At 54.8% G+C, this 71,027-nt stretch overlaps 1 protein-coding gene across 1 annotated transcript; it reads left to right on the top strand.

Moving 5' to 3' along the window:
* Positions 1-8,635: 8,635 nt before the first annotated feature.
* On the top strand, positions 8,636-38,439 carry CSF2RA (colony stimulating factor 2 receptor subunit alpha). Its single transcript, XM_052663294.1, has 12 exons — positions 8,636-8,672; positions 14,619-14,720; positions 15,871-16,013; positions 17,390-17,513; positions 18,713-18,839; positions 18,934-19,106; positions 19,508-19,641; positions 27,759-27,788; positions 28,929-29,064; positions 31,218-31,314; positions 37,122-37,203; positions 38,324-38,439. Exons 1-12 carry the CDS (start codon positions 8,636-8,638, stop codon positions 38,417-38,419), a joined length of 1,281 nt encoding a protein of 426 aa, XP_052519254.1. The 3' UTR covers positions 38,420-38,439.
* Positions 38,440-71,027: the final 32,588 nt, after the last annotated feature.

The following is a 71,027-nucleotide window of genomic DNA, read 5'->3' on the forward strand; positions in this document are numbered from 1 at the left end:
CTGTGTGTATCTCTTAATTCCAAACTCCCAGTTTATCAACCCTTGGCCGACCACAAGTCTGTTCTGTATGGCTGTGAGTCTGTTTCTGCTTTGTAGATAACTTCATTTGTGTGTGTCTCTCTCTTTTTCTTTTTGATTCCACACATAAGCTGTATCAGGCGATATTTGTCTTTTTCTGTGTGACTCATTCCGCTAGTACGGTCATCTCTGGGTACGTCCGTATTGCTGCCAGCGGCGTCATTTCATTCTTTTTCGTGGCTGAGTGATACTCCGCTGTATGTGTGGACCACGTCTTCTCTATCTACCCAGCAGTCAAAGGGCTCCGTCGTTGCTTCCGAGGTGTCTGGTTCTTGTTTAGTAGCTCAGGTGTGTCCGACTCTTTGCGACCCCCTGGACTGCAGCCCTCCAGGCTCCTCTGTCCATGGGACTCTCCAGGCTAAGACACTGGAGTGGGGTGCCAGTCCCTTCTCCAGGGGAATCTTCCCGACCCAGGGATCGAACTTGGGTCTCCCGCATTGGCAGGCAGATTCTTTATGGCCGAGCCACCTGGGAATACTCCTCAGCCGTAAAGAAGAATGTAATAGTACCATTTGCAGCCACAGGGATGGACCTAGAGGTTTTCATACTGAGTGAAGGAAGTCAGACAAAGAGAGATATCGTGTGCTTTCGCTTATATGTGGCATCTAAAAAAATGATGTAAATACATTTATGTATAAAACGGAAACAGGCTCACAGACTGAAAAAAACAAAACACAAAAACCTTATGCTTAGAGCTTCCCTGGTGGCTCAGACGGTAAAGAATCTGCCTGCAGTATGGGAGACCTGGGTTCCATCCCTGGGTCGGGAAGATGCCCTGGAGGAGCGCATGGCAACCCGCTCCAGGATTCTGGCCTGGAGCATCCCCATGGACAGAGGAGCCTGGTGGGCTGCAGTCCATGGGGTCGCAAAGGGTCAGACACGACTGAGTGGCTAACGCCTTCACGTCCTGTGGCTGCCGAAAGAGAAGGAAGGGAAGGGATAGATTAGGAGTTGGATATTCGCAGATTCACTCTGCTGCTGCTGCTGCTGCTGCTGCTGCTGAGTCGCTTCAGTCGTGTCCGACTCTGTGTGACCCCAGAGACGGCAGCCCACCAGGCTCCCCCGTCCCTGGGATGCTGACGGCAGCCCACCAGGCTCCCCCGTCCCTGGGATGCTCCAGGCAAGAACACTGGAGTGGGTTGCCATTTCCTTCTCCAATGCCTGAAAGTGAAAAGTGAAAGGGAAGTCGCTCAGTCGTGCCCGACTCTTCGCGACCCCACGGACTGTAGCCCACCAGGCTCCCCCGTCCATGGGATGGATTTTCCAGGCCAGAGTACTGGAGTGGGGTGCCACTGCCTTCTCCAACTCACACTACTGTACATGAAATTAATAAGCAATAAAGGCCTGCTCTATACCCCAGGGAACTATGTTCACCGTCATGTAATAACCTATAGTGGAAATGAATCTGAAAAAATACATGTGTGTATATATATGTATATGTTACTGAATCACTTTGCTCTACAGCTAACCCTAACCCAATCTCAGTAGTCAGCTATACTTGCGTTGGGCTTCCCTGCTGGCTCAGATGGTAAATGTCTGCCTGCAATGTGGGACACCCGGGTTGGATCGCTGAATCGGGAAGATCCCCTGGAGAAGGCAATGGCAACCCACTCCAGTGTTCTTGCCTGGAGAATCCCAGGGACAGAGGAGCCTGGCAGGGGGCTACAGTCCACAGGGTCGCAGAGAGCCGGACACGACTGAGCTGCTAATATCTTCACTGCACTTTCACACTCCAATTAAAAACCACTAAAGTGGGGACTTCCCTGGCGATCCACTGGTTAAGCCTGCAAGCTTCCACTTTACGAGGCGGGGGTTACACGTTCGATTCCTGGTAGAGGATCTAAGATCTCGCAGTCCTCTTGTATGGCCAATAATAATAATAGATAAAATGAAACTTAAAGAAAAGAAAAAAAACAACAAAACACCAGCGCAGCCTTCTTGCTGCCTGAAGATTTTTGTCCTGGAGTCTGGGAGGAAGTGAAGCCAGCTCTCACCCACCCCACCCCCACCCCCACCCCCACCCCCCGCCCCCTCTGCAGCCTGGAGTGTGAGGTCCGGCTCAGCCCATCAGGAAGTTGAGACACTGTGAGGTTGTTTGGAAATGTGTCTCTAGTATCTGGTTTCTTTTCTGGGAAAATTGATGTTACAACTTCGTGGGCTCCACGCCCGCCCCACCTCCCACCAAACGCTGGCGCACTGAGATCCTGCCGCCCACACCTCCGTTTTCTCTCGGGAAGCGGCGCTGACCCCGCTTACCCGTGACTGCTTTTCTGCTCTGACCCGGAGGAGAGTCTGGGAAGGGGGAAACGTGGGATTCTGGCGCGTGAGCGGGTGGGGAGGAGCTGTTGTCAGCAGAAAAGGCAAAGAAGCGCGTCCTTAAGTGCCCGCGCCGAGCTGCTCAGCCTCAGCCGCCTGGCGCCTCGGGCTGGACGAGTCTCCGACGGGGGTGTCCTGGGCCCTGTGTGGGGTGTGGAGGGGTGTCCTTGGGCTCCCCTCATTGCACGCCTGGGGGACCCTCTGACCCCATCGCGGTCACGGCCAGAATGTCTCCAGACGTTGTTATACTTCCCCTCGGAGGGTAAAGTCCTCCCAGTCTGTGAACCACAGGCATAGGTGCATACGTGGATGGATGGGTGGGTGGGTGGATAGATAGAAGTATGGATAGATACATGGATGGATGGATACGTGTATGTAAGTATGTATGGATGGATGGATGGGTGGATGGATGATGGATGGGTGGGTGGATGGATAGATGGATGGATGGATGAATGAATGGACAGATAGATGTATAGATAGATGGATGGGTGGATGGGTGGATGGACGATAGATCAATGGATGGGTGGATGGATGGATGGATGGGTGGGTGGATGGCTGGCTGGCTGGATGGATAGATAGAAGTATGGATAGATACGTGGATGGATGGATACATGTATGGATGGATGGGTGGATGGATGATAGATGGATGGTTGGATGGATACATAGATGGATGGTTGGATGGATACATAGATGGGTGGATGGATGGGTGGATGGATGGATGGATGGGTAGATGGATGATAGATCAGTGGATGGGTGGATGGATGGATAGAGGGATGGATGGATGGATGGATGGATGGATGGGTGGGTGGATGGAGAGAAGTATGGATAGATACGTGGATGGATGGATGGAGGGATGGATGCATAGATGTATCAGTGGATAGATAGATGGATGGGTGGATGGATGATGGATGGATAGATGGATGGATAGATGGGTGGATGGGTGGAAGGATGGATGGATGGGTGGATGGATTGGTAGATGGATGGATGACTGAATGGGCAGATAGATACATGTGTGTATGGACAGATGGTTGGGTGGGTGGGTGGATAGGTAGAAGTATGGATAGATACATGGACAGATGGATACATGTATGTATGGATGGATGGAGGGATAGATGGATGCATCAGTGGATAGATAAATGGGTGGGTGGATGGATGATGGGTGGAAGGATGGATGGATGGATGGGTTGGTAGATGGATGGATGAATGAATGGGCAGATAGATACGTGTGTGTATGGACGGATGGATGGATGGGTACCTGGATGACTGGATGGATGCATGGATGGATTGGTAGATGGATGGATGACTGAATGGGCAGATAGATACATGTGTGTATAGACAGATGGTTGGGTGGGTGGGTGGATGGATGGGTGGGTGGGTGGATAGGTAGAAGTATGGATAGATACATGGACAGATGGATACATGTATGTATGGATGGATGGAGGGATAGATGGATGCATCAGTGGATAGATAAATGGGTGGGTGGATGGATGATGGATGGATGGATGGATAGATAGATGGGTGGAAGGATGGATGGATGGGTCGGTAGATGGATGGATGAATGAATGGGCAGATAGATACGTGTGTGTATGGACGGATGGATGGATGGGTACCTGGATGACTGGATGGATGCATGGATGGATCGGTAGATAGGTGGATGAATGAAGGGGTGGATCGGTAAATGGGTGGATGGATGGGTAGACACACACATACACGAGGCTTAATAGGTGAATGATGGCATAACTATGCTAATCACAGAGAATAGAAACGGACAGGAAAAGAGGCCGAGAGACCGTTAGACTGTCTCGTGCCTGCTCAGGGTTCCTGAGCCTCAGCACTGCTGACACCCGGGGCTGGACGTGTCTCTGATGTGGGGAGTCCTGTGCGCTACGCGGTGAGGAGCAGAAGCCAAGGCCAGTTGGAGAAAAGATGTATTACAGTGTAAGCAAATTTTAAAATCTACAGTGGAGTAAAATTTTATTATTCTAAAAATACGCAATAGCCAACAGGGATCTCCTGTATAATACAGGGTACTGTACTTTCGTTCGGGTTCACAGATATATATTCTTTTTTAGATTCCTTTCCATTACAGGTTGTTACAAAGTTTTGCGTATAGTACCCTGTGCTTCCCAGGTACTCTAGTGGTAAAGAAGCCGCCTGCTAATACAGGAGACATAAGGCACTCGGGTTGGATCCCTGGGTGGGGAAGACCCCCTGGAGGAGGGTGTGGCAACCCACTCCAGTGTTCTTGCCTGGAGAATCCCAGGGACAGAGGAGCCTGGCGGGGCTACAGTCCACGGGGATCACAAAGAGTCGGACACGACTGAGAAACTTTGCATGCTTGCACGCATATGCACACATATGTATAAGTGAATCACTTTGCAGTACACCTTAAACGAACACAGCCCTGTATATGAACTCTACTTCAAGGAAAAAAAAAAATTTTTTTTTAACACGCAGACCAGAAAAGAGAAGTACAACTGTATCCATCTGCAGGTGGCTGTTACGTAAAGAAAATCTCGATGAGAATCCACTAAAAAAAAAAAATCTTAGAACTAATTCCCAGATTTGGCCTGGCAGCAGGGTATAAGATTCAGGCACACACACACGAGTGCGGTGAGCCATCCGAAAAGAGAGAAATTCAGAAAACAAGTCTATTTGCAGTAGCATCCGAAAGATGGAAATGCGTCCATTTCTTGTTGTTTTTCAGCTGCTAAGTCTTTTTTTTTTTTAAACTGGAGGCTAATTACTTTACAATAGTGTATTGGTTTTGCCCTACACTGACATGAATCCGCCACGGGTGTACACGTGTTCGCCATCCTGAACCCCCCTCCCCATCCCATCCCTCTGGGTCATCCCAGTGCGCCAGCCCTGAGCACCCTGTCTCATGCATCGAACCTGGACTGGGGGATCAACTTCACATGTGATATTTACATGTTTCAATGCTATTCTTTCAAAGCATCGCACCCTTGCCCTCTCCCACAGAGTCCAAAAGTCTGTTCTTTACATCTGTGTCTCCTTTCCTCTTGTGTATTGGGTTATCGTTACCATCTTTCTAAATTCCATATATTTGCACTAATATACCGTATTGGTGTTTTTCTCTCTGACTTACTTCACTCTGTATAATAGGCTCCAGTTTCATCCACCTCATTAGAACTGATTCAAATGCATTCTTTTCAATGGCTGAGTAATACTCCATTGTGTATACGTACCACAGCTTTCTCATCCGTTTGTCTGCCGAGGGACATCTAGGTTGCTTCCATGTCCTGGCTATTATAAACAGCGCTGCGATGAACATTGGGGTACACGTGTCTCTTTCAGTTCTGGTTTCCTTGGTGTGTATGCCCAGCAGTGAGATTGCTGGGTCATATGGCAGTTCTGTTTCGAGTTTTTTACGAAATCTCACAGTTAACCTTTCAGTTCAGTTCAGTCGCTCAGTCGTGTCCGACTCTTTGCGACCCCATGAATCGCAGCACGCCAGGCCTCCCTGTCTATCACCAACTCCCGGAGTTTAATCAAACTCATGTCCATCGACTTGGTGATGCCATCCAGCCATCTCATCCTCTGTCGTCCCCTTCTCCTCCTGCCCCCAATCCCTGCCAGCATCAGAGTCGTTTCCAATGAGTCAATTCTTTGCATGAGGTGGCCAAAATGCTGGAGTTTCAGCTTCAGCATCATTCTCTCCAGAGAAATCCCAGGGCTGATCTCCTTTCAGAATGGACTGGTTGGATCTCCTTGCAGTCCAAGGGACTCTCAAGAGTCTTCTCCAACACCACAGTTCAAAAGCATCAGTACTTTGGCGATCAGCTTTCTTCACAGTCCAACTCTCACATCCATACATGACCACTGAAAAAGCCATAGCCTTGACTAGACGGACCTTTGTTGGCAAAGTCATGTCTCTGCTTTTCAATTTGCTATCTAGGTTGGTCATAACTTTCCTTCCAAGGAGTAAACATCTTTTAATTTCATGGCTGCAGTCACCATCTGCAGTGATTTTGGAGCCCCCCAAAAATAAAGTCTGGCACTGTTTCCACTGTTTTCCCATCTATTTCCCATGAAATGATGGGACCAGATGCCATGATCTTCATTTTCTGAATGTTGAGCTTTAAGCCAACTTTTTCACTCTCCTCTTTCACTTTCATCAAGAGGCTTTTTAGTTCCTCTTTGAGCCCTAAGGGTGGTGTCATCTGCATATCTGAGGTTATTGATATTTCTCCCGGCAATCTTCATTCCAGCTGTGCTTCTTCCAGCCCATACAGGTCTGGAAGCAACAGTTAGAACTGGACATGGAACAACAGGCTGGTTCCAAGTAGGAAAAGGAGTACGTCAAGGCTGTATATTGTCACCCTGCTTATTCAGTTTATATGCAGAGTACATCATGAGTTAACTTTTAGTAAAGGGTAAAAGGTATTGTGTGGGGAGGGGGGAGAAGAAAAAAAAAAACCCAAGCCTCAAATAGAGACAGTGAAAATGGGAACTTGCGTGCGCTGTGTTGCAGGGACCGTCCACTGGCCAGCAGCCCCTGTAAGTCGGGGGTCGCTCTGGAGGACTCTGTCCCCCAGGCCCTCTGCCCCGTTCTGCAGCCTCTCTGCACACTGTCCTGAAGGACTCGTAGCTGCCACCCAGGACCAGGCACCATCTCCTTTACTCTCGTTCGCCTTGTCCGCACACCCTGCTGGGAGCTGGGAGCCGGTCTGGGAACACGCCAGGGCGACGAAGATGAGAAAAAGCACAGAAGGTAAAAACCGGGCCCAGAACAGGTCTCGGTGGGGCCTTCAGTCGCACACACTGCAGGGAGTCAGGAGGGGAAGGACAGTGCTGGCACCTTGAAAGGCTTACGAGGAATCTAGAAAAAGGGCAGAGATGCTCTTACTTGCAAGGCAGAAATAGAGAGACAGACGTACGGACTCTGAGGGGCGGAGGACGGGGTGGGACGGATTGGGAAATGGAGGTTGACGCGTATACACGGTTGTGGCGTGCGTGCTAAGTCGCTGCAGTCGTGTCTGACTCTTTGTGACCGCGTCGACTGTAGCCCACCAGGCTCCTCTGTGCGAGGGATTCTCCAGGCAAGAATACTGGAGTGGGTTGCCATTTCCTCCTCCAGGGGATGTTCCTGACACGGAGATCAAGCTCGTGTCCCTTAACGTCTCGTGCGCTGGCAGGCAGATTCTTTACCACTAGCGCCACCTGGGAAGCTCATATTGATACTGAAACTATGTAAGCAGTAGATCCTTATACATACTTACATATATGCTATATGGGTTAGTACGCGTATTGATACTACGTCTATAGCGGATAAGGAGTCAGAACCCACTGCCGGACTCCACTCAGGGCTCTGTGGTGACCCAAATGGGAAGGAAATCCGATAAAGAGGGGATACACGTATGCATATGCTGAAGCTCCAATCCTTTGGCCACCTGATGGGAAGAGCTGACTCGTTTGAAAAGACCCTGATGCTGGGAGGGATGGGGGGCAGGAGGAGAAGGGGGCGACAGAGGATGAGATGGCTGGATGGCATCACCGACTCGATGGACGTGGGTTTGAGCAAGCTCGGGGAGTTGGTGATGGACAGGGAGGCCTGGCGTGCTGCAGTCCACGGGGTCGCAGAGAGTCGGACACGACTGAGCGACTGGACTGAACTGAGATCAGGGGACCCACCTGGTACCTGATGTACTTGGGGAGCCTTCTGGTCCAGTTCCTGGGAAGACGACCCTCCTGTGATGAAAATGGTTGCTGAGGTGGGTTCAGTGGTAAAGGACCCTCCCGCCAGTGCAGCAGACAGGGGTTCGATCTCCCATCGGGGATAAAATCCCATGTTCCGTGGAGCAGCTAAGCCTGTGCGTCACGACTGCTGGAACCCGGGGGCCCTGGAGCCCACGCTGCACAGGAGAAACCTCTGCAGCGAGAATCCTGTGTACCACAGCTACAGAAAACCACAGCATGGTCAAAAAATCAAATAAATAAAATACAAAAAAAATTAAAATGGTCAGTGACACCTGGTCCCTGACCTGAGAAGATCTGGTGAAGCGTCTGGTCCAACTCTAAGAAGACAACCTTCTCCACACGAGTGATGGGCAGGGGTGTGGAGACCAGACGACCCGCCTGTCTCAGTTCCTCCTAGTGGCAGGCGTGGCAAGGGGAGGGAATCGAGGAGAAGGAAAGAGGAACCCGGCCGAAGGCGTCTGGTTGTGCCGTCCACGGGCCATCACCGTCGGGTGAGGAGGAGAGGCGTCAGGACGCTCAGATGTGGAAGCCTCGCGGGAGAGCGATGGGGACTGCAGGTTGGCAGATGCGAGCATGGGGCGGGTGTGTCGCAGGGGAGGGGTGTAACCTGGTCCCCCTTGACCCCCGGGGTCCTCGAAAGTGCCATTTTGCTGCTTCTCTTGCTGCTGTTGATGGCGGGCGCTCCAGGTGGGTCAGAAAACGTGGTCTGCTGTGGGCTAAGTTACTTGAGTCGTGTCCGACTCTTTGCGACCCCGTGGACTGTGGCCCTCCCAGGCTTCTCCAGGGGATTCTCTGGAGTGGGTGGCCATGCCCTCCTCCAGGGGATCTTCCTGACCCAGGGGTCAACCCTGGGTCTCCTGCACGGGCAGGCGAATTCTGTAATGTTTGCACCACCTGGGAAGCCTTTCGGATGCAGGGTGCCTAGGCAGACAGTGTGACCGGTGAGCAGTAACCGGCGGGCGCTGCATTCTCAGGTCCGAATGCGCCCGCGGGGAGTTGGCCAGGTTGGGGTGGGCGATTTCGGAGTTCCCCGGGCCAGCCCGTGCCTGTCGGGATTGGAACGAGACTTGGGTTTGCAAGCTGTGTGTGCTGCAGTGATGGGGGTCCGTCAGGGTTACAGGTGCTGCCTGGGATGCTGGCATTGCGTTCTGTGTGGCTCAGCTGGTAAAGAATCCGCCTGCAGTGCAGGAGACCCTGGTTCGATTCCTGGGATGGGAAGGTCTGCTGGAGAAGTGAAAAGCTACCCACTCCAGTATTCTGGCCTGGAGAATCCCATGGGCTGTTTATGTGTAGTGCACGGAGTCACAAAGAGTTGGACACGACTGAGCAACTTTGACTCACACACTCCTTGGCACGCCTAAAAGCACGGTGAGCTCCATAGGCAAGCTCGTGCAAGGGTCCCCGTTGGACCGGCTTCCTGGTTACCCAGCCCCCTCCCCAGGGCGTGTCCTGAATCTGAAAGACGGTGTCGGCCCCTCCAACGTGGTTGTAAAACTGAAATGGGGAAAGAAAGCGCGGCCCGGTGATTACCAAAACAAGAAGGGAAAGCGGGCATGAAAAAGCAAAGGATGACTCGATTCCATGTATAGGAAGCGTAGCAACACAGGCGAGTCCACGGAGGCAGAAAGTGGCTTCGTGGTTGGAGGGGCTGGGGGACGAGAGCTGGAGGCGTCTCCCTTGGGGAGACGGGAAGGTTCTGCAACCAGGCTTTGCGGATGTGCTGAGTGTCGCCGAGTTGTACAAGGGGGCTTCCCTGGAGGCTCAGTGGTAAAGAATCCGTCTGCCGATGCAGGAGACGTGGGTTCCATCCCCCGTTCGGGAAGATCCCCTGGAGAAGGAAGTGGCAACCGACCCCAGTGTTCTTGCCTGGAGAATCCCCATGGACAGAGGAGCCTGGGGGGCTGCAGTCCACGGGGTCGCAGAGAGTCGGACACCACTGAGTGACTGAACACACTGGCTTGCATCCCGTGTGAATTTAGCGTGATTTTTTTTTTTAAAAAAAGGGCAAAATTAAGTGAAACAGCGATGAGATTTCTGTGGATTTCAGTCTTCTGACCACTTCTGTGAGGCTCCTGGAAGTGCCTCGTACGTCGGATGGGAGTGACAGTTAAACCAGGGATTGGCTGAATAAGATACATCATGTTGTTATTCAGGCGCTCAGTCGTGTCCGACCCTTTGCGACCCCAGGGACTGCAGCACGCCAGGCCTCCCTGTCCATCACCAACTCCCGGAGCTTGCTCAAACTCACGTCCATCGAGTCGGTGATGCCACCCAACCATCTCATCCTCTGTCATCCCCTTCTCCTTCCGCCTTCAATCTTTCCCAGCATCAGGATCTTTGCAGTCGTGTCTTGACTTTTTGCAACCCCAGGGACTGCAGCACGCCAGGCCTCCCTGTCCATCACCAACTCCCGGAGCTTGCTGCAACTCATGTCCATTGAGTCGGTGAGGCCATCCAACCATCTCATCCCCTGTCGTCCCCTTCTCCTCCCGCCTTCAATCTTTCCCAGCATCAGGGTCTTTTCTAATGAGTCAGTTCTTCGCATCAGGTGGAAGAAGGGTTGGAGCTTCAGCTTCAGCATCAGTCCTTCCAGTGAATATTCAGGAGCGATTTCCTTTCGGATGGACTGGTTGCATCTCCTTGCAGTCCAAGGGGCTCTCAAGAGCCTTCTCCAGGATCATGATACATCACGGTCCTGACTATTTCACACTCCTTGCAGAGTCTCCTTCGGAGGTTTTCTCACAATCCTTGACCAGAAGCTGGGGTTCTGCGATGAACTGATGATTTAAAGCGAGCCACTTTTGGGGGTGGATTTCTGTGTCCCTTTGTGGTATATGAGAACTCTTTTTTTTCAGCCAAGGTTACAGCAGTTTCTGGTTTTTGCTCCATCACGATGAGCAGGAAGCTGGCGGGAGTTCAGTGCACAGGAAGTTAGTGAGGAAGTTGGGGTGAAGGGTGTTGATGAGTCCGGTGGGTGAGGGGGGCGCGTGGGTAACCCCTCTGCGTGTCCACCCCCGACTACCACCCGGAGGCCGGTACGACGCTATGCCCCGCGGAGGAGAAAGCTGGACTCAGGGAGCTTGATGAGACAGGTGCTGCCGTCACCAAGGAGGTGGGGAGATGGGTCAGGCTCTGGTTCCCTCCCCCCCCCGCCCTGCACCCACAGCCTATCCCCCTCATCTCCCGTTAAGCAAAGCTCAGACCGCAGACATTTCGCAAATTGCAGATGTGAAAATCCAAGAGCTGTGGGGGTGTGTTGATTGAGGAAGATCCTCTCGGAGAGGTTCCGGGGTGCCTCAGGCAGACAGCCACACCCCCTCCCGACTGCAGGAAGCAGCCTCCCCCCACGGGTGGGGTTCAGACAGCAGACCCCCGGGAAAGACGAAGTCTGCGTGGGGCAGGGTCTTGGGGGGACAGTCCCTGGGGCAGGGGAACAGGAGATGACGGTCAGGTGGGAAAGTTGGAACCACTCTGGTGGGTGGTTTGGTTTGGTTTGGTTTTTCCTCTGTGATGGCCAGTGAGGTTCCCTGGGGGGACGGGGTTGAAGGCGAGTGGGCAGGAATCTGAGGCTGGGTGCTTGTCCCCAGGTGTGCTGACGGACAGGTGTCCCTGTCCTTATGGAGGGAGGGTGTTTGTGGCCCTCCACGCTTGGCATCCGGCCGGGAGGACCTCGTGAAAACGCAGACGGTCTGAGTGAGTCTGAGAAGAGAAGGCGGCAGAGGATTAAATGTAGGAGGCCCAGGGAACTCATTAGCAGAGACGCTGCGGGTGTCACACAGGGTGGGAGCTTCTCGGGTGGCTCAGCGGTTGGAAAAAAAAAAAAATGTGCCTGCAAGGCAGAAGATGCAGGAAACGCCGTAGGTTCGATCCCTGGGTCGGGAGATGCCCTGGAGGAGGGCATGGCAACACACTCCAGTGTTCTGGCCTGGAGAATCCCATGCACGGAGGAGCCGGGCGGGCTGCAGTCCACGGGGTCGCAAGGGTCGGATATGACTGAGCGACTAAGTGGGAGGGACTGGTCTGGAGCGTGTGCAGGGTCAGCAGAGCACGACCGCCATGAGCGGGCCTCCGAGACATCACCCGGGGGCACTGGGCGTGCGAGCGCAGCTGGGGTGTGGGGACCTGGGGGGTCTTTGCCAGTGGAGACACCCACGGGAGCCAAGAGGTTCCCCCAGGGTAGACGCCTATGTTGCTAGAGGGGAGACGCCGGCCAAGAAGGGGATGCCGTGGAGAATGCGGGCCGGCGGTCTGTGGGGTGGTGGGTCCCACAAGGGGGTCCGAGAGCCTCGGGAGGGTGGACGAAGCCCCCTGGGTGGGGACTGAAGGCACTGAGCTGGACGTGCGTCCGAGATGCAAGGTCTTTGGAGCAGAGCGGAGCTGCAGCTGAGTGGAGGCGTGGAAGACGGTGTGTGAGGACCACAGGGAGGAAGGGAACATGGAAGGAGACCGGAACAACGCAGGGATGCAGGGAAGGGGATGGAAAGAAGGGAGAGATGGAGGGAAACAGGCAAGGAGGGAAGAAGATCGGAGGAAAAAAACCAGAAAAACAAAAAACGCTTGTCATTCGTCACAGCAACCCCCAGGAAAGGAACTCCGCAACAGACAGAGGCCACCTTGAGACCGGAAGACCCCATAAACCCAAGGACGTGATGGAAAATAGGGCCGTGCCCAGCAAAATAGACACAGAGAGGCAGAAACCTTGGGGAAAAGATGGAGTTCAAAGGATGGGATTCCCAGGAGCACGAAGACATGAGGAGGGGGTCTGCAAGAACTGAGCTCGAGACAAATGGAGATTTGCGCTGTAGACAAATTGAAAGGCACGTTGCTAGTGGTAGCAATACCGGAAGGGGATCAGCACGACCCAAAGCAGCCGGGTCTGATTCCTGGTGGCCCCGTGGACCGGAGCCCCGCCAGGCTCCTCTGTCCGTGGGAGGGATTCTCCAGGCGGGAACGCTGGGGCGGGTTGCCGCGCCCTCCTCCAGGGGCATCTTGCCAGCCCAGGAATCGAAACCTAGTCTCCAGCATTGGCAGCCGGGCTCTTCACCACCTGAGCTACCAGCAAAGCACAACCGAGAAACGCTGCTGGGGAATCAGTGGGCACGTCCACGGCTGCTACCCCAAACGCAGCTGCACAATCGGGTATTTTCCCTAGAGTGTGGCTTTGTGGGGGATAGAGCACGGCACCTTGGTGGTTTTTTTTTTTTTTTTAAGTTTAATTTTTTGATTTTTATATTTTTGCCCGAGATGTGTGGCATGTGAGATCCTAGTTCCCCAACCAGCGACGGAACCGGAGCCCCCTGCGTGGGAAGCTCGCCGTCTTAACCCCTGGACTACCAGGGAAGTCCCTAAATTTTTTCTTTAATGTTAGTCGAGTTTATTTGCTTAGGGCGAGCATAGGTTTGCAGAAACACGAGGTTCGGAAAGTGTTGGGAATTCCTGCGTACCCACTTCCTCCTACAGTTAGTTCCCCAATGATGGATGCCAAGCGTCAGTGTGGAACGCCTCTTACAATTGACGGAGCAAGTTTGATGCCATATTCTTGACTCAAAGTCACAATTTGCATCAGGGGTCACTCTTGCTGTTGTCCAAAACTTTGGCCACCAGATGCGAAGAACTGCCTCATTGGACAAGACCCTGGTGCTGGGAAAGATTGAGGGCAGGAGGAGAAGGGCGCGACAGAGGATGAGATGGCTGGATGGCATCACCGACTTGATGGACATGAGTTTGAGTAAACTCCGGGAGTTGGTGATGGACAGGGAGGCCTGGCGTGCTGCAGTCCATGGGGTCGCAAAGAGTCAGACACGACTGGGCGAGTGAGATGAGCTGAACTTGCGGTTGGATCTTCTGTGGGTTTGGACAAATGTGTGATGGCACGTGTTCATCATTAAAGCAGAATATTTCCACTGCCCTTAAAGTTTCCTGTTCATCCCTCCTGTTCTCAGAACCCCTGAGAACCACTGACGCTTTCTCTATCTCCATTGTTCTTCACTTGCTCAGTCGAGTCCGACTCTCTGGGAGCCCATGGGCTGTAGCCCGCAGACTCCTCCGTCCACGGGATTCTCCGGGCAGGAATACTGGAGTGGGTGGCCATCCCCTCCTCCAGGGGATCTTCCCCACCCAGGGATCGAACCAGAATCTCACGTCTCCTGTGTTGGCAGGCAGATTCTTTACCACTACGCCACCTGGGAAGCCCATGCACTTTGAACCCTTTTTTTCAAATTGTCTTTTTAGTTAACTTATTTTTTTTAAGCTGCAGCGTGTACCGTGGGGGATCTTGGGACACCGATCGGGGATCCCCTGCAGTCCCCTGCGTTGGGAGGACAGGGTCTTAACCACTCTAAGCAAGTGACCCAAGCTGCTGGCCAGGTCAGCGTGCCGATGCTGACCATCACCCTGGAGAGAGTCCTGTGTTGTTGGTTTTTTTTGTCCCCCATCTCCCTGGGGAAACATCACTGGTGTCCACATCAAGTGTCCCACGAAGGCTGGTTTTTCTCTCCCCACAGACCTTCTGCATCGTCTGGGCAGCCCCACGAGTCTCCTGGCGGTGGTTTTCCTCCTCTCTATGGTGCTCGACTCCGCGTGGCTCCTCACCCAGGAGCAGCAGGGTGAGTGTGTGGATGTGCCTGACCCCAGCTTCGGGGACACACGCCTATCAGCTCAGTGTAGTCGCTCAGTCGCGTCCGACTCTCTGCGACCCCTTGAACTGCAGCACGCCAGGCCTCCCTGTCCATCACCAACTCCCGGAGCCCACCCAAACCCATGTCCATCGAGTCGGTGCTGCCATCCACCCGTCTCATCCTCTGTCGTCCCCTTCTCCTCCCGCCTTCAATCTTTCCCAGCATCAGGGTCTTTTCTAATGAGTCAGTTCTTCGCATCAGGTGGCCAAAGGATTGGAGTTTCAGCTTCAGCATCAGTCCTTCCAATGAATATTCAGGACGGATTTCCTTTAGGATGGACTGGTTGGATCTCCTTGCAGTCCAAGGGACTCTCGAGAGTCTTCTCCAACACCACAGTTCAAAAGCATCCATTCTTCAGCCCTCAGCTTTCTTTAGGGTCCAGCTCTCACATCCATTCACGACCACTGGGAGAACCGCAGCCTTGACTGGACGGGCCTTTGTTGGCAAGCCTGTGGCTGTCTCTGGTTTCATGATTGTCCGTCTATTCAACAGTCTGCTGGCATTATTGCTCCTGTGTGCTCACCCCTTGTGGTGATGTGAATGGTCCCCCTCCCCCCCTGCAGGCACAGCTGATGGTGCCCGACTCCCTTCCCGTGACGAGATGGGATTAGCTCACCTCTGCTCCTTCTCGCTCGGCTGGTCTTCATTTATTTTCACAGTAGACGTCTCCACTGGGCCTGCCCTGGCGGCTCGGTGGTAAAGAATCTGCCTGCAGTGAAGGAGACACGGGTTCCATCCCTGGGTCGGGAAGATCCCGCTGAAGGAGGGCCTGGCAACCCACTCCCGTGTTCTTGCCTGGAGAATCCCATGGACAGAGGAGCCTGGTGGGCTGCAGTCCGGGGGGTCCCAAACACTCAGGCGTGGCTTAGTAACTACAGCGACAGAGACGTCTCCACTGGGAGAAAGGGGCAGGAAGGACAGATGGGACAGAGGGTAGGGGACAAAGACGATTTGACAGAGGTGGGTGGCAGTGATCCCCAACGCCGATCTTTGTTTGCAAGACCTGAGACGAATTGCTTAAGTGGGCGTGGAGTTGGGAAAAGGGGCGTTTCTTGATTCCTGAGGTCACGTCTTGCAGATCTTGCAGCCGTGAAGCCAGACGCCAGTCTAAATGTGAAGTTTGACCCACAGACGACGAAGCTGACTTGGGACTGCAAAGAAAACACTACCTATGGGGAATGTGTGCTGATTCACAAAGAGAAGGGGCTGATTAAGAAAAAGGTAATGTGGCTTGGGGATGAGTTTGAGCAAAGTCCGGGAGACGGTGAAGGACAAGGGAGGCCCGGCGTGGCTGCGGTCCATGGGGTCACGAAGAGTCGGACGTCAGTGAGCCACTGAGCTACAACAACGAGGTCGATTGCACGGGCCCCGTTGCTGTCCTTTGTAGACCTCTCCCACTCCAGTACTCTTGCCTAGAAACTCCCATGGACGGAGGAGCCTGGTGTCCACAGGGTCGCGAAGAGTCGGACACGACTGAGCGACTTCATTTCTCACCAAGCATGAGAGAGTGACCTGGGGATACGTCAAGAAAGTCATGGTTCGAGCTGCACCAGGGAAGTGACCCTCGTGCCCAGTATGTGTTCAGTAGGCTGACTGCCTCAGGGAGCCACGTTCTTCTTGCTCAGTTGGTCCCCATGCTACACTTGATCCTGAGAAAGAAATAGCATTCGCTCCGCCTGTGGCATGGAATCAAACTAAACAGACCGCCTTGGATACAGTCTAAACAGGACACTCCTGAGGGGATGATGCCTGTGAGATAAGGCAGGAAGAGTCAGTCCCGTAGAAGAGGGTGTGGGGACTTCCATGCTGGTGAAGACTTTGCGCTTCCAGTAGAGGGGGTTGTGGGTTCAGTTCCCGGGTCGGGAAGTAACATTCCCACAGGCTGCACGGTGTTGCCAAAAACACGAGGGGGAGTGTGAGGTTCCGAAAAAAAAAGTAAAGCGATGAGGGCGCACAGAACAGTCCAGCCTGCATCCCTCGGGAGTTTGTGAGAACTAGAGGCTCCCAGACCTCACCCGGGAATCGTGTAACCAGACTGTCCGTTTTCACAACATCCCTGGTGAGCTCCAGGCGGGTTCAGAGGGAGGTTCAATATGTGTACTTTTAGCCGATTCACACTGTTGCAGCAGAAACTAACAGAACATTGTAAAGCAATGTGCTTATCCCTTCAGTCCTGTCTGACTCTCTGTGACCCCATGGACTGCAGCCCACCAGGCTCCTCTGTCCGTGGGATTTTCCGGGCAAGAACACTGAAGTGGGTTGCCAGGCCCTCCTCCAGAGGATCTTTGCGACCCAGGGATTGAACCTGGGTCTCCTGTATTCCAGGCGGATTCTTTACCCACTGAGCCACCTGGGAAGCCGAAAGCCATTATACGCCAATTAAAAATATATATATATATTTTTTTCTTAAAAAGGTGAGCTCTGAACACTGACTTTCTGAACCTTGCTAGCGGGCCTCTTCTCAAAGAAGGTACCTGGGTGAGACTTCACACAGGGAGGTGGATGTCGTGACCAGGGTCAGCGCAGGAGCAAAGACCGAGGAGGACGAGAGGAAAGAAGACAGGTTCTTAACCCACTGGCTGGTTGCATCTCTCCAGGTCAAACACAATGATTGCCAGTGCACATTTCCAGACTGCTCTCTGCACGGGGGAGTCACGCTCACCGTGGAAGTGAGTATCAACCAGAGACGGCTTTCAGAGAGGCTGGTCTACACTAACCCAGGTAGGGAGAGCACGGGGCGGGGTGACCCTTCTGCTCCCCGCGAGCATTCAGACTCCCTTGTCCCACCTTTTTCTGTTTGATGGAGACATACTTGACACACAGGGATTGTGTATGTCTGAGGATTTTTTTGGCTCTGTTTTGTCATTTCGGTGCTTTCCTTTTTGGCCGTTCCTTTGCGGCTTGTGGAATCTGACTTCCCTGACCGGGGATGGAACCCAGGCCCACAGCAGTGGAAGTGTGGCGCCCTAACCAGGGGACCGCCAGGGAGCTCCCACATTTGCTGTTTGGATGCGTGCACGCCTTCCGAAGTGGTGCCAGCTAAGAAACAGCCAAGAAACAGGAATCCAGTTCTTCGAGCTGTTCATGTACCTATTCTCTTGCGTGCGTTTTTGCTGGTTGGTTGTTTTTTTTTGTGGTGAGAACCCTTCAGGGATCTTCTCTCTTCCGTTCAGTTCATTCACTTCAGTCGTGTCCGACTCTTTGTGACCCCGTGGACTGCAGCACGCCAGGCTTCCCTGTTCTTTACCAACTCCTGGATCCTGCTCAAACTCATGTCCATTGACTCAGTGACGCCATCCAACCATCTCATCCTCTGTCGTCCTCTCCTCCTCCCGCCTTCAATCTTTCCCAGCATCGGGGTCTTTTCCAGTGAGTCTGCTCTTCGCATCAAGTGGCCAAAGCATTGGAGTTTCAGCTTCAGCATCAGTCTTTCCAATGAATATTTAGGATGGATTTCCTTTAGGATGGACTGGTTGGATCTCCTTGCAGTCCAAGGGACTCTCAAGAGTCTTCTCCAACACCACAGTTAAAAAGCATCCATTCTTTGGCTCTCAGCCTTCTTTATGGTCCAGCTCTCACATCCATACGTGACTACTGGGAAAACCATAGCCTTGACTACATAGACCTTTGTTGCCAAAGTAGTGTCTCTGCCTTTTAATATGCTGTCTAGGTTGGTCATAGCTGTTCTTCCAAGGAGCAAGCGTCTTTTAATTTCGTTTCTTTTCTCTTAGGGAATTTCAAGCGGACGATACAGTATTGTCAGCTGTATCCGCCAGCGTGGGAGTTAGACCCCTGGAACGTCTTCTTCTGTTTTTTGGGGAAGAGTCTGAGAAGCACTGGTATTGATTCTTCTGTGAAGCATGAAGCCATCGGGTCCATCCCTCTTTAAACGCCACTGTTTTCTTTCTGTCCCTTCCCAGGTAAGGAGGGCACAGCTGCCGAAAACTTCTCCTGTGTTATCTACGACGCGGATTTCATGAACTGCAGCTGGGCCAAGGGCCGAGCGGCTCCCGGCGACGTCCAGTATTTTTTGTACGTGCGATCAAAGTAAGTGTAGACCTCATGTAGACAACCCTGGGAGATGCCGTGAGGAAGGGAACAACTGCCCTGATGGTTCTCTGAACGTTTGGGGACCTGACAGGAAAAGAATCGAGAGGGAATGTCCTCGCTACCTGAAAGAGTCGGGGACCCACGTGGGATGTCACCTCCGAGACCTCTCGGGGTTAACGTCGTACAGTTACTTCCTGGTTAACGGTACCAGCCGAGAAGCAGGAATCCAGTTCTTTGACTCAGTTTTGCTGCTAAAGGAAATAGGTGAGAACAACCACCCGGAATTTAAAACCACTGCTTAGTTAGATGTGATGGAATTTGTGTAGGTATCTGCATGGGAATTCCTGGAAAGGCTGTGATAAATGACCACAGACTGGGAGGCTTAAAACGATGGGAATGGGTTGTCCCAGGGCTCTGGAGGCCAGAAATCCTGGTCCCTCTTGCAGCGTCTGAAACAACCCCCGCTCCCACGTCTGTCTGCTAGGTCCTGGTGACAGCCAGCAGCCCTTGGCTTATACATGAATTATTGCAACTTCTGAACCTGCTCCCTCCTCCCGGTGAACTCGGGAGCTCCCCTTCGTGTCGGGATGGGAGAAAGGGGTCTCCCCTCCGTGGACCAGGGGAGGCACTCCGCATCAGAGGTGCCACCGGGGGTCTCATTACAGAGCAGTACAACCCACCCGACAATATCAGCGTCCAGTGCAACGCATCCCACTGCCTCATCCAGTGGGAAAAGCCCAGGACGCGGCAGGCACGGTCCAACAGGGAGTTCCAGTACCAGCTGGACGTCCAGAGATGGGTAAGCGGGCTCGGCACCGGGCAGGGCAGTGAGGCTCAGGGAGCCTGGCAGCCAGCCCTGCGGGGCGACGGGAGGAGCTGGGGCACGAGAGGGGGGCGCGGACGGGTGAGCGTCGGGAAGATCCAGGGCCCGGGGGCGCGGAACTGCTGGGTGCCGGGGGAATCCAGGGCCCAGGGGTGCGGAACTGCTGGGCGCCGGGGTAGATTCAGGGCCCGGGGGCACAGAACTGCTGGGTGCCGGGGGAATCCAGGGTGTGCGCCAAGGACCTGGGCACGGTGTGGACAGGGTAAGCCATCTGAAACCTGCTTGGCTAGACCCAGTATAGACACGGCTTTGCGGCTCCAACCCCACATGGCGACCCATCTTAGATGCGAGCCCTCTACTCCAAGGCCATTTGACCCCGGGGTAGACGGGGTGAGCCGTCAAACCCATCTGCTTAGACCCAGTGTGATCAATGAACCTCACTTCCAGCCGATATGGGGACGGATTTTAAACAACAGCCCTCTACTCCAAGTCAGCTGGACCCAGTGTAGACAGGGAGAGACCCTCTCCTCACGGCCCCCTGGACCCAGTGTACACACGGAGACGCCCTGTCCTCACGGCCCCCTGGACCCAGTGTAGACACGGAGACGCCCTCACCTCACGGCCCCCTGACCCAGTGTAGACACGGAGACGCCCTGTCCTCACGGCCCCTTGACCCAGTGTAGACACAGAAACGCCCATTCCTCACGGCCCCCTTGACCCAGTGTAGACACGGAGACGCCCTCTCCTCACGGCCCCCTGACCCAGTGTAGACACGGAGACGCCCTGTCCTCACGGCCCCCTGGACCCAGTGTAGACACGGAGACGCCCTCTCCTCACGGCCCCCTGACCCAGTGTAGACACGGAGACGCCCTGTCCTCACAGCCCCCTGGACCCAGTGTAGACACGGAGACGCCCTCTCCTCACGGCCCCCTGGACCCAGTGTAGACACAGAGACGCCCTCTCCTCACGGCCCCCTGGACCCAGTGTAGACACGGAGACGCCCTCTCCTCACGGCCCCCTGGACCCAGTGTAGACACGGAGACGCCCTCACCTCACGGCCCCCTGGACCCAGTGTAGACACGGAGACGCCCTCTCCTCACGGCCCCCTTGACCCAGTGTAGACACGGAGACGCCCTCTCCTCACGGCCCCATTGACCCAGTGTAGACACGGAGACGCCCTCTCCTCACGGCCCCCTGACCCAGTGTAGACACGGAGACGCCCTCTCCTCACGGCCCCCTGGACGCAGTGTAGACACGGAGACGCCCTCTCCTCACGGCCCCCTGGACCCAGTGTAGACACGGAGACGCCCTGTCCTCACGGCCCCCTGGACCCAGTGTAGACACGGAGACGCCCTGTCCTCACGGCCCCCTGAACCCAGTGTAGACACAGAGACGCCCTCTCCTCACGGCCCCCTGGACCCAGTGTAGACACGGAGACGCCCTCACCTCACGGCCCCCTGACCCAGTGTAGACACGGAGACGCCCTGTCCTCACGGCCCCCTGACCCAGTGTAGACACGGAGACGCCCTCTCCTCTCGGCCCCCTGACCCAGTGTAGACACGGAGACGCCCTCTCCTCACGGCCCCCTTGACCCAGTGTAGACACGGAGACGCCCTCTCCTCACGGCCCCCTGACCCAGTGTAGACACGGAGACGCCCTGTCCTCACGGCCCCCTGGACCCAGTGTAGACACGGAGACGCCCTCTCCTCTCGGCCCCCTGACCCAGTGTAGACACGGAGACGCCCTCTCCTCACAGCCCCCTGGACCCAGTGTAGACACGGAGACGCCCTCTCCTCACGGCCCCCTGGACCCAGTGTAGACACGGAGACGCCCTCTCCTCACGGCCCCCTGGACCCAGTGTAGACACGGAGACGCCCTCACCTCACGGCCCCCTGACCCAGTGTAGACACGGAGACGCCCTGTCCTCACGGCCCGCTGGACCCAGTGTAGACACGGAGACGCCCTCTCCTCTCGGCCCCCTGACCCAGTGTAGACACGGAGACGCCCTGTCCTCACGGCCCCCTGGACCCAGTGTAGACACGGAGACGCCCTCTCCTCACGGCCCCCTGGACCCAGTGTAGACACAGAGACGCCCTCTCCTCACGGCCCCCTGGACCCAGTGTAGACACGGAGACGCCCTCTCCTCTCGGCCCCCTGACCCAGTGTAGAAACGGAGACGCCCTGTCCTCACGGCCCCCTGGACCCAGTGTAGACACGGAGACGCCCTCTCCTCACGGCCCCCTGGACCCAGTGTAGACACGGAGACGCCCTCTCCTCACGGCCCCCTGGACCCAGTGTAGACACGGAGACGCCCTCACCTCACGGCCCCCTGACCCGGTGTAGACACGGAGACGCCCTCTCCTCACGGCCCCCTGGACCCAGTGTAGACACGGAGACGCCCTCACCTCACGGCCCCCTGACCCAGTGTAGACACGGAGACGCCCTGTCCTCACGGCCCGCTGGACCCAGTGTAGACACGGAGACGCCCTCTCCTCTCGGCCCCCTGACCCAGTGTAGACACGGAGACGCCCTGTCCTCACGGCCCCCTGGACCCAGTGTAGACACGGAGACGCCCTCTCCTCACGGCCCCCTGGACCCAGTGTAGACACGGAGACGCCCTCTCCTCACGGCCCCCTGGACCCAGTGTAGACACGGAGACGCCCTCACCTCACGGCCCCCTGGACCCAGTGTAGACACGGAGAGACGCCCTCTCCTCACGGCCCCCTTGACCCAGTGTAGACACGGAGACGCCCTGTCCTCACGGCCCCCTGACCCAGTGTAGACACGGAGACGCCCTCTCCTCTCGGCCCCCTGACCCAGTGTAGACACGGAGACGCCCTCTCCTCATGGCCCCCTGACCCGGTGTAGACATGGAGACGCCCTCTCCTCACGGCCCCCTGACCCAGTGTAGACACGAGCGACCCTCTCCTCACGGACCCCTGGACCCAGTGTAGACACGGAGACGCCCTCACCTCACGGACCCCTGGACCCAGTGTAGACACGGAGACGCCCTCACCTCACGGCCCCCTGACCCGGTGTAGACACGGAGACGCCCTCTCCTCTCGGCCCCCTGACCCAGTGTAGACACGAGCGACCCTCTCCTCACGGACCCCTGGACCCAGTGTAGACACGGAGACGCCCTCTCCTCACGGCCCCCTGGACGCAGTGTAGACACGGAGACGCCCTCTCCTCACGGCCCCCTGGACCCAGTGTAGACACAGAGACGCCCTGTCCTCACGGCCCCCTGGACCCAGTGTAGACACGGAGACGCCCTCTCCTCACGGCCCCCTGGACCCAGTGTAGACACGGAGACGCCCTCTCCTCTCGGCCCCCTCACCCAGTGTAGACACGGAGACGCCCTCTCCTCACGGCCCCCTGACCCGGTGTAGACATGGAGACGCCCTCTCCTCACGGCCCCCTGACCCAGTGTAGACACGAGCGACCCTCTCCTCACGGACCCCTGGACCCAGTGTAGACACGGAGACGCCCTCACCTCACGGACCCCTGGACCCAGTGTAGACACGGAGACGCCCTCTCCTCACGGCCCCCTGACCCGGTGTAGACACGGAGACGCCCTCTCCTCTCGGCCCCCTGACCCAGTGTATACACGAGCGACCCTCTCCTCACGGACCCCTGGACCCAGTGTAGACACGGAGATGCCCTCTCCTCACGGCCCCCTGACCCAGTGTAGACACGGAGACGCCCTGTCCTCACGGCCCCCTGGACCCAGTGTAGACACGGAGACGCCCTCTCCTCTCGGGCCCCTGACCCAGTGTAGACACGGAGACGCCCTGTCCTCACGGCCCCCTGGACCCAGTGTAGACACGGAGACGCCCTCTCCTCACGGCCCCCTGGACCCAGTGTAGACACGGAGACGCCCTCTCCTCACGGCCCCCTGGACCCAGTGTAGACACGGAGACGCCCTCTCCTCACGGCCCCCTGGACCCAGTGTAGACACGGAGACGCCCTGTCCTCACGGCCCCCTGACCCAGTGTAGACACGGAGACGCCCTGTCCTCACGGCCCCCTGGACCCAGTGTAGACACGGAGACGCCCTCTCCTCTCGGCCCCCTGACCCAGTGTAGACACGGAGACGCCCTCTCCTCTCGGCCCCCTGACCCGGTGTAGACACGGAGACGCCCTCTCCTCACGGCCCCCTGGACCCAGTGTAGACACGGAGACGCCCTGTCCTCATGGCCCCCTGACCCGGTGTAGACACGGAGACGCCCTCTCCTCTCGGCCCCCTGACCCGGTGTAGACACGAGCGACCCTCTCCTCTCGGCCCCCTGACCCAGTGTAGACACGGAGACGCCCTCTCCTCACGGCCCCCTGACCCAGTGTAGACACGAGCGACCCTCTCCTCTCGGCCCCCTGACCCAGTGTAGACACGAGCGACCCTCTCCTCTCGGCCCCCTGACCCAGTGTAGACACGGAGACGCCCTCTCCTCACGGACCCCTGGACCCAGTGTAGACACGAGCGACCCTCTCCTCTCGGCCCCCTGACCCAGTGTAGACACGGAGACGCCCTCTCCTCACGGCCCCCTGGACCCAGTGTAGACACGGAGACACCCTCTCCTCACGGCCTCCTGGACCCAGTGTAGACACGGAGATGCCCTCTCCTCACGGCCCCCTGGACCCAGTGTAGACACGGAGACGCCCTCTCCTCACGGCCTCCTGGACCCAGTGTAGACATGGAGACGCCCTCTCCTCACGGCCCCCTGGACCCAGTGTAGACACGAGCGACCCTCTCCTCACGGCCCCCTGGACCCGGTGTAGACACGGAGACGCCCTGTCCTCACGGCCCCCTGGACCCAGTGTAGACACGGAGACGCCCTGTCCTCACGGCCCCCTGGACCCAGTGTAGACACGGAGACGCCCTGTCCTCACGGCCCCCTGGACCCAGTGTAGACACGGAGACGCCCTCTCCTCACGGCCCCCTGGACCCAGTGTAGACACGGAGACGCCCTCTCCTCTCGGCCCCCTGACCCGGTGTAGACACGGAGACGCCCTCTCCTCACGGCCCCCTGACCCGGTGTAGACATGGAGACGCCCTCTCCTCACGGCCCCCTGACCCAGTGTAGACACGGAGACGCCCTCTCCTCACGGCCCCCTGACCCGGTGTAGACACGGAGACGCCCTCTCCTCTCGGCCCCCTGACCCAGTGTAGACACGAGCGACCCTCTCCTCACGGACCCCTGGACCCAGTGTAGACACGGAGACGCCCTCTCCTCACGGCCCCCTGACCCAGTGTAGACACGGAGACGCCCTCTCCTCTCGGCCCCCTGACCCGGTGTAGACACGGAGACGCCCTCTCCTCACGGCCCCCTGACCCGGTGTAGACACGGAGACGCCCTCTCCTCACGGCCCCCTGGACCCAGTGTAGACACGGAGACGCCCTGTCCTCACGGCCCCCTGACCCGGTGTAGACACGGAGACGCCCTCTCCTCTCGGCCCCCTGACCCAGTGTAGACACGAGCGACCCTCTCCTCTCGGCCCCCTGACCCAGTGTAGACACGGAGACGCCCTCTCCTCACGGACCCCTGGACCCAGTGTAGACACGAGCGACCCTCTCCTCTCGGCCCCCTGACCCAGTGTAGACACGGAGACGCCCTCTCCTCACGGCCCCCTGGACCCAGTGTAGACACGGAGACACCCTCTCCTCACGGCCTCCTGGACCCAGTGTAGACACGGAGACGCCCTCTCCTCACGGCCCCCTGGACCCAGTGTAGACACAGAGACGCCCTGTCCTCACGGCCTCCTGGACCCAGTGTAGACATGGAGACGCCCTCTCCTCACGGCCCCCTGGACCCAGTGTAGACACGAGCGACCCTCTCCTCACGGCCCCCTGGACCCGGTGTAGACAGGGAGACGCCCTCTCCTCTCGGCCCCCTGGACACAGTGTAGACACGGAGACGCCCTCTCCTCACGGCCTCCTGGACCCACTGTAGACATGGAGACGCCCTCTCCTCACGGCCCCCTGGACCCAGTGTAGACACGAGCGACCCTCTCCTCACGGCCCCCTGGACCCGGTGTAGACACGGAGATGCCCTCTCCTCTCGGCCCCCTGGACCCGGTGTAGACACGGAGATGCCCTCTCCTCTCGGCCCCCTGGACCCAGTGTAGACATGGAGACGCCCTCTCCTCACGGCCCCCTGGACCCAGTGTAGACACGAGCGACCCTCTCCTCACGGCCCCCTGGGCCCGGTGTAGACACGGAGACGCCCTCTCCTCACGGCCCCCTGGACCCAGTGTAGACACGGAGACGCCCTGTCCTCACGGCCCCCTGGACCCAGTGTAGACACGGAGACGCCCTCTCCTCACGGCCCCCTGGACCCGGTGTAGACACGGAGACGCCCTCTCCTCACGGCCCCCTGGACCCGGTGTAGACACGGAGACGCCCTCTCCTCACGGCCCCCTGGACGCAGTGTAGACACGAGCGACCCTCTCCTCACGGCCCCCTGGACCCAGTGTAGACACGGAGACGCCCTCTCCTCACGGCCCCCTGGACCCGTTGTACACACGGAGACGCCCTCTCCTCACGGCCCCCTGGACCCTTGTAGATTCGGGCACCCTCTCCTCATGGCCCCCTGGACCCTTGTAAATTCGGGCACCCTCTCCTCACGGCCCCCTGGACCCTTGTAGATTCGGGCACCCTCTCCTCACGGCCCCCTGGACCCTTGTAGATTCGGGCACCCTCTCCTCACGGCCCCCTGACCCAGTGTAGACATGGGACACCCTCCCCTCACGTGCACCCTGATGCAGTGTAGACACGGAGACACCCTCTCCTCACGGCCCCCTGACCCAGTGTAGACACGGAGACACCCTCTCCTCACGGCCCCCTGACCCAGTGTAGACATGGGAGACCCTCCCCTCACGTGCACCCTGATGCAGTGTAGACACGGAGACACCCTCTCCTCACGGCCCCCTGGACCCAGTGTAGACACGAGCGACCCTTTCCTCACGGCCCCCTGGACCCGGTGTAGACACGGAGATGCCCTCTCCTCTCGGCCCCCTGGACCCGGTGTAGACACGGAGATGCCCTCTCCTCTCGGCCCCCTGGACCCAGTGTAGACATGGAGACGCCCTCTCCTCACGGCCCCCTGGACCCAGTGTAGACACGAGCGACCCTCTCCTCACGGCCCCCTGGACCCGGTGTAGACACGGAGACGCCCTCTCCTCACGGCCCCCTGGACCCGGTGTAGACACGGAGACGCCCTGTCCTCACGGCCCCCTGGACCCAGTGTAGACACGGAGACGCCCTCTCCTCACGGCCCCCTGGACCCGGTGTAGACACGGAGACGCCCTCTCCTCACGGCCCCCTGGACCCGGTGTAGACACGGAGACGCCCTCTCCTCACGGCCCCCTGGACCCGGTGTAGACACGGAGACGCCCTCTCCTCACGGCCCCCTGACCCGGTGTAGACACGGAGACGCCCTCTCCTCACGGCCCCCTGGACCCAGTGTAGACACGAGCGACCCTCTCCTCACGGCCCCCTGGACCCAGTGTAGACACGGAGACGCCCTCTCCTCACGGCCCCCTGGACCCGTTGTACACACGGAGACGCCCTCTCCTCACGGCCCCCTGGACCCTTGTAGATTCGGGCACCCTCTCCTCACGGCCCCCTGGACCCTTGTAGATTCGGGCACCCTCTCCTCACGGCCCCCTGGACCCTTGTAGATTCGGGCACCCTCTCCTCACGGCCCCCTGGACCCTTGTAGATTCGGGCACCCTCTCCTCACGGCCCCCTGACCCAGTGTAGACATGGGAGACCCTCCCCTCACGTGCACCCTGATGCAGTGTAGACAGTGAGATCCCGTCTCCTCCAAGCGCATGTGGTTCTTAGTAAGATCCACCTGCAGGTCAGTTTCCTTAAGGAGCCCTGCAGCAGCGCCACCCTCTGTCCTGTGGAGAGGTTTCCTCCTTCTCGTGATGCCAACTCCCGCTTGGGAAGAATATAAGGGGCTCAACCCTTTGTTGGCCACTCTTGGTTTTGTTTTTTCTTGGCTTCCTGGAAAGGCGAGATGGGGTGAGATCTAGTAGCAGTTTCAAAATGGAGAAAAGTAAATATTCTGTTTTGCTTTGGTTTTTTTCTAGCGTGATACCAGCAGCAGCAGAAGTCAGCTGGTGAGTGACAATGCTGACCCAACATCACCCTTGTAGTTCAATCCTGCATGGGTGTGGGCATGCCCAGGCGCTTCAGTCGTGGCTGACTCTTTGTGACCCCATGGACTGTAGCCCACCAGGCCTCTCTGTCCCTGGGACTCTCCAGGCAACCATACTGGAGTGGGTTGCCATGCCCTCCTCCAGTGGAATCTTCCTGACCGGAGGATCGAACTTGCATCTGCCTACGTCTCCCGCATTGCAGGTGGATTCTTTACTCACACAGCCTCCAGGGAAGCCCCAGTTTAATCATACAATAGCCGTCAATGGACACACACCAATTGAAATTGTTCCAGCGGTGGCCTGGATGGGGATGACATAAACGTCAGATGATGGGGTTTCCTGAGAGCTGTGGTCTGCGATGTTTTTGGTACCAGGGACCAGTTGTGCAGGAGACAGATTTTGCATGGACAGCGAGGGATGGTTTGGGGTGATTGAAGAAGAAGAAGGTGGTTTAAGGACGATTGAAGAGCGTTGCGTTTACTGTGCACTTCGCTTCCGTTGTTGCCTGAACTCTACCTCAGGTCTTGAGGCCTTAGGTCCCAGAGGCTGAGGACTCCTGCCTTCGCATATCATCTGGGCAGTGCTAGAGCGGCCTCCCCCTTCTATCCATGTTGGTCCAGGAAATACTCCTTGAAGTATCACAGAGGTGATTGCCTCCCTCAAAACTCCTCTCGAGGTTGGTCATCAAAGTACTTTTTGTTGATATTTTTCTGAGCTTCACCACCACTGTGACCTCGGTATCGTCCCCTGTCCGATGAGGAACGTGAACTTGGTCCTCTGAACATCCTTCGCGGGGCCATCATCCGTCTGTGGGTCTGTGCACATCCTCTTCAGCTCGTGAACCACTGCTGTGTCTGTCCTGAACGATCCCAGAAGCCCCAGGAGTAGCCACTCAGAAAATGCAGGACAATCACCCATTCTCTTATTTATCTAAGCGTCTCTCTGAACTATTCAGGACGCAAATTACAACATTCACGCCCAGGTTGGGAGGGTGTGGGCTTAAATTTACCACTTCAGTTGGGCAACTGAAAACACACACACACAGCCCTCACTCTTTTTCTCAACACAGGTGGCACCTCTAACTTTCTGCTTTCTCCAAAGATTGTAGTATTTGGTGACTCCGGGAACAGATACAACTTTCCGAAGCCGGGATCCAAAGCAAAACATACTGTGAAGATAAGGACGGCGGACGCCCGGAAAGCCCGCTGGGGTGCCTGGAGCCTGCCCGTTGAGTTCGGTAGGTGTCCTGAGACCGTGCCCGGACAGGTCCTGGCATTCTGAGGCCTTCTCTGAGCCGTTCTGGGAAGAGTTCCCGTCCCCGAGCCCTTGGTGACACTGTCCCCCTGGCATCAGCAACACCTAGTGAGTGAAAGTGAAAGTTACCCAGTCGTGTCCGACTCTCTGTGACCCCGTGGACTGTAGCCCACCAGGCTCCTCTGTCCATGGGATTGCCCAGGCAAGGATACTGGAGTGGGTTGCCATACCGTCCTCCAGGGGATCTTCCCGACCTAGGGATTGAAGCCGGGTCTCCTGCATTGCAGGCAGATTCTTTACTGTCTGAGCCACCAGGCAAAGATTAATTTAAACTATGGGCGAGAAAAAAAAAAATGTTGACTTTTCCCAGAATACAGTTCTGAACAGACTTGGCTCACTTCCACATGACATTTTTTTTTGGTTTCACCTGCCATCCGCGATATGCAGTTTTGACAACTGATGTATCACTTAAAAGAAAAGATAACTGCTTTGCTTAACAAGTCACATTTGTTCTGTGTATACTGAGAAGTGTTGCAACAGGGAACGCGTCCATCAGGTTATAATCACTCTGATAGACTGAGAGTTTCTCGTTGTGTTTTGGACTATTCACAGATGAAAAATGTGCCCTAGTTAAGAAAAATAATTTTGGAGAAGGAAATGGCAACCCACTCCAGTATTCTTGCCTGGGAAATCCCATGGACAGAGGAACCTGGCGGGCTACAGTCCATGGGGTCGCATAGAGTCAGACACGGCTGAGCGACTAACACAGAGAAACGAAAATAGCTTATTGTAAAGAGCACTTACTCTAAATGACACGTGAGATGAAAGCTTAAGGATAGATGGGACGGGACTTCTCCGGCGGTCCAGCAGTTAAGATCTGCCTTCCAATGCAGGGGATGTGTGTTCGATCCCTGGCCTGGGAGCTAAGACCTCACATGCCTTCAGGCAAAAAGGCCAAAGCATCAAACAGAGGCCATAAGGAATTCCCTCACTGTCGAGAGGCTAAGAGGCTTCCCTCCCAGTGTTCAATCCCTGGTCATGGAAATCGATCCCTCGTGCCACAGCCAAGCCCCAGCACAGTCAAATAAGGGAATAAATATTAAAAGAAGAATTAATATTGTAATAAATTCACCAAATGGGAGTGAACGGAGTTTACAACTGTTTGCCTGGAACTGTTCATCCTGCTCAGCTACTGAGCCTTTCTTCTGTCCATTTTTAAATCGAATGGTCTTTAGATTGCTATGTTCTAAGAGTGCTTTGTATCTGGGCTCATCTCTTGTTCAGTCTCTCAGTCGTGTCCGACTCTTTGTGACGCCATGGACCGCAGCACGCCAGGCCTCCCTGTCCATCACTGTCTCCTGGAGTTTGCTGAAACTCATGTCCATCGCGTTGGTGATGCCATCCAACCATCTCATCCTCTGTCGCCCCCTTCTCCTCCCGCCTTCAATAGCACCAGGGTCTCTTCCAGTGAGTCAGCTCTTTGCATCAGGTGGCCAAAGTATTGGAGTTTCAACTTCAGCATCAGTCCTTCCAGTGAATACTCAGGACTGATCTCCTTTAGGATGAACTGGTTGGATCTCCTTGCAGTGCAAGGGACTCTCAGGAGTCTTCTCCAGCCTCACAGTTGGAAAGCATCAATTCTTCGGCACTCTGCCTTCTTTTTGGTCCAGCTCTCACATCCGTACATGACTACTGGGAAAAACGGTAGCTTTGACTAGACGGACCTTTGTCGGCAAAGTAGAGTCTACTGTCTCTCCGACGTTTTCTGTGAAAGCTCCGGGTTAGGGTACTCCCGTAGATTTCCCTTCTTGTGAGGCTTGTCTGGTGGCTCAGACGGTAAGGAATCCGCCTGCAACTCAGGAGACACAGGTTTGGTCCCTGCTTGGGGAAGATCCTCTGAAGGAGGAAACGGCAACCCACTCCAGTATTCTTGCCTGGAGAATCCCATGGACAGAGGAGCCTGGCGGGCTGCAGTCCATGGGGTCACAAAGGGTAAGACGTGGCAGAGGGACGAACGCTTTCAGTTTCCCTGGCCGAATTTCCTCGTCCGCGAGCCCGTGATCTGGCTGAGTGAGGACAGCGGCTCCCCCGCGCCTTCGGGGTCCCTGGCATGTCCCCCCGCTCTGTCTTCCCCAGGCTCCGAAGAACCAGAGTCCAGCCTGGTGTACATCTGCGTTCTGGTGGTTCTGGGGACCCTCGTCTGTGGCCTGACCCTCGGCTGCCTTTTCAAAAGGTAACCCCGGGGAGTCCCGGGTCGGCTAACCCCCGTGTCTAAAGTCACCCCGCCCCGATCGGCTTGCGGAGATGAGAAGGCGGCCTGCAAACGCCCCAGACGGTCCAAGCCGCCCTGTAGATTTTCCATGAGAAAATGTGTCTGGGGAAAACAGGGCTGCGCTGAAAAAAAATTGCACAGTGTGAATGTTGCGAGTTTATGTTTTCTTGGGGGCAAAATTAGGACCATGGGCTTCCCTGGGGGCTCAATGGTGAAGAATCTGTCTGCAGTGCAGGAGACCTGGGTTTGATCCCTGGGCTGGGAAGATCCCCTGAAGGAGAGCATGGCAACCCACTCCAGGATTCTCGCCTGGAGAATCCCATGGACAGAGGAGCCTGGAGGGCTACAGTCCACGGGGTCGCAGAGAGTCAGACACGACTGAGCGACTGAATGAACAAAGGAATGAGTGAAGGGTTGCAGCCCGGGACACAGCGCCTCGGATAGCTCTGAGGAGCTGCTGCAAAGAGGCAGGGAAGGCAGGTTGGCGTATATGTGATTTTGCTGAAGCGGGAGTTCACACAATCAAGCATATATTTATTTTTTTTTGCAGAAGGTCTCTGCTAGTCATGGGGAGCAGACATCACCGTGAAGCGTTTCATTGCTTGTCTAGCTATGAGGAGATGCGAGAGTTGGGCTCATAAAATCGGTTCCTGGGAATATCTTACTATTTGAAGACCTGTCCTGCCAGTTTTTTTTTTTTTTTTTTTTCCTCCAGAGCACAGAGTGGCTCATGTCTGCTCTCCACCCTGAACTTCTTTCGGGAGGTGATTGAAGGTCAGCAGCTGCAGAAGCAGCTGGTTTAATCCTTGTAGAGATAGATGAAGTTTTGAAAGAGTGAGTCGCTCAGTCGTGCCCGACTCTTTGCAACCCCGTGGACCATAGCCCGCCAGGCTCCTCCATCCGTGGGATTCTCCAGGCAGGAATCCTGGAGTGGGTTGCCATGCCCTCTTCCAGGGGATCTTCCCGAACCAAGGGTCAAACCCAGCTGTCCTGCGCTGCAGGTGGATTCTTTAGCACGTGAGTCAGCAGGAAAGCCCGCTTACAGCTCAGCTGTGCTCCAGGGCCCGGCTTCTGTGTTTTTCAGAGCATCTGGAATTCTTGGAATGTTCCTCCTTGACAGACTTCTCTTTTCCCATAGCGTGTTACTCAGCCCCAGCTCCCAGGCCCCTACAGGCCGCGTCCCCCCGCCACAGGGACCCCGCTAGCCTTTTTCCTGTCATATGAGCTCAGCAATCACGCAGGCTCTCTCAGACGCCCCGGAAGGAAGCCTGGCGTGTGCAGAATAAAGCTTGCGAGCTCTGCAGAGCCACGGGGAGATTTGGCTCATGGGGAGACCCTCCTGCAGGGCGTGTGGGTCCCGTGGGCGTTGACCCGAGGCGTCTTTGTCACCAGGCTCCCCCGCCCCCACCATTGTTGGGTATCCTGTGTCTCCCCAGAGACAAGGGGAGACCCTGAGTGCCTGCTGCAATAAGCTGCAAGGCATCGCGGTGTTTGGAACATGAAGAAGACCGTGGGCAGCCCGACCACGGATAGTAGAGGCAGGAGCTCGGGTCATGTTTTAACATCAAAGACTGATTTTAATCAAAAGCTGTGTGACTTCCTGTGGCTGCCGGAACCAGTGACCACAGCTGGGGGGCTTAAAACCACAGACATCCATCCTGCCCCAGTCCCAGGGACAAAAACGTCTGAGGTCAGGGTGTCCCAGGGCTGAGCTCCCTGCAGAGGCTCCGGGGAGGGCCCTCCCCGCCTCTTCCAGCTTCTGGGGGCTCCGGGCGTCCGTCCCTGGGCTGGTGGCCGCCTCCCTCCCGTCTCCGCCTCCGTCTCCACGTGGCTTCTCCGCTGCGTCCGTGTCTCTCCTCTTCCGTGTCTTATAAGGACCCTGTCCCTGGGTTTAGGGCCACCCCCACCCAGGAGGACCTCATCTCAGACCCTTCACTCCGTCACAGCTGCGGAGACCCCATTTCATAACAAGCTCCCTTTCCCAGGCTTCAGGACTCGAGTGGATCTTTGGGGCCACCGTTCAGCTCAGCACAGCATCTTACGAGGTCACACAGTTGCCTTCTTGTCGTGAGAACGAAAACAAGTGCCCATGTGTTCGTTCAGCACCACTGAGACGCTGGGGCACCATGGAATAGCCCTAAAAATGTGTGCCATCCACAGCAAACTGGTCAGTCTGGAATCGTGGTCTTCAAGGCTGGGTATATCTCCCAGCCTTTTAAAATCAGAGAGTGTGGATTCCTCCAACCTGCTCAAGACTGGGCACATACCACCACTGCCGTCTCTGCACCCAAGACAGTGAATATTCAGTTCAGTTCAGTTGCTCAGTCGTGTCCGACTCTGTGCGACCCCATGGACTGCAGCACGCCAGGCCTCCCTGTCCTCCTCCTTCACCAGCTCCCAGAGTTTGCTCAAACTCATGTCCATCGAGCTGGTGATGCCATCCAACCATCTCATCCTCTGTCATCCAATACTCTGGTTTCTCTTCAAAGACAGTGAATGAAGGTTCTGGAAAGACCTTCCTAGGCATTTCTTAAGTACATCCGCAAAGGGTATATTATATTCGCTGGAGTGTAAGATTGGAGGCCGTCCTTCTGTGATTTTTTTTTAAGATTTTTTTTTTTGGTGGATCATTATTATTTTTTTTAATGTCTCTCCTTTTCTTTTATTTTTCTTTTATTTTTGGAGTTTGAAGTTTTTATGTTGTAAATTGAAGAAAGTAGGGAAAACCACTAGACCATTCAGGTATGACCTAAATCAAATTCCTTAAGATTATACAGTAGAAGTGAGAAATAGATTTAAGGGCCTAGATCTGATAGATAGAGTGCCTGATGAACTATGGATGGAGGTTTGTGACATTGTACAGGAGACAGGGATCAAGACCATCCCCATGGGAAAGAAATGCAAAAAAAGCAAAATGGCTGTCTGGGGAGGCCTTACAAATAGCTGTGAGAAGAGAAGCGAAAAGCAAAGGAGAAAAGGAAAGATACAAGCATCTGAATGCAGAGTTCCAAAGAATAGCAAGGAGAGATAAGAAAGCCTTCCTCAGCGATCAGTGCAAAGAAATAGAGGAAAAGAACAGAACGGGAAAGACTAGAGATCTCTTCAAGAAAATTAGAGACACCAAGGGAACATTTCATGCAAAGATGGGCTTGATAAAGGACAGAAATGGTCTGGACCTAACAGAAGCAGAAGATATTAAGAAGAGGTGGCAAGAATACACAGAAGAACTGTACAAAAAAGATCTTCATGACCAAGATACTCACGATGGTGTGATCACTCACCTAGAGCCAGACATCCTGGAATGTGAAGTCAAGTGGGCCTTAGAAAGCATCACTACGAACAAAGCTAGTGGAGGTGATGGCATTCCAGTTGAGCTATTTCAAATCCTGAAAGATGATGCTGTGAAAGTGCTGTATTCAGTGTGCCAGCAAATTTGGAAAACTCAGCAGTGGCCACAGGACTGGAAAAGGTCAGTTTTCATTCCAGTCCCAAAGAAAGGCACTGCCAAAGAATGCTCAAACTACTGCACAGTTGCACTCATCTCACACGCTAGTAAAGTAATGCTCAAAATTCTCCAAGCCAGGCTTCAGCAATACGTGAACCGTGAACTTCCAGATGTTTAAGCTCGTTTTAGAAAAGGCAAAGGAACCAGAGATTAAATTGCCAACATCCGCTGGATCATGGAAAAAGCAAGAGAGTTCCAGAAAAACATCTATTTCTGCCTTATTGACTATGCCAAAGCCTTTGACTGTGTGGATCACAGTCAACTGTGGAAAATTCTGAAAGAGATGGGAATACCAGACCACCTGACCTGCCTCTTGAGAAACCTATATGCAGGTCAGGAAGCAACAGTTAGAACTGGACATGGAACAAGAGACTGGTTCCAAATAGGAAACGGAGTACGTCAAGGCTGTATATTGTCACCCTGCTTATTTAACTTATATGCAGAGTGAGTCATGAGAAATGCTGGACTGGAAGAAGCACAAGCTGGAATCCAGATTGCCGGGAGAAATATCAATAACCTCAGATATGCAGATGACACCACCCTTATGGCAGGAAGTGAAGAGGAACTAAAAAGCCTCTTGATGAAAGTGAAAGAGGAGAGTGAAAAAGTTGGCTTAAAGCTCAACATTCAGAAAACGAAGATCATGGCATCTGGTCCCATCACTTCATGGGAAATAGATTGGGAAACAGTAGAAACAGTGTCAGACTTTATTTTGGGGGGCTCCAAAATCACTGCAGATGGTGACTGTAGCCATGAAGTTAAAGGACGCTTACTCCTTGAAAGGAAAGTTATAACCAACCTAGATAGCATATTCAAAAGCAGAGACATGACTTTGCCAACAAAGGTCCGTCTAGTCAAGGCTGTGGCTTTTCCAGTGGTCATGTATGGATGTGAGAGTTGGACTATAAAGAAAGCTAAACACCGAAGAATTGATGCTTTTCAACTGTGGTGTTGGAGAAGACTCTTGAGAGTCCCTTGGAGTGCAAGGAGATCCAATCAGTCCATTCTAAAGGAAATCAGTCCTGGGTGTTCATTGGAAGGACTGATGGCGAAAGCTGAAACTCCAGTACTTTGGCCACCTCATGCGAAGAGTTGACTCATTGGAAAAGACTCTGATGCTGGGGGGGATTGGGGGCAGGAGGAGAAGGGGACAACAGAGGATGAGATGGCTGGATGGCATCACCTACTCGATGGACATGAGTTTGGGTGAACTCCGGGAGTTGGTGATGGACAGGGAGGCCTGGAGTGCTGCAGTTCATGGGGTCCTGAAGAGTCCGACATGACTGAGTGACTGAACTGAACTGAACTGATAGCCAATAAACAATGTTGCGATAGTTTCAGGTGGACAGCAAAGGGATTCAGCCATCCATACACATGTATCCATTCTCCCCCAAACTCCCCTCCCATCCAGGCTGCCACGTGACATTGAGCAGAGTTCCCTGTGCTGTCCAGCAGGTTCTTGTTGGTTCTCCATGTTAAATACAGCAGTGTGTCCATGTCCACCCCTAATTCCCTAACTGTCCCTTCCCCCATCCTTCCCCCTGGGAACCATAAGGTTATTACAGAGTATTGAGCAGAGTTCCCTGTGCTGGACAGCAGGTCCTTGCTGGTTCTCCATGTTAAATACAGCAGTGTGTCCATGTCCATCCCAGACTCCCTAACTATCCTTCTTCCCATCTCCCCACTCCCTCGTAATGATAAGTTGGTTTTCTAAGTCTGTGAGTCTCTTTCTATTTTGTAGGTGAGTTGGCATCATTTCCTTTTAGACTCCACAGGTGAGGGAAGCCACACGATATTTCTCCTTCTCTGTCTGACTGACTTCACTCAGTATGACAATCTCTGGGTCCATCCATGTCGCTGTTAATGGCATTGTTTCATCCTTTTTAACAGTTGCGTAATAGTCCATCGTGTATATATACCATGATGTGCCTCATTTTTAAAGTGTTTACTGAATTGGTTACAATCGTGCTTCCGTTTTATGGTGTTTTTTTGTCTGCAAGGTATGTGGGATCGTAGCTTCCTGACCAGGGATCACATTGGCACCCCAGGGCCCGAACTCACACCCCCTGCCTTGGAAGGTGACATCTTAACTCCCGGACCTCCAGGGGAAGGCTCCCCTTCTATGGTTCTTAAAGGGAACTGTTCTGAAGACGTGAGTCCAGAGGGCATGTTTGTACTTAATATAGCGTGCCTCTCCTCTGGGAGCCAGGACAAAAGTGTGGGCCTGTCCGTCTTCTCTTCACCTCATCTCTTATCTCCCCAGGTTCCTCAAGACCCACAGGTTATTCCCTCCGGTTCCACAGATCAAAGATAAATTGAATGATAACCAACAAATCGACCACGAGGTATGTCCGGGATGAGTGAGGGGGCAGCCACGATGGACAGGTGGGGAACGGCGAGCCCAGAAGCTCGTCTGTGCCCAGCCAAAGCTGAGGTCCACAGGAGGAGGCTGGAATCACGTGTCCTGCTCGCTGGCTTTCTCCGGGGCAGGGTCGGGGTGGGTGGGGGTTTCGTCTGCAAGCTGTGTCCGGGGAAATTAGCCTGGTTCTGGAGAAGGAGGAGGAGAGAAGGGGAAGATGGGGATGGCAGAGACAGAGACAGACCTAACGAGGTCCAGCCAGATCTCTAGCACACAGAGAGGACGAAAAACAATAGAACAGGAGACAAGAGAGACAGACTGAACGGGGCCCAGCCAGATCTCCAGGGGGCAGCACACAGGATGAAAAAGGACACAGGACAAGACAAACACGCTCCCACCCCCCGATATGTAGCGCTTCCCTGGTGGCTCAGATAGTAAAGAACCCGCCCGCAATGTGGGAGACCCTGGTTCGGTCCCTGGGTTGGGAAGATCCCCTGGAGAAGCGGAATGGCAACCCACTCCAGTATTCTTGGGCTTCCCTTGTGGCTCAGATGGTTAAAAACAAAAAACAAAAAAAAACTCCACATGCAATGAGGGAGACCTGGGTTTGATTCCCTGGGTTGGGAAGATCCCCTAGAGGAGGGAATGGCAACCCACTCCAGTATTCTTGCCTGGAGAATCCTCATGGGTAGAGGAGAGCCTGGTGGGTTATATATACTCCATGGGGTCGCCAAGAGTTGGACACAGCTGAGCGACTAACACTTTCACTTTCAAATGTGGGAAACCCTCCCCTGCACTTGGGTTCACCCGTCAAGCCCATCTTCCCGAGGCAGGGACTGCATCCGCCTCCTCCACGTTCTGCCGTCACGCCCTGGTGGGTTCCTGGGGAGGTCTAGGGTCCTGCGACACTCTCCTTCCGAGCTCTGAGCTCCATGCGGTCCCAGCAAGTGTGGTACGCGAGTCTCAGACGTCCCTCCCCCAGCTCATCTGCCGCCGATGAGCTCCCACTCGGAGACCAGGCTCCCATTTCTGTCTAAACCTTCCACCTCCGTGGGGCCTCCGGGGGCTTCTGGGGAGTTGACATCCCTGCCTTTCTCGCCCATCAGATGCTATGGGAGAAGTTTACACACGAAGCGGGAAAAGGTGACAAGGAAGAGGTCTTAACCGTGGAGACAGTCTCAGAAGCCCCAGCGAAACTGTGAATTCCAGGCGTCTCCATACCCGGGACTTTCTAGAAGCTGTTTACTTTTTAAAAAATATTTTTTAAACATTTCTTAAGTATTTTATTTACTGTTTTCTAATGAAGCTTTTTTAAATTGTTGTGTTTTTATAGCATTCTATCTTTTTGTTCTTTTAACGAGGCTTCCCAGGGAGTCAGTGGTAAAGTACTCGCCTGTGAATTGAAGAAACTCAGGTTCGATTCCTGGGTCAGAAAGAATCCCTGGAGAAGGAAATGGCAACTCACTCCAGTATTCTTGCCTGGAGAATCCCATGGACAGAGGAGCCTGGGATCCTCTATGGGGTCATGAAGAACCAACTAATCAACAACTGTTTTTTTTACTCTAAAAGATAATGTCCTGTTTCTCAAAGGTGCTTTTGTAGCTGGAGGGATGTTTGAATGCCTTTCAAATCTGAACAACTTAATGCACCTCTCAGCGCCTCCTGAAACCCCATCCCCTCATCACACGCAGGTGTCCAGACTGCCAGTGGCCGCTGGGGCTGGAACACCGTCTCCCCTGCCTCTGCTTTTACTGGTGGACAGAATACATCCTCCTGTCTTGGTTTTTCATTTTTTTCCTATATCAGCTGCAGTTTAGAAAGAAATGAGTTTCCAGAAGCTACTGTAACAGGACCTCCACGATGGACTTGGCATGGCAGGAATCTATCCGTTAACAGCTCGTACGGTCTCCTGTGTAATTCTTTTAACGGTCTCTGCGATGACCTGACCCCCAGGCGGGTGGTCCACGACCCAGTCTCCATCTCGGGATCGTGGCGTTCATCACTGCTGTTAACTTCCTTGTGTCGGAAGGCAACCCGTTTGTGGGTTCCGGGATTTAGGATATCACTGGGGATGTTATTCTGTCCACCACACGGGGAGGGGACGCAGACGTCCTTGGGGACATTTTTCTGTCCACCGCACGGTGTCCCAAAGAGGGGAGATTGGGTGAGCCGGGAGCCATCCCCAGACCTGCAGATTCAAACGTCACCCTCTGGGTGTAGAGGCCCCTTTCCCCCCACCCTCCTTCCCCCTCATAAGATGTCCTGTGCATTCTTCGCGTTCCCCTGGAGTCCTCCACCAAAACCAGCTGAGTCGTACGCTTTTTGCACAAACCGGCAAAGCCTTTTTTGTTGTTGTTTTTTTAAACTCCGGTCTTTTCTCGAGCTTTGTGAGCCATTTTAGCCAATTACCCAGCCCCACGGAGGGGGTCTTGGGAAGCCTGACTTACAAGCTGGTCAGTCAGAAGTCTGGGCTGCCTGGGACCCCCCTCCCCACGAGGGGTCTGAAGAGACTGGGATCAGAAGCCTTGGGGAGCCGGTTTTTCATGCTGGAAAATGACCTGGAAGCTGACACACAGCCAGGTGAAAACGCATCGGGGCTAGAAACGATCTGGACACAACAGCTGTGTCATTTTAACATGTGAATATTACAGAACTCAGGAAACATGAGCTATTTGCTGTTTCTGTTTGTACGCACATTGCTTTTATTTCACTTTTTTTAGATTCCAAAAGGATGGTTGCCAATGGGGAAAGGCAGGTAGGGTTCATGGGCGGGGGAGCAGGGTAATTTAGATGTTTGGGGTTAAAAGTGTGAACTGTAAATTGATCAGTGGATATAACGTGTTAGACGTAAAATAGATAAGCAACAGAGATTTACGGTATACCTCAGGGAATCAGATAATCCTATTCCATATGATGTCAGACACTATAATGAAAAGGGGTCTGAGAAAAATGTATGTCTCCATAAGGGAATCAGTTTGCTGTACCCCTGAAACTAACACAGTGTTGTAAGTCTGCAGCCACGTGTTCAGTCGTCTCCGAGTCTCTGCGACCCCATGGGCCACAGGCCCCCAGCCTCCTCTGTCCATGGGACCCTCCGGGCAAGAACACTGGAGTGGGCTGCCGTGCCCTCCACCAGGGGATCTTCCCAAGCATCACACCTCTGTCTCCTGCATTGGCGGGCGGATTCTTTAGCACTGAGCTACCAGGGAAACTATACTTTAAAATTAAGAAAAAAATTTAAAGTCAAGTCACTCTATACTTTAAAACTTTTTTAAAAAATGTAAAGTCACTCTAGAGGCGTCCCAGGTGACTCCCCGGCAAAGAATATGCCTTCGAGTGCGGTAGACATGGGTTCGATCCCTGGGTGGGGAAGACCCCCTGGAGGAGGAAAGGGCAGCCCACTCCAGTCTTCTTGCCTGGAGAATCCCATGGACAGAGGAGCCTGGGGGGCTACAGTGCATGGGGTCTCAGAGAGTTGGACACGACGGAGCAGCTGGACAACAGCAAGAAGCTTATTCTAGTGAGAAAAAGGAAACAGTTCTTCAACCAGGCGCCCCTGGCACGGAGGATCTGATACCCCCAGCTCCCCTCCCCATCCTGTTCCCCCCAGAAGGGTCCCCTCCTGGCCCCTGCTTGGCACTGAGGCTGCTGGCCCAGCTGTTCTATCTCTGCCGCCCAGGAGGCAGCTGTGTACCCTCCTGGGTTTGCACCACGATGCAAACCCAGACCTGTGGTTTGCACCACGATGCCCCTGCAGGAACCAGCGACCGTGGAGTCGAGAGTATCGGGAACTGGTGTCTGCAGTGGTGCCTGGGAGGATGAGGAAGCTGGCGCAGCTGGGCTGGTGGGGTTGGTCCGGGCGACCCCAGCCGCCTCCTGGGTCCTCTCCGTGCAGGAAGGCACAGGGCAAGCACATGCTTCCTGGGGCCCTTCTCGGGGCCGCTCTGCAGCTGGCTGAGTCGCATCCTGAAATAGACAGCTGATGCGCTCATTTAGGACTGAGTTACTGGGCATGGATGCATGGAGCAGGGTCCGTTTCAGCATCATGGGATCCCCGGGGTGGAGGGTGGGCACTGGGAGGGGTGTGTGTGTGTGTGTGTGAATCGCTCAGTCGCGTAAGATTCTCTGCGAACCCATGAACTGTGGCCCAACAGGGTCCTCTGTCCATGGGGTTCTCCAGGCAGGAATGCTGCAGTGGGTTGCTGTTTCAGTATTCTTGTCTGGGAAATCTCATGGACGGAGGAGCCTGGTGGGCTATTACAGTGCAGGAGAGGGAGGGAGGCAGAGAATAGTTCCCACCCCGAGGGAGCCAGCTCCCGGGGAAGAAGCTGAGAACATGTCACGTGGAGAAGGAGGAAGTGGATGGCGTGTGAGTGACGTTGGTCTTTGAATCTGAAATTCCCCCCAACTTACAGCTTCTTCCTTGTTGTTATTCAGTCGCTGAGTCGTGTGTGACTCTTTGCGACCCCGTGGACAGCAGCACGCCAGGCCTCCCTGTCCATCACCAACTCCCGGAGTTCACTCAAACTCATGTCCATCGAGTCGGTGATGCCATCCAGCCATCTCATCCTCTGTCGTCCCCTTCTCCTCCCGCCCTCAATCTTTCCCAGCATCAGGGTCTTTTCCAATAAGTTGGCTCTTCCCATCAGGTGGCCAAAGTACTGGAGTTTTCAGCTTCAGCATCAGCCCTACCAGTGAATATTCAGGACTGATCTCCCGCCTGCAGACCACTGAAGGTTCAGCCACAGCCTTGCTGGTGGGTCAGCTCCGCTCAAAGCAACCGGGAAACCGTAGCAGTCAGAGTTCTCCAGAGAAATAAGACGAACAGGGTGGAGATTTGTGATAGATGGGTGGATAGATGGGATCGAGAGATCGGCAGGGAGACGGGTGGAGAGAGATGGTAGAGAGAGAGAGATGTTAGGTAAGTAGGTAGACAGAGAGGCAAACAGAGATGATCGGTTCATAGAAAGTGAAAATGAAGTCGCTCAGTCGTGTGTCCGACTCTGCGACCCCAGGGACTGTAGCATATCAGGCTCCTCCATCCGTGGGATTTTCCAAGCAAGAGTGCTGGAGTGGATTGCCATTTCCTTAGATGATGAATAAATAGGGAGACAGACAGGTGGGTAGAGATGGTAGACAGATAGGCAAATAGGTCGTAGAGATAATAGGCAAATAGGCAGATAGAGATGATAGGCATAAAGGTAGATATGGCTGATAGAAGCAGACGGTAGGTGGAGAGATAGGCAAGCGGATACAGACAGATGATCGGTAGGTAGGCACAGATGATAGATGGACCAATGGGTAGAAAGATGGACAGGCAGACAGAGACGATACATGGGTAGGTAGACAATAGGTCAATAGGTACGTGGCAGATATAGATAGGAAGATAGATGTGGGTAACAGGTAGACAGAGACGCTGGATATGTAGATAGAGATGGTAGGGAAATAGGGAGACGGGTGCATACAGATAATAGACTGGTACGTAGACCAGTACGCAGGCAGACAGACAGACAGGTGGATGGAGATGATGGGTGAATGGAAAAATAGGTAAACAGGCAGGTGGGCAGAGATGAAAGTGAAGTCGCTCAGTCGTGTCTGAGTCTTTGCAGCCCCGTGGACTGTAGCCCATCAGGCTCCTCTGTCCATGGGATCCTCCAGGCAAGAGTACTGGAGTGGGTTGCCATTTCCTTCTCCAGGGGATCTTTCCCCAACCCAGGGATGGAACCCGGGTCTCCCGCATTGCAGGCAGACGCTTTAACCTCTGAGCCACCAGGGAGGCCAGGCAGAGATGCTAGATAGACAGACAGGCAGATCGATAGGTGGGCAGAGATGATGGATAGGTCGACAGAGATGATAAATTGGTAGATCAATAGATAGGTAGGTAGAGATGACAGACAGACAGACACAGGTAGACGGATGGACGGGTAGATAGAGCTGATAGGTAAGTTGAGAGTAGGTAAATAGTAGATGATGGATGGATGGACAGCTATAGATGTATATAGGCAGACACAGGTCAACTGATGGGTACCTGTGTAATTCATAGATGAAAGAGATGAGATGTCGGAGAAGGCAATGGCAGCCCACTCCAGTACCCTTGGCCTGGCAAATCCCATGGACGGAGGAGCCTGGTGGGCTGCAGTCCACGGGGTTGCTAGGAGTCAGGCACGACTGAGCGACTTCACTTTCACTTTTCACTTTCCTGCACTGGAGAAGGAAATGGCTGCCCACTCCAGTGTTCTTGCCTGGAGAATCCCAGGGACGGGGGAGCCTGGTGGGCTGCCGTCTATGGGGCCGCACAGAGTCGGACACGACTGAAGCGACTTAGCAGCAGCAGCAGCAGCAGAGATGAGATGTAAGCTGTGGATACAGAGAGAGATTTATGTGTGTGTGTGTGTGTGTGTGGATATATGTATGGATATATATAGATGTATATAGGGAGAGACAGACAGAATCTTATACAGCTGGCCCTCCTCAGCTACAAGTGCAGAACCCAGGGCCAACTATACATACGAAGATAGATATACAGATATCTACCTATATATAGAAAGAGATGCGGCTACACATATCTACCTGGAGAAAGGTAGACACGTATGGTGATAGATAATGCATAAGGAAGGAGAGACGTTTATTTCAAGGAATTGGCTCGTGCGATTGTGAGGCTGCTGAGTGTGAAGTCCGCAGGTCAGGGGGCCGGGCTGGACACCCAGGCAGGAGTTGACACTGCGGTTCTGGAGACAGAATTTCATCTTCTCTGAGAAACCTGCATGTCTGCTTTTCAGACTTTAGCTGGAATTCTCTGGTGGTCCCGTGGTTATGACTCACTGCTTCCAGTGCAAGAGGTGACAGTTCGATCCCTGGTCGGGGAACTAAGATCCCACATGCTGTGCAGTGCGGCCAAATTTAAAAAAAAAAAAAAAAAAAAAAGCCTCTTCACCTGATTAGATGAGGCCCACCACCACATGGAGCTTCTTCTCTTTGCTTCAAGCCCCCCCATAAAAGACCTTCGCCTGATTAGATGAGGCCCACCACCACATGGAGCATCTCTTTGCTTCAAGCCCCCCTATAAAAGACCTTCGCTTGATTAGACGAGGCCCACCACTGCATGAACCTTTTTTTTCTTTGCTTCAAATCCTCCTCCCCACACATTAAAAAAAAAAAAATAAAAATCTTCACCTGATTAGACAAGGCTCACCACCACTGGAGCCTGTTCTCTTTGCTTCAAGCCAGCTGGTTGTGAACTTGAGTCACACCTACAAAGCCTGTTCCCAGCCACCCTCTGGGGGAAGCATATGAATGAATGGGGCTGTCACCTGGACAGGGACGCATGAACTGACCACCCCGGGAATATGTACAGTACATCCCAACCGATAGCAGTGTCTCACTATCAGCATATCCACGGTAACAGATGTACAGGCTGCCCGCTGCAGGATGTTCATTAGGGGGCTCACGGGAAAATAGGGGAGGGCGGAGGAGAGGTCCACGGGTGCTCTGTGCCTCCTGCGAGGTGTCTCTGAAAAGCCAAAAATGTGAAAAAATAAAATAAAGTCCATTAGTAATAATCCCCCTGGCAATGCAGGAGACACAGGAGAGCAGAGGGAAGATCTCCCGGAGGAGCGCCTGGCAACCCACCCCAGCGTGCTTCCCTAGAGAATCCCGGGGACAGAGGAGCCTTGCGGGCTGCAGTCCACGGGGCGGCGGAGCGAATGAGCACACGGCAATCGTAGGAAATTATTATCGAAGCCAGGAGGGAGAAGATAAACAGCCGGTATCTACCGAGCGTTCTCAGGGTCTTCTGCAGCGAAACCCGCAGAGTTCTGCAGCAGAGTCGGTCCCAGCCGACTCTGTCTTTTAAGGTGATGAAACCCAGCAGTTAAGACAGAAACGTGAGACTTGAGGAAATGTCATTTGTGGGCAGGACCGCAGAACAAACCGAGTCGCTGCCGACTTGCACAGCTTCCGGCTGTGTCTCTCTGTGTCTTTCTCTCTCTCTCTCAGATGAGCTCCCAGCGGCAGCAGCTGACTGGTTGGGGCCTCAGGGTCCCCGGGAGCCCCGTCTCTCTGTCTCTGTCTGTCTGAGGCACGGGGTGGGGACGGCCTCTGCAGTGGGCGGTGCCTGCTGGCTTCGGGGGCCACGCTAGGCATCCCCGGTCCTTCCGTGGGTGCTTGTGCCGGGTCAGAGGTGAAAAGACACATGGATTTGCAGATTCGCAGCCTCCGCTGTCTCCTCCTGCGAATTTCTCTGTCTCCTCCCCTGAGTCAGCTCCCACAGGTAATCCCGCACCCCGGAGCCTCAGGGCCAGAGCAGACGCTTTCCAATCACATCTTCATGTACTTTCTCACCCTGCTTATTTAACTTCTGTGCAGAGTACATCATGAGAAATGCTGGGCTGAAAATGGCAGAAAGCGAAGAGGAACTAAGGCGCCTCTTGATAACAGTGAAAGGGGAGAGTGAAAAAGCTGGCTTAAAACTCAGCATTCAGAAAAGGAAGATCACGGCATCCGGTCCCATCACTTCATGGGAAATAGATGGACAAACAGTGGACACAGTCTGGCAGACTTCAGTCCATGGGGTTGCAGAGAGTCGGACACGACTGAGTGAGTAACACTCCATAGCGAACGAGTGTGAGTGATTCCTTAGGGAGAGATGGACTGAAAGTCAGCTCAGTTCGTCCCTCCCTCTGCCCCCAGGCCCCTGGGGGACACAGACCCGGAGAAGAGCCAGTCACAGCCTCTGGCAGAGCTTCCGAGCTGAAAGGGAACCAGCTCCCAGTGGCTGCAGAGGAAGCTCAGGAGATGCCAGTTTCCCGAACGCGGTGACACCGAGCCGACACCCCCAGTGACCCCCGCCACCCCGCCACCCCCACCACCCCGCCACCCCCGACACCCCGCCACCCCCGACCAGAAGATGCAGGAGAGCCAAGTGGCCATCTAGCTCCCTGCTGCTAAAAGAGGAACCTTGGGAGGTCAATTAAACAGAAGAAAAAAAAAACTGAGGGGGCAGGCTTGAGAGGGAACATGGACTGTGTTATGACACTTCCTGTTCCCTGAGGTGATGATAACGGCGGGCCGGTCACTCGGTGATGACGAAGGCTCCGCTGATAAGAGATTATTTCTGCAATCGCTGACCTGGGGGAGGCTCCATTTAAAGCGAGAAGGAGAGAGAGAGAGCGTGTCCGTGGGGAAGACCAGACTCAGGCTCTTGGTCACACCTGCCCCCCCCATACATCCGGAAGGGCATTGCGGGCCTCCCCTCACCTAGGGAACCTGCTGCCAAGGCATCCAGCACTGCCCACCTGCCACGTACCCCGGGCAGGCAGGACAGCGGCTTCAAGGAGCCCCACATTCACACAGTTGGGCGAGAACGATCCACAAAGTTGACGGACCGGTAAGTGGACGGTTCCCCCATCTATGGGGGCTTGCTCTGACCGACAGGATCCTCTGACCACGTGGGTTTGTGATGGGACGGGAGATTGGAGTCGGGGAGAGACGGCCTCACCCTGGGGGAGGCTGGAGGAAGAAGCTACCGGGGTGAAAGTCACGCCACCCGAGCTTCGGGAAGGGAAGGGTGGACACTGGGCCTTCTGCATTTCCGGCTGACGTGGCGGGCAGTCACGGGCTGGTGGGGTCCGATTCCTCCGTACGCCGTGTTATCTGCGTGCGTGCTTAGTCACTCAGGCATGTCCGACTCTTCGAAGCCCCGTGGACTGTAGCCCCGCCAGGCTCCTCTGTCCATGGGACTCTCCAGGCAAGAAGACTGCAGTGGGTTGCCATGCCCTCCTCCAGGGAATCTTCCTGACCCAGGGATCAAACCTGGGCCTCCTGCCTTGACAGGTGGATTCTTTGCCGCTAGCGTCACCTGGGAAGCCTGCGCTATCTACCTGTAAAATATTTCCTCTGGGGGTGTCTGTAAGCTATGAAGTCCTCGACGGTTTTGTTCTCACGGGACAACACGCACGGGACTGATTTCCACTCCCATCCCCTTCGGTCTCGCTGGGGACACAGACCCTCGGTGGGAACACAGCTCCCTCTGACCCGGCTCCTGGTGATGCCCAGGGAAGGTATGGGGGGGCGTCTCTCCCCCGGGAAGCACAGAAGTGAGATCACCTTCACTCCGTCCTCATGAAAGTTAACAGAAGTGGCGGGGGAATGTCAGCCTGTGCTCAGAAGCAAGCAGAGTTTTTTTCTTTAACCTCCTGACCGCGTGGCTTGTCCGATCTCAGATCGAACCCAGATTCTCCACAGTGAGGGTACAGAGACGTCATCGCTGGACCACCGCCAGGTTCCCCCAGGAAGCCTTTCCATGCCTTGCGCTGCAAAGCATCTGGGAGCCATCGGTAGCCAGTGGGGACGTTTAGGTTCCTTGGGTGGAGAAGCAAATGGCAAGCCACTCTGGTATTCTCACCTGGAAAATTCCCTGGACAGAGGAGCCCGGCGGGGCTACACTCCATGGAGGTGCAGAGAGTCGGACACGACTGAGCAACTAAGCAGAAGAGGTGAGGGTCTGGGACTTTGCTGGTGGCCAAGTGCCTGAGATTCCGCACTCCCAATGCAGGGGCATGGGTTCTATTCCTGGTCAGGGGACTAGACCCCACGTGTGGCAACTAACACCCAGCTCAGCCAAATAAGGAAGGAAGGAAAGAAGGAAGGGAGGAAAGAGATGAGCGTTCGCAGCACACGTGGCCCGGGAGGCAGCTGAGTTTGTGGATGTGTTCAGGGAACAGGTGGCAGGTGAGCTGATGATGGTCAGAGACGTTTCAGGGGACTTCCGCACACACGGAGATGAATTTGTCTCCAAAGGAGGTTGGCAGCCTTCCCCCAGAAGAAGCCGAAATGCCGAGGGTCCTTGCGCCCCGTGCGGTTGGTGGCCTCCTGGCTGCTATCAGCTCCGCCTGCAGAGCTGTGTGATTGTCAGGCAGCTCACCTGCAGCTTCCCTCCTGATGACCTCTGTGCAACCAGCAAGGGCCTGCCCATCTCTTTGTGTTCATAGAGTCATGAAGAAATCAGAGGGGAAAAAAAAAAATCTACTCGAATGCACAACACCCAGCCCTGTAATCACCAAGCATAAAGAGAACCTCCATCAGAATATTCTAGGACTTCTTACAGATTTTTTTTTTTCTTTCTTGCTGCCCTGGTGAAAGGAGCAGTTTTCTCAAAGGGGAGGTAAGTGTTTAGGAGTCAGCTGATCTTCCTAAGGCATGCTTTTATCCCCTAGGTTGTTGCTGGGAGTGTTCCTACCTGCAGGGGCCTTTGTGAGCAAAAGAAAATGGAAGAAACAGGGTACCTGACTCAGGGACAGACAGTTGCCTCATGCCCCAAAGTGGATGCTGTGGACCCAGCATCCTCATCATACATCCCTTCTTTTCACTGGGGGTGTCACCTCCCCAGACCCTCCCTGACCACTTAGGAGAAAATCAGCTTAAAATAATATTGATTAGCCACTCCTAAGTATACCTCTCAGGAGCAGTAATGTGGACCAGTGGTAGTGGGCTGAGGGGAGGAAAAACAGGTTGGGCAGAGCCCAGAAAATGTTTCTTTAATCCCAGTTTGCTGAGACTTGTCATCATGAATATGTGTTAAATTTTTTGATGCTTTTGATAGAGTTTCAGACAGAATTTAAAAGGGAATTTCATGTTGATGAATGGCAGAAGCTAGCACAAAATTTTGCAAAGCAATTATCTTCCGGTAAAAAATTTTTAGAAAAATGGAATCTGATCATGCCAGCTAACACAGAGGTGTACAAGGAGGATGGTAACCTCACACTGTGCTCTGATGGAATATTGCTGACCACATAGGGACATATGAACAAACCAAAAACTCTTTAGAGGGGTGGAAGAAGTGAGGCCACCAGTGAACAGAAGAAGGGATATGTAATGAGAATGCAGGTCCCTGGCAGCCACTTTGGGATATGAGGCAACATTGTCTGGCCCCGGGCCAAGTGCCTTGGGCCTACCATTTTTCTCTACTCACAAAGGCTCCGGCAGCTAGGTTCTGATTCCCAACGACTGCCTGGAGGTTGTGCTAAGAAGGAAGTCCTCCTGCCTCAACTGGAATCCGTTTTCTGAACTGCTGTCTCCTGTTTGGAGGTTTAGGCCCAGCTTCAGACCCGCAGCATGGTGGTCCTGTTGGATTTCGTAAGCCTCCTGGTACTCCTGAACTCAGCACGCTCCACGGTCCTGGGTAAGTGCCAGCTAGTCAGTCTTCCAACGCTGGGGAGTCCGTGATGTGGTGAGGGTTGCCGCCCTCCTAACCCCTGAAAGGACAAAGTCTCTCATGACCCGAGTACCTTCCCACCGCTGCTAGGCAAAGGGGATCTTCTTACAGATCATTCTAGAGGTGGATACCTTTCCCATTCAGCAGAATCAGGGACTCAAGGGTGAGGGCGAGGCCTACAGCTCCAGCCCCAGGTCCTAAACTCAGCTGGAATCTCAGATTTGCTGCCTGTATTAGGGCTGTTGGTGTTCAGTAGCTCAGTTGTGTCCAACTCCATGACCCTATGGACTGCAGTCTCCATGCGAGTTGCGAGGGGCCTCTCAGGATTCCTCTGCAGTCGCTGCCGGGGCCGAGGTCTTCATCTGGAGTTGAGGCCGGAACCTCAGGGTTCCTCTCCAGTGCTGACATGGATCTTGGGGTTCCTCTGGAGTTTCCACAGGGGAGTCATGCCTCGACAGGCTTCCCTGTCTTTCAGTATTTCCCGGAGCTTGCTCAAACTCATGTGCGTTGAGTCACTGATGCCATCCAACCATCTCATCCTCTGCCATCCCCTTCTCCTCCCACCCTCAATCTTTCCCAGCATCAGGGTCTTTTCCAGTGAGTCATCTCTTCGCATCAGGTGGCCAAAGGATTGGAGTTTCAGCTTCAGCATCAGTCCTCCCAATGCACACCCAGGACTGATCCTTTAGGATGGACTGGTTGAATCTCCTTGCAGCCCAAGGGACTCTCAAGAGTCTTCTCCAACACCACAAGTAGAAAGCATCAGTTCTTTGACACTCAGCTTTCTTTATAGTCCAACTCTCACATCCATACATGACTACCGGAAAAACCATAGCCTTGACTAGACGGACCTTTGTTGGCAAAGTGATGTCTCTGCTTTTAAAGATGCTGTCTAGGTTGGTCATAACTTTTCTTCCAAGGAGCAAGCATCTTTTCATTTCACTCCTGCAGTCACCATCCACTGTGATTTTGGTGCCCAAGAAAATAAAGTCTGTTACTGTTTCCATTTTTCCCCCATCTATTTGCCATGAAGTGATGGGACCCGATGCCATGATCCTAGTTTTCTGAATGTTGAGTTTCAAGCCAGCTTTCCATCATTGAAAATGAAATCCCCTGAAAATCCCTGGGAAGCCTCTCGGTGAAGTGGGCAGAGAAAGAAAACAATTTTCTTGTGAAATAAGCCCAGAACCAGAGCGGACTGTGCGTTGCAGGCAGCTCGCTAAAGAGGTCACACAGACAGAAACATACCTCACCTCATGACAGAAGCAAGTCCAACACATTACCTGATGTGAGATGCTCCGGTGCTTTGGCCGTCTGATGCAAAGAGCCGACTCATTGGGGAAAAAAAAACCTCTGAAACTGGGAAAGACTGAGGACAGCAGGAGAAGGGGATGACAGAGGATGAGATGGCTGGATGGCATCACCGACTCGATGCACATGAGTTTGAGCAAGCTCCAGGAGCTGGTGATGGACAGGGAGGCCTGGCGTGCTGCAGTGCGTGGGGTCACAAAGAGCTGGACACAACTGAGCGACTCAACAACAACTCTTTACCTTCAGTGGATTTGCCATTTGGAGCTAGGTTCTGGCTATAGCTGGATTGTCTCCTCTTGTGAAACTGGGGAGGTGGGTGCACCTTTCTCCCAGGGTCACGTCTGGCCAGAGGTTTTATTTAGACAGTTAAAAGATTTATATGCATTCGAAAAGGTCAAGCAGAGAAAAGACGAGAGAAGGTGAGGTGGGTGGTGAGAATGTCTCCGTTCAGGGCAGACTTGCCTGACAGGTGGTATCTGTCCGGCACCACCTCCTTCACTCCAGTCCCCAGCTCAAAGGGGACTCTCCAGGACAGCACACCACCACCCCCAGACACACACAACTCAGCCGTCCCCTCCTCCATCCTGAATGCCCAGAAAGGGGAAGCTGCTCAGTTAAACCAACACGTCATGCCCTCCCTTTGCATCTGTGCTGACAACATGGACGGTCCAGCTCCTACGCATCCTCTCCAACAGCTACCAGCTGGTTCTTCAAATTATTACCATAGGTAGCCATCACTGTAGCACTGCTTCTCAAGCAGCACTGAAAGAACCCGCCTGGCAGCACAGGAGACGTTAGACGCTTGGGTTCCATTCCTGGGTGGGGAAGAAACCCCCTGGAGGAGGGCATGGCAACCCACTCCGGTATTCCCGCCTGGGGAATCCCATGGACAGAGGAGCCTCGCAGGCTACAGTCCAAGGGTTTGCAGAGTCGGACACGACTGATCTCATGAGGATAATGGGGTGCTTCACCAAACTTTGGATTTGCGTCTGTCGGATCATTCACGATGCCCACCATCTTTCATGCGCTCCTGAGTGTCCCTGCATAAGAAAGAAAGAAAGTGAAGTCGCTCAGTCGTGTCCGACTCTCTGCAACCCCGTGGACTGCAGCCTGCACCAGGCTCCTCTGTCCATGGGATTTTCTAGGCAAGAGTACTGGAGGGGGTTGCCATTTCCTTCTCCAAGGGAATCTTCCCGAACCAGGGATCGAACCCAGGTCTCCCGCGTTGTAGACAGACGCTTTACCTCTGAGCCACCAGGGAAGTTCCTGCACTGTTTACGTTAAAGCAACTCGCTTCGGTATTTCCCCGGTGCTTCGGTGGCTTAGGTCTCCTCCTCCTTCCAATGTACAGGGTGTGGGTTCAATCCCTGGTTGGGGAGCTAAGACCGCCCCCCCCCCGCCCACGTGCCCCGTGGCCAAAGAGCCAAACGTGAAATACAGGCAGTGTGGTAACAGATTCGATAAAAGACGGGGAGAGAAATGGTCCACGTCAGAATAAAATAGCTAATCCCAGAGAGAGGCAAGTACTGTGTGGTGTCCCTTAAATGTGGCATCTAAAAAATACCAGTAACTAGTGAGTGTAACAAAAAAGAAGCCTCCTCCCAGGTGGAGCAGAAGGATTAGTGGTTCCCGGTGTGGAGATGGAAGTGGGGGTGGGCAGGATAGGGGCAGGGATTCGTAAGAGCCAGGAGGTCAAACTATTAGGCATAAAATAAATAAGACATGAGGACGGATTGTAAAACGCAGGGAATATGTCCCATGTTTTATAGTAACTGTAAATGAATCACAACCTTTAAAAGTGGTGAATCGCTACGTTGTACTTACGTCGTAACATATTGAAAGGTTGTTGCTGAACCACGAAAAGACGCAGGGATTTTTGGCCTCTGGAGAAGAATTCAGTCCAAGGCCGGAGACGAGGCTTGATCGCTCAGAGCTTCTGTGTAATACGGTTTTATTAAGGTGTAAAAGAGAGAGAGAAAGCTTCTGACAGAGGCATCAAAAGGGGGCAGAAAGAGTACCCCCCTGCTGGTCTTTAGCTGGATGGGACATAGTTGCTGCTGCTGCTGCTGCTGCTGCTGCTGAGTCGCTTCAGTCGTGTCCAACTCTGTGCGACCCCATAGACAGCAGCCCACCAGGCTCCCTTGTCCCTGGGATTCTCCACACTAGCAGTCTGCTAATTAAAGGAAGGAAATGTCTCAACACTCAGAGAGTGGCATCAGGCCCCTCACCCACGAGTTGCATTGTGAGATAATCTTGGCACCAGGTGAGCCATCCCGGGCCGTAAAGCGGCTGGCGTGAATCTTGAAGAAAGGCAGATTCCCATTCAAACACATAGTCTCATTAACACAGATGAAGAGAACAGCAGCTGAGTCTAACAGACCGGCTTGTCAAGTCAGTTCTGTGCCATTAGGTGGAACGGGCCTGAAGACAGAGGCTGCGGTAAATGGATAGCACAGGAACATGCCGGAAGGCAAGCATTTCCATAAGGAAAATGCGATGGTTAGATCAAGGTTTGAGAAAAGGCAAGTTCAGCTGGAACCAGGTGTCATTCTGGCAACACAGTATTTTAGGATAAACCTCTTTTTAAATTTCCATAGAGAAGGGAAAAAAAAATATATCACTAGCTTGTCTCCTCCTGCCGCTTAAGAGAGAGAGAGAAAATGTCTGACGCTTGCAGCCTATTTCCTCCATTTGGAAACCCCTGGCCTTCCTACCTGTTACCCTCTCAATATTATATACGTATATTCTATATATTGTATTTTAATATATTGTGTCATATTTATAGTTATATCTACTTATATATAAATATATATATTATATATTTGTGTTATAATTCTATTATATAATATATTTAACACAATAATATACAATCTATGTTATATAATATATTTACTATATAATATTGGAGAAGGAAATGGCAACCCACTCCAGTATTCTTGCCTGGAGAATCCCATGGATGGAGAAGCTTGGTGGGCTACAGTCCACGGGTCGCAGAGTCGGACACGACTGAGCGACTTCACTTTCACTTTACTTATATATAAATATATGTATTATATATTTGTGTTATAATTATGTTTATTGTATAATATATTCAACATAATATACAATATGTTGTATAATATAGGAAATAGAATAATATATAATACATAAATATAAAGAGATATACATTTATATATTACGATATAAACATAATCTTATACATTTATTTATACATTGTAATATATTCATATAATATATTTGTATGTTGGTGGTGATTTAGTCGCTAAGTGATGTCTGACTCTGCGACTGCAGGGACTGTAGCCCGCCAGGCTCCTCTGTGCCCGGGATGCTCCAGGAAAGGATCCTGGGGTGGGTTGCCAGGCCCTCCTCCGGGGTCTTCCCGACCCAGGGACAGAATCTGCGTCTCCTGCGCAGCAGGCGGGTTCTTTACCGTCTGAACTACCAGGGAAACCCTGATTCTCCCTAACTGTCTTTTTGGTTCTGTTTTTAATTACGGCAGGAGAGATGGAATCTCCTATTGTAAACCTGACTCTAGATCCAAGGAAAAGAATATTAAGCTGGAATTCCCGGAGAACCGTGACTCAGCAAACATGTACGATAGCCACACCTCTTGACCCGGACACCAGCCAAGAGCCGCGGGTGGGTGCTCACGGCCCACGTCCTGTGGGTCTGTCTGCTCCTTATCAATCTTGAATTTCCCTGTAAAATGCCTCACTCTTTAACATTTTTGCCTGGGAGGAAAACACATTTCCTCCATCTTCTTAGGTTCAGTGATGAGGGTCTGCAGATGAAGTGAACAAAAGCCAGATTACCAGGAGAAAAAGCATCCCAGTTTATTCACTTTTTCTTTTTTTTTTTTTGCCCACTCGGCATATGGCACCTTAGTTCTCCTACCAGGAATCGAGCGCACAGCCCCCCTGCACTTAACCATGGGGTCTTAACCATGGGTCACCAGGGAAATCCCAACATTTCTAATTGTTACATAAACGAGGCTTCACAGAAAAGACATGAAGTGATCAGACTAGGGAGTTTGTGTGGCTTTTTAGCGAAAGGTAATAACTTACAGAAACGTGAGGAGACAAAGAAAATGGGATTTGGGTTTCTGGGGCTGAAACATTGTGGGGAAATGATTAAGAAATGTGTCAGGAAACTAGTGGAAGATGAAGATTGTTTTAAGTTCCTCAAGTTAAACTTCCCTTAACTTCCTTAAGTTCTTGCGGCTAGGACTCTCGGCTTTCACGGCTGCGTTCAGTCCCTGGTGAAGGATCTGAAATCTCACAAGCTGCAACAGTGCGGCTTAAGAAAGAAGAAACGTATTTTATGAGGTCACCTTGAAGCTGCTTCCCCATCTCAGTTGGTAAAGCTCAGCCTCCTCAGCCCGATATGGACAGGATAGGATGTGTAGGCCAGCTTCACAGGGGGGGATCTATGCCTGCTTTTATGCAGATAGCAAGTGGTTCTGCATTTGTCAATTCTTAACGGCCTTTAGCTCTGAAGAATCTTTATGCCAAAGTGGCATGTTCGGGGGATCCCCCAAAGCATTCATTTGAAAAGATGCATGCACCCCAGTCTTCGCAACAGCACTGTCCACGAGAGCGAGGACACAGACGCAACCTAGGTGTCCACTGATACTGAATGGATAAAGCCGTGGTACGTATATACAGTGCAATGTTACTCAGCCGTGAAAGAGAACAAAGAGCCGCCGTTTGCAGCTACGTGGGTGGACCTGGAGGGTATGAGGCGGCGTGAAATACGTCAGGCAAAGACAAATATTAGGTGATATCATTTGTACGTGAAATCTACAACGGACCTCGGACTGGTGAACATAGCAAAACAGAAGGAGACGCACAGCTGCAGAGCCTGAAGTAGAGGTGACCCTGGGGAGAGGGAGGTGGGAAGGGGAAGAGAAAAGCACCAAGAGCAACGAACCGCTACGATCCAGTAAGCTCCCGGGATATGTGAGGCAACACAGGGCAAGGACGCAACGCTATACTGCAACGAGAAACGGAGCGCGTGCACGCGTGCCAAGCTGCTTCAGCCTTAGTCAAGTCTTGGCGACCCCGTGGACTGCAGCCCCGCCAGGCTCCTCCGTCCATGCCATTCTCCAGGCAAGAAGCCTGGAGTGGGGTGCCCTTTCCCCCTCCAGGGGAGCTTCCCGACCCAGGGATGGAACCCATGCCTCTTGCATTGGCAAGTGGACTCTTTACCACATAGCGCCACCTGGGAACCCCCGAAATGTGATTTTATAACCTTTAAAAATTGCGAACCACACTGTCGTATGGCTGAAACTAATCTCACACGGTCCGTTAACTGTACGGCGGTAAAAAGGACGGAGGTCCTCACGGGGGTGCCCCACCCTACCCCGAGTGGCTGGAACTGCCGCGGGATTGAATTCGATCACAGGGAGCCCACACCACAGGCTGTACGCTTACTCTCGCTTCTGCACCCTTGCAGGTCAGAAACAACGACACCTACTTCTGCTCGTTTCCCAACGCCGTCCTGCACAGGGGCGCCACGCTGACCGTGAACGCCACCTCTGAGGGCCAGGAGTTCTCAGAAGAGCTGGCCTTTAACAACTCAGGTGACGTCTCCCTGGCCGCTGGGCACCTTTCTGATGGTGCCCAGCGTCCGTGTGGCCGACAGGGTGCCAGTGATGACTCGGCCGGTGGTGAGGATCTGGCTGTCTTGTCTTCCCAGGCAAGGAGGGCTCCGGAGCCCAGAACCTCTCCTGCGTCATCTACGACATCCGACTCATGAACTGCAGCTGGACGCGGGGCCCGGCCGCCCCTGCAGACGTGCGGTATCAGCTGTACACATGGACCTCTCTGTAAGCATGGCTAGGGTCCTGATGCTGAGTGCTGGGGGAGCCACGGGCTTGTCCCATGGTCCAGGGACTCACAGGGTTCCTGATGCTGAACTCTGAATGAGCCGTGGGCCCCCTATGGAGCAGGGACTCATAGGGTCCTGATGCCGAATGCTGGGTGAGTCGAAGGCCCCCTATGGAGCAGGGACTCACAGGGTCCTGATGCTGAGTGCTGGGTGAGCCGTGGGCTGCCTCCCATGGTGCAGGGGCTCACAGGGTCCTGATGCTGAGTGCTGGGTGAGCCACAGGCTTGTAACTTGGTCCAGGGACTCACAGGGTTTCTGATGCTGAACTCTGAATGAGCCGTGGGCCCCCTATGGAGCAGGGACTCCCTGGGGTACCTGATGCTGAATGCTGGGTGAGCCGTGGGCTTGTCCCATGGAACAGGGACTCTCTGGGGTCCTGATGCTGAACGATGAGTGAGCCGAGGGCTCCCCCATGGTGCAGGGACTCACAGGGTCCTGATACTGAGTGCTGGGTGAGACATGGGCTGCCCCCCATGGAGCAGGGACTCACAGGGTCCTGATGCTGAATGCTGGGAGAGCCGAGGGCCCCCCATGGTGCAGGGACTCACAGGGTCCTGATGCTGAATGCTGGGTGAGCCACGGGCTTGTCCCATGGTCCGGGGACTCACAGGGTCCTGATGCTGAATGCTGGGTGAGCCGCAGGCTTGTCCCATGGAGCAGGGACTCACAGGGTCCTGATGCTGAATGCTGGGGGAGCCGTGGGTCCCCTATGGAGCAGGGACTCACAGGGTCCTGATGCTGAGTGCTGGGGGAGCTGAGGGCCCCCCATGGAGCAGGGACTCACAGGGTCCTGATGCTGAGTGCTGGGGGAGCCGTGGGCTCCCCCATGGTGCAGGGACTCACAGGGTCCTGATGCTGAATGCTGGGGGAGCCGAGGGCCCCCCATGGAGCAGGGACTCACAGGGTCCTGATGCTGAGTGCTGGGGGAGCCGAGGGCCCCCCATGGAGCAGGGACTCACAGGGTCCTGATGCTGAGTGCTGGGGGAGCCGAGGGCTGGGCCATAGTCTGAGGCCTCACTGGAGCTTTGCTCTGCTTTGTCACTCAGTCGTGTCCGACTGTTTTCGACCCCTCGGTGTGTAGCCCGCCCAGGCTCCTCTGTCCATGGGATTCTCCAGGCGGGAGTCCTGGAGGGGGTCGCCATGCCCTCCTCCTGGGGATCGGATGCTAAATGCTGAGCCCGTCCCGTAGTCCAGAGATGTTTCTTCTGAGACTGGAGGACGTCTATCTACAGGGTCCAAACATCCCGAGAGAAAACCTCCCACCTCCCTTTTTCTCCACGCTGCTCATTGCTCCAAGTTGTGAAGCCCCCTGTGGTCCGCTAGTGTCAGGAAATTAGCGATTTTGTATCATTTTTCAACAATTGAAGTACAGTTGAAACTGAAGCAGAATAGATTCAAGTAGACAGCATGCCCCCACACACAGACACAGCATGTATATATATGTGTGTGAGCTTCCCAGGTGGCGCCCGTGGTAAAGAACCCTCCAGCCAATGCAGGGGACGTAAGAGATTCGGGTTTGATCCCTTGGGTCGGGAAGATCCCCTGGAGGAGGGCGTGGCAACCCACTCCAGTGTTCCTTCCCGGAGAACCCCATGGACAGAGGCGCCTGGCGGGCTGCAGTCCATGGGGGCTCAGAGAGTCGGACACGCCGAGCCACTGAATGAGAGCAACCCCAGGGGGATGCACACTGCTTAGCTGCTCCTTGACGTCTTTTTTGGACGCCACAGGCACGGAAAGGTGTCCGAGTGCCGCCACTACATCCTCGACTCGGCCGGGACGCGCGTGGGCTGCCATTTTGACGAGCTCGGCGAAGGCAACACCACGGACGATTACTTCTTCCTGGTGAACGGGACCAGCGGCAGCACGGACATCCCGTTTTTGGACTTTCCTAGCGTGAACGGCCCTAGGCTGGGTAAGGGTGAATCGCTCCCCTTGTATTCCTCTGCTCCTCTGCCAGCTGTCCGCTTCGTGGAGTCTGCATTTGTCCCCGGGCTCTGGAGGCTGTGTGTTGTGTCCCAGACTGGCCTCAGCAGGATCTAGATTAGGGGTGAAAGACCCTGATGCTGGGAAAGATTGAGGGCGGGAGGAGAAGGGGACGACAGAGGAGGAGATGCTTGGATGGCATCAGCGACTTGATGGATATGAGTTTGAGCAAACTGTGGGAGGCGGTGATGAACAGGGAGGCCTGGCGTGCTGCGGTCCACGGGGTCGCCAAGAGTCGGACACGACTGAGCCACTGAACAACAAGCAGAGACGCAGAGAGGGAGACGGGGTTGTAACCCTCCCTTGGGGTGGGATGTGCATGCTTGCGTCGCACGTGAACAAGTTGGACTGACGGACGCAGCGTTGGAAAGGAATTCCTCTCTGCTTAGGGGACCTACTGTCCTTCTGGAGAACTCTCCAACGTCACAGAGTCTGGTTCCAGACAGACCCTCCGCTGGGTTGGCCGGTGTGTCTTCCTTCAGTTGGGCCCGTGGGTGACTTCAGGCGAGTGTGTGTTTCGTCGCTCAGTCGTGTCCAGCGCTTTGCGGTGTGCAAACTGCGTGGAGGTGTGGAAGTGTCTCAAAAAAACAAAAAACAGAACTAACGTGTGACCCAGCAGTTCCACTCCTGGCTACATATCTTAGAACAATAAAACACCAAAAACACAAAGCTGAAAATACGAGTTCAGAAAGATAACACGCACCCCAAATGTTCATAGCAGCGTGGTTGACGACTGCCAAGACAAGGAAGCCATCTAAAATGCTCATTACCTGGTGAATGGATAAAGAAGACACAGGACATACACACAATGAAATACTGTGCTAACTTGCCTCAGTCGCTGAGACCTCATGGACTGTAGCCCACCAGGCTCCTCTGTCCATGGGATTCTCCAGGCAAGAACACTGGGGTGGGTTGCCATGCCCTCCTCCAGGGGATCTTCCCGACCCAGGGATGGAACCCAAGTCTCCTGGATTGGCAGGTGGATTTTTTACCACTGAGCCCCCCTGGGAAGCCCAAGTGACTCCAAGACTTGACACCAAGCCTGGCCGCTTGGGTGGTCCATGTAGATGCTGGCTGAGTCTGCTTCCTGCCTGGAGGGTGTCCCGGAAAAAAGGCGAGGGATGTGCCCAGAGAACATTCTCCTAATGGCAGCCCACTCCGCTCTTCTTGCCTGGAGAATCTCCATGGACAAAGGAGCCTGGCGGGGCTGTAGTCCATGAGGTCACAAAGGGTCAGACCCTACTGAAGTGACTTAGCTCGCTTGGCAGCGTCTCTGCCTGGGGCTCCAGCGAGTCTGCAAGGCAGAGGCAGAGGGCGGGGGGAGCCCGGGCAGGAGCGGACAAGCCCAGGATGCGCGCTCAGCCCACCTGAGGTTTTGCTTCCTCAAGACTCAGGGTTTGTCCGGGTTCTATGCAACAACACGGGAATGGGACCAGGTTAGCGGGGGATGTCCCGCTGCCTCGCACCCGCTTGACTCCTGCAGGTTGCGGGTTTGTAACCCTGTTTCGTGTTTGGGTCTCTTCTCAGAAAAGTACAACCCGCCGGCGAACCTCACGGTCAAGGACAACGCATCGCATTACGTGATTCGCTGGGATGCCCCCGCCATGAGATACAGCCTGTCCGACAGCGTCTTGCGTTACGCGCTGGACATCCAGAAGACGGTGAGGCCCTGACCCTCCGTGGAGAGACTCGGACTGCGTCTCCTGTGCTCCTCTCGCTTTGGGGTCCACCCCCCGCCACACACACACACTCGGGCGCCCCTCTTTGCCTCGCGAGCCTCTTCTCTGCTTACTGTCTCTTTGTCCTAAAACTGCCTCTCATTTCTCTTAAAATTTTTAAATTTCTTTTATTTTTGGCTGCGCTGAGCCTTTGTCGAAGCACGTGGACCTCTTTCTCTAGGTGCAGACAGCGGAGGCTGCTCGCTAGGGTCAGTAGTTTCAAAGCCCGGGCTTACTTGCTGCACGACACGCGGGATCTTCCTGGACCAGGGATCGAACCCATGTCTCCTGCATCGGCAGGCCGAGCGTTAACCACGGACCCCCACCCCCACCGCAGGGAAGTCCGTGCGCATTCATTTTTGCTGGCGTTCACTTACGAACTGTTTTTTTTTTTCTGTCGTCAATGTTCTTGGTGGTCGTACCTAGGAAACCCGTTTGCGACGGCCGAGGTCATACAGATGGTGCTTGTGTTTGAGTCTCAGGGTTTCGTGGTTCTAGCGGTTCCGTTTAGGGCTTTCATCCGCCTCTGCTGCCTGCCTCTCTCCACCCCGTGCAAGGCAAGTTCCCTCAGAGCAGGGGCCCCGACAAAAAGAAAAGAAATGAACATTCATTCATTCCCGTACAGAGTTCACATACTGAAAGGGAGCAGCCTTCCTTCCCAAGTGGAGACGAAAGGCAAGAACAGGAGAGAAAACCTTCTCTGGGGGGAAAAAATGTGTTCCTTCTTTTTCTTTTTGGCTACACATCTTTTGTGGTCTTTGTTCCCGACCAGGGATAGAACCCCTAACCTCAGCGGTGAAAACACATAGAGTCCTAACCGCCAGAATGCGGTGGGCTGCAGTCCACGGGGTCACAAAGAGTCAGGCACGATGGAGGGATGAACACAACAGGAACTGTGGTAAAGAATCCACCTGCCAGAATACAGGAGACGTGTGTTCGATCCCTGGGGGGGAAGATCCCCTGGAGAAGGAAACGGCAACCCACTCCAGTATTCTTGCCTGGAGAATCCCATGGACAGAGGAGCCTGGTGGGGCTGCAGTCCACAGGGTCCCACAGGGTCAGACATATGAGCAACTGACCACTCACTCCCAGAAGCTTTTTGCTTTCAGCTTGATAAGAGAAACTCCGAGAAGCCTCTTTTAAATCCCTGCATCTGTGGAAACGCGATTATCTCCAGCTTAAACTAATCCTCGCAGCGCTCCTGGGATTCCCAGGGGGTTCTCGCGTTTGCAGACAAAGCCGAAAGGCCAGGCGCTTAGCATCTCTCCTTTGCTCTCTCTTTACAGGGCAGCTTTTCTAAGAGAGAACCCGTAAGTATGCCTTCCTTTCTCTGCTGCAGCCGTGGTTGGGTCATAGATGCTCAGACTCCCTCCCTTGGCGGGCAGGGCGCTCAGCTCAGCCTCGGATCCCTGTATGCCCCCATTTAGGGGTCACCAGGCTCTGGTGACCGATGGAGAATTTGCGGTCTCCCAGACGCCTCTGACTCAGCTCAGGCAGCCTGGTGTCACCCTCCTCGTGGACGGAATAACATCACGGTGCCGAATGGGCCTCCTTGCACCTTCTGAGCCACACACTGTAGTGAGCTGAAAGGGTCCCCTGCAGAAGTCAGGTCCACCGAGAACCACACAGCAGGACTTTATTCAGAAACAGGGTCTCTGCAGAGATGATGGGGTGAGGGTCTGAGATGAGGTCCTCCTGGATGGGGGTGGCCCTAAACCCAGGGACAGGGTCCTTTTAAGACACAGAAGAGGAGAGACACGGACGCAGAGGAGAAGCCACGTGGAGACGGAGGCGGAGACCGGATGGAGGCGGCCACCAGCCCAGGGACGGATGCCTGGAGCCCCCGGAAGCTGGAAGAAGCGGGGAGGACCCTCCCCTGGAGACTCTGGACAGAGCCCAGCCCCAGATCTTTGGGGCCACCGGGCACCCCCAGGCCCCACCCCGCTTTCCTCCCTGACCACCCAGCCTCTCCAGACTTGCAGGTCCCAAGAGAGCCCCAGGGAGTGTCCAGGGACTGCCATGCTCTGACCCCCAGCGGTAGGAAAAGGACAGTCCAGTGTCTGAGTGTGGGTGAGGCGTCCATGGGCTCAGAGCCAGGCTGCGCCCTGCACGTTCCTGCCCTACCCTGAGTCGTGTGTGTAGAATCCTTTCGCTTTTTTTTCTTTCAACAATTTTTTTGAAGCATTTTTATTTTATTTATTTATCTTGGCTGTACCACGAGGCACATGGGATCTTAGTTCCCAGGCCAAGGATCGAACCTGCACCCCCAGAAGTGGAAGTGCAGTCGTAACGACTGGACCCCCCGGGAAGTCCCTCCTCTGTATAGACTCAGAATATCCACAAGCCCACAGCCCAAGGGCACGGGGACTCTGCAGGAGGCCCGGACGCAGACAGACAGCTGTACTTGCTCAGTCGTGTCCAACTCTTTCAGACCCCACGGACTGCAGCCCACCAGGCACCTCTGTCCTCTGTTATCTCCCAGAGTTGGCTCAGGTTCATGTCCATCGAGTCAGTGATGCCATCCAACCATCTCATCCTCTGTCATCCCCTTCTCCTCCCACCTTTAATCTTTCCCAGCATCAGGGTCTTTTCCGATGAGTCAGCTCTTCACATCAGGTGGCCAAAGTACTGGAGCTTCAGCTTTAGCATCAGTCCTTCCAAAGAACACCCAGGGCTGATCCCCTTCAGAATGGACTGGTTGGATCTCCTTGAAGTCCAAGGGACTCTCAAGAGTCTTCTCCAACACCACAGTTCAAAGGCATCAGTTCTTGGGCGCTCAGCTTTCTTCACAGTCCAACTCTCACATCCATACATGACCACAGGGAAAACCATAGCCTTGACTAGACGGGCCTTTTGTTGGCAACGTGATGTCTCCGCTTTTTAATTCGCTGTCTAGGTCTGTCAGAGCTTTTCTCCCAAGGAGCAAGCGTCTTTTAATTCCATGGCTGCAGTCACCGTCTGCAGTGACTTTGGAGCCCAAGAAAGTGAAGTCTGCCGCAGTTTCCATTTTCTACGCACCCGTTTGCCAGAAAGTGACGGGAGCCCCGGGATGCGAGACGGCAAAGCCCCTTCGGGCCCCCACAGTGGGCCGGAAGGGAGGGACCAGAGGCGGGGGGTCCGCTGTGCCCCCAGCTGTCGGGGGGCACCCCCTCCGCCTTCTCCATGTTTCCAGTCTGGTATCTGTGGCCGTTACAGCATCCTCTTCTCTTTCAAAGGTTTTCCTAAGCAGACAATATAAAAATGAGTACAGGCTGCCCAGCTCTGACGTGAGGGGAGAGCACACCGTCCGCATGAGGGTGCAACACGTGCTGTTTCAAATCTGGAGTGAGTGGAGCTCCACGCGCCGTTTCGGTGAGTCTCCCGGAAACACCCGGAGAAGCTGACATGTGCCTGCTGGGGGACAGGAATGACCTTTCCTTTGAATCTTGCAGTCCGATCCTCCTTTTTTTTTTTTTTAACAGTTTCTCTTTTATTTCAAACCAGTTCACCTTCATTTTTGTTGTTCAGTTGCTCATACACACTTCTTTCTCTCACCCTTGAGATTTCACAATTACGCATTCATTCCTTTGGCTACACAGTGCAGAACTGAAAGTTAATATCCGCTGACGAGGAAGGCATTGTGCAGTCTTCATTGTGCCTTCGTGGAAAAGTAATTGGTGGATCATCTTTTCAGAGTGGCAAGGGGGGAGGTGGGGAGATTTGTTGTTTAGCTCCTCAGTTGTGCCTGACTCTTTGCAACCCCATGGACTGCAGCACACCAGGCCTCCCTGTCCTTCACCATCTCCCAGAGCTTGCTCAAACTCATGTCCATTGAGTCGGGGATGCCATCCAACCATTTCATCCTCTGCTGCCCCCTTCTCCTCCTGCCTTCAATCTTTCCCAGCATCAGGGGCTTTTCCAGTGAGTCAGTTCTTCGCATCAGGTGGCCAAAGGGTTGGAGCTTCAGCTTCAGCATCCGTCCTTCCAGTGATCATTCAGAGTTGATTTCCTCTAGGATGGACTGCTTGGGGACAGTGACCTACGGTGGGGTGTGGTGGGCACGGGATCCCAGAAGAACAGATTCTTTGGAGCCATTCCTCCCAAATCCCTGGGGTCCCTCTGTGTGGAGGTTCCCCCCTCCTCCTCTCCAGCCCCGCTTCTGCCCCCAGGTCTCCCGCCCTGCCGTCTGATGCCAGGGGTGGGCAGCCAGGGCCCGTGTGTGCCCACCAGAGCACGCAGTGACTCCTGACCCTCTGCTTGTCTGCCGACCAGGTGTCCCAGAGGAGAATTTCTTGGTGGCCTCGACCGGGCTGGCGGTGGGGGCCGCGGTTTTGTTTGGCATGGCCCTGATGTTCCTCTGTAGAAGGTAAGACAGACACAAACCCCCAAATAAACTCGAAAGCGGCAGGTCAGAACCCACGCAGATAAGGGCCCACGCCTGTCACTGCAGACCCACAGAACGGCCAGAATCCCAGACTCGGAATGCAGCGTGGAGGCTGCTCTGGGTGGAGGCGTTGGGAACACGGAGTGGCTGTTATTAAGGGGCCCGTGTTTCCACGTTGGTCTGTCGTGGGGCCGAGTCACGGCACGATTTAATTTTCCTGTGTTCCTAGGCGTTGAGTGGTTAGTGCCAAATGCACTCTTCATTTTGTAAGAGAGAGGTGAGGCCAGGGGTCTCTGCAGATAACACAAACCTGTGCGGAAGATGGGTCCCGAGCACGTGGCTGGGCAAAGCGAGCGCCCCAGTTAGGGGGCAGTCCCTGGCGTCACAATCCAAAAATGCCTCCCAGGGGACCCTGCAGGCGCAACCGGGAAGGTGGTGGAAGCCGGCTACGATCGCAGCCGCCACACGGGGGCGGCAGCGAGCTGCTCGCCCATTTCCAAGCCCCAGTTTCTCAAAGGCGGGAGAAGGGGGCGACAGAGGATGAGAGGGTTGGATGGCATCGCCGACTCCATGAACATGAGTCTGAGCAAACTCCGGGAGATGGTGACGGACAGGGAGGCCTGGCGCGCTGCAGTCCATGGGGTCGCGAAGAGTCGGAGACGACTGAGCGACTGGACTGAAGTGAGGAACGCAGGGCTGGACTCTGGTCCCGGGGAGGCCCGGGCTGTGCGCCATCAACTGCAGCTGCAGACGCAGGCCCTGCCCCCTTTCCTGGCTGCCTCCTCACACCTGCGCAGGCGTATTGACAGCCGGGGGATTCGCCCCTGCAGTGTCCGGAGAAAGGCTGCCCATAGGAGACCCCAGGCAGGGGGCTGCTGCGGGCGCGCGGAGGGCAGTTGAGGGCGTTTTCGTATCCACGCTGGGTATGTCTGGAACCTTTCATTCACAAGGACCAGAATCAGTGATGGGGTGTCTAGGGGCTCTCATATAGAAGGCATTCTGTGAGGGCACACGGGGGCTTCCCAGGAGGCCCTAGTGTGAAGAACCCACCCGCCACGGTAAGAGATGCAGGGTCGGTCCCTGGGCGGGGAAGATCCCCTGGAGAAGAGCGTGGCAACCCACTCCAGTATTCTTGCGGGCTACAGTCCACGGGGTTGCAAAGAGTCGGATATGACTGAGCGACTTAGGGCGTGTGCACACACACATACACACATACGCACACACGCACGCGCGCACGCGCACGAGGACAGGGGGCGTCCTGGCAGTGTTTGTATGGCATCCAGGAGGCTTTGGGGTCTGGAGGGGGGACGCTTCAGGGTGCTCAGAGGGGCTCGGGTCCCTGGAGGGTCTTGAGGTCACATGCTCGCCGGGTTTCCGCAGACAGGCTGCAGGAGTGGCTGGCGCCGGTCCCGAAGCCGCCTGCCTCCGGGTTCCCGCTCGGGCTGCGGCGTGGGGCCTGGGGTCAGGGCTCCTCGCTCGCGGGGGCAGGGTCTCCTGTCTCAGCTGTCTGTCCTCGAGGGCCCGCCCCGCAGTGGGGGCTGAGGCGGGCAGCTCCGTCAGGCGGTGAGCGGTCCCCAGGACGCCCGGCCTCCCCGCCCAGACCCACGGGGCGCCCCTAGCACCGACCCGCCAGCTCGGGACGGTGGCCAGGGCCAGCCACGTGGGCTCCTGGTGCTCACCGCGCCCCGGGCGAGGAGGGAGAGCTCCTCGGGCAGCGCTGTCCGCCCCGGCCCGCGTTCGCCCCTGAGGCCGGCCGCGCCACACGCAGAGCCGGCCTCGCCACGGGGCCGGGCGCACTCGGACAGGACAGGGCCCCTCGCAGCTCTGAGGCTGGGCCGCAAGCGTCTCTCGTCTCTTCCCGCCAGGCTCTCGCTGAAGAAGAAGCTCTTTCCACCCATCCCGCGGGTGAAGCAGGAACTCGCCGGCTCATTCCTGGCCAGCCTGGAGGTGAGCGAGGCCGCCTCCCGGGCGCCGCCTGGGCGGGGAGACTGGCGCTCGGAGACGCGGGGGGCGCGACTGTGCCCGGTGTTGAAGGCCGGCTTGGGGCAGTCAGTGGGCAGGGCAGGGGAGGGGAGGGGAGTGAGGAGGGCAGGGCAGGGGAGGGGAGGGGCGTGGAGGGGCCTAGGGGAGGAGGGGCCTAACGCAGGGGCGGGGCCCAGGGCGGGGAGGGGCCTAGGGGAGGAGGGGCCTAACGCAGGGGCGGGGCCCAGGGCGGGGAGGGGCCTAGGGGAGGAGGGGCCTAACGCAGGGGCGGGGCCCAGGGCGGGGAGGGGCCTAGGGGAGGAGGGGCCTAACTCAGGGGCGGGGCCCAGGGCATGGAGGGGCCTAGGGGAGGAGGGGCCTAACGCAGGGGCGGGGCCCAGGGCGGGGAGGGGCCTAGGGGAGGAGGGGCCTAACGCAGGGGCGGGGCCTAGGGCGGGGTGGGGCCTAGGGGAGGAGGGGCCTAACGCAGGGGTGGGGCCCAGGGCGGGGAGGGGCCTAGGGGAGGAGGGGCCTAACGCAGGGGCGGGGCCTAGGGCAGGGTGGGGCCTAGGGGAGGAGGGGCCTAATGCAGGGGCGGGGCCCAGGGCGGGGTGGGGCCTAGGGGAGGAGGGGCCTAACGTAGGGGCGGGGCCTAGGGCGGGGAGGGGCGTGGAGGGCAGTGGGGAGGGGAGGGGCCTAGGGTAGGGGAGGGGCCTAGGGCAGGGAAGGGGTGTGGAGGGGAGGGGCGTGAAGGGGAGGGTTGGGAGGAGGACGCAAGGGGGTGCAGGGCAGGGCTGAGGGCTCATGCGGAGGAGGGGACACGGGTGTCCAGCTGCCCGCACCCACAGCTGCTTCTGCAGCGAAGTAGAGAAAGCGACACAAGGCGTCTTATCTCCACGTGGGAAACTGCGGATCTTGGGTTTTGTCCCTTTCTGGGGTCGCCATGGAAACCGCGGTGCGCTCACCTTGGGATCTTCCAGGAGTGGCATCTGCAAAGACCGCATTTCCGATCCAAGTACCCGTGTGCCCTCCTGGGTGGATGCTGAATTTTGGCAGGAGGGCGCCCGTGTGACCCACAAGCTCCCGCCCATCCCCGACCCCGTGGTGGCTGGAGGCAGGGACCCTCCCGGGAACAGCTCTGCACCCCTGACTTCGTCTCCCCATCCGCCACACGTGCCTCCATCCCCGTGAGAAAGCAGAGATGCCCCTAAACCACGACCTGTGTTCTGAGCCCAAAGCCACTTCCCCAGGAAGCCCCCTCCCCGGCTTCCAGTGCCCCTGGGTTTCTTCGGTGGAGCCCGTTGACTCCAAAACAGTTTTGCGTTTCTTGATCTGTGCCTGACGGTGGTTCACTGTGCTTAGCGCTGTTGAGATAAAGAGATAAAACCACAGATTGTCAACGATCTGAACCTTCCAGAGGTCCCACACTGACCTCTCCCCTCTGCCCTGCACATGCCTGCATACGTACTAAGTCGCTTCAGTCGTGTCCAACTTTGTGCGACCCTGTGAAACACAGCTGGCCAGGCTCCTCTGTCTATGGGATTCTCCAGGCAAGGATACTGGAGTGGGTTACCATGCCCTCCTCCAGGGGGTCTTCCCCACCCAGGGATTGAGTCCAGGTCTCCGGCAATGAAAGGCGGGTTCTTTACCAGTAGCACCACTTGGGAAACGTCCTGCCCTGCACAGGCGAATCCCAGGTCCTTCAAATGTGTGGTCCTGCATGTGAGACTCAGTGGCTTGACATCAAGGGTCCTTATTTCCTGGAGGGTGGAGTTGTGAACTTCCCACCCCCAGCCCTGACTCTCAGCCTTAGGCCAGCCGGGATCACCCACTGCCTAAACTGGGGAGTGGGGCTCCCCACGTTTTCAGTCAGCCACCCACCTGGCTCCCCAGGCCATTGATCCCTCTGGTCACTTCCATACTTGGGGTCTAGACACACCAACTTGGTGGGGCTGTGGCATCCACCAGAGGTCACACCAAGACAGGGGAGGGTCTGTTCAAAATCGGGAACTGTCTCTGTGATTCCCCGGGAGATGGCAAAGACCCATCCCTCCACCTGGATCGCAGTCATCTCCGAGATGATTGTACCCATGATGTGTTCATTCTTTATTAAAAAAAAAAAAAGTATTATTGAGATTTCACTCACATGTCGTAGAATCCACCCATTAAAGTAACAGTTTGGGGCATTTAGCAAGTTCCCAACATTGTCCAGCCATCAGCTGTGTCTAGGTCCAGAACATGCTCAATCATCGCCCCCCAGGACACCCTGTCTACATCACCAGTCACTTCTCCCCTGCGTGCCGCAGTCCCTTGCAGCCACAAACCCACTTGCTGTCTCCATGGACTCACCTGTTCCGGACGTTTCCTTTCAGTGGAGCCACATGCCGTGTGGCCTTCTGTGTCTCCTTCTCTCACTGAGCAGCGTCTGTTCAGGGTCCATCCACACTGTAGCCTGTGTCAGACCTTCTCCCCTTTTCATGGTTGTGTAACATTCCACTGTGTGGGTGGCCCCCATGCTGTTTACTGACCCATCCATCCATCCATCATCCATCCATTCATCCATCATCCATCCATTCATCCATCCATTCATCCATCATCCATCCATCATCTATCCATCCATCCATCCACTCATCATCCATCATCCATCATCCATCCATCATCCATCCATCCACTCATCATCCATCATCCATCCATCATTTGTCCATCATCCATCATCCATCATCCATCCATCATCCATCCATCATCCATCCATCCATCATCCATCATCCATCCATCATCCATCCATCCATCCATCCATCATCCATCATCCATCATCCATCCATCATCCATCCATCCACTCATCATCCATCATCCATCATCCATCCATCATCCATCCATCATCCATCCATCCATCATCCATCATCCATCCATCATCCATCCATCATCCATCATCCATCATCCATCCATCATCCATCATCCATCATCCATCCATCATCCATCCATCCACTCATCATCCATCATCCATCATCCATCCATCATCTATCCATCATCCATCATCCATCATCCATCCATTCATCCATCCATCATCCATCCATCATCCATCATCCATCCATCCACTCATCATCCATCATTTATCCATCATCCATCATCCATCATCCATCCATCATCCATCCATCATCTATCCATCATCCATCATCCATCCATCCATCCATCATCCATCCATCCATCCATCCACCCATCATTCATCCATCATCCATCATCTATCCATCATCCATCCATCCATCCTCCATCCATCATCCATCCATCCATCCTCCATCCATCCTCCATCCATCCATCCATCCATCCACCCACCATCCATCATCCATCCGTGGATACACAGGCCCTTTCCACCTTCTGGCCGTCATGAGTACCACTGATTGGGAGCACCAGGAACTCCAGAGTGTGGCCTCACCTGTGTGCCGTGTCCTTTCTTCTAGGAGACAGCCTCGTGTGGAGGCCCCCCGCCATCAGCCTCCCAGGACCCCGAGGACATCTTCATCGTGGAGGAGACCCTGTTGTTGGCGAGTAAACCAGCAAAGACGGGAGGTCCAGCCTCAGCCCCCAACCCTTACGTAAACACCCCTTCTAGGGGTCCTCTGCTCAACCACTGAGAGGACTCTGATTCGACTGGCCCGCTGCCTGCTGCCCGATCCCACTGCCTCACCTCTGCTACATCGTCCCCCACTTCCCTGCCCGCTGGCCACCGCAGCACCCACCTTTCCCAGCTGCGGGAGGCACCGGCCGCCAGCCCGTTGCCCAGATGTGCCCGGTAGGTGGCTGAGGATATTGGCAGAGTCTGGCTCACACTCTGGTCCAAGTTGTCCCTGTGAAGATGGGCACCAAACTTGCCTGTAACAGCACAGACTTGGGGATGAAGAAATAACGGGATGTCCGGTCTCCATGGGTTCAGGAAAATGCCCTGGAGGAAGGCACGGCAACCTACTCCAGGATTCTTGCCTGGAGAATCCCATGGACAGGAGCCTGGTGGGCTGCAGTGCGTGGAGTCGCGAAGAGACGGACACGACTGAGCGATTAACCAACGACACAAGGCACAGCATTCACACGGTGGAGCCGCCCCATGTCGGTAAACACAGGACAGCGTCAGTGGGGTTTCCCTGTTGGGGACAGGTTTCCCATTAGACACTCCTGAACGGTGCCCCCAAATTGACGCTTTTGAACTGTGGTGCTGGAGAAGACTCTTGAGAGTCCCTTGGACTGCAAGGAGACCCAACCCGTCCACCCTAAAGGAGATCAGTCCTGGGTGTTCATTGGAAGGACTGATGCTGAAACTGAAACTCCAATCCTTTGGCCACCTCATGTGAAGAGCTGACTCATTGGAAAAGACCCTGATGCTG

This window comes from Budorcas taxicolor, chromosome X, assembly GCF_023091745.1.
Source record: "Budorcas taxicolor isolate Tak-1 chromosome X, Takin1.1, whole genome shotgun sequence".
Classification (NCBI taxonomy): domain Eukaryota; kingdom Metazoa; phylum Chordata; class Mammalia; order Artiodactyla; family Bovidae; genus Budorcas; species Budorcas taxicolor.

Excerpts from the sequence above, each read along its gene's own strand:
- CSF2RA (XM_052663294.1), top strand. The coding sequence starts at position 8,636 with ATGTGGAAGCCTCGCGGGAGAGCGATGGGGACTGCAG. Across the intron at positions 17,514-18,712 it reads GCTGGTCTACACTAACCCAG|GTAAGGAGGGCACAGCTGCC; the intron begins GTAGGGAGAGCA and ends GTCCCTTCCCAG. Across the intron at positions 19,107-19,507 it reads TTTGCTGCTAAAGGAAATAG|AGCAGTACAACCCACCCGAC; the intron begins GTGAGAACAACC and ends GTCTCATTACAG.